Source organism: Pleurodeles waltl, chromosome 12 (assembly GCF_031143425.1).
Source record: "Pleurodeles waltl isolate 20211129_DDA chromosome 12, aPleWal1.hap1.20221129, whole genome shotgun sequence".
NCBI classification, from domain to species: Eukaryota; Metazoa; Chordata; class Amphibia; order Caudata; family Salamandridae; genus Pleurodeles; species Pleurodeles waltl.
The window spans coordinates 705,281,987-705,335,667 of record NC_090451.1 but is presented as its reverse complement, the minus strand read 5'-3'; the positions used below and the strand labels follow the sequence as shown (position 1 = coordinate 705,335,667).

Genomic DNA, 53,681 nt, shown 5'->3' with positions numbered 1-53,681 from the left:
GAAAAGGGGAACCGGCGGTTTCCCGCCGGTTTACCCCTGGCCCAGGGATGGGGATTCTGACCCCCTTCCCGCCATCCTGTTCCTGGCGGTTTTTACCGCCAGGAACAGGATGGCGGGAACGGGTGTCGTGGGGCCCCCTAACAGGGCCCCATAATGATTTTCAGTGTCTGCTTTGCAGACACTGAAAATTGCGACGGGTGCCACTGCACCCGTCGCACCCCTGCAAATCCGCCGCTGGGCCGGCGGGCGATCTTCTTCAGATCGCCCGCCGGCACAGCGGGAAAGTTGGAATCACCCCCGCCGGGGTCGGAATGACCCCCTAAGTAAGGCCATTAACACTTGCTGTGTGGCATCACTATTACAACATGACCCACAATTAATTAAATTATGTATGCTGTGGTGGTTCTCCCGAAGCCAGGATTCACATTCTTATCCCTAAATGGACAGGTACAAGGCCCCAGTTCACTACAAGTAACACACAGCAGGTAACATTTATACAGCAGATCCTTGAGGCTTCTGTTGTTAGCTTCTGGAACTTGGAAAGTGTGTAACTCACAGTAACAGTTTTCCTATTGTGACTCTGTGGACAACTTAGCATGACTGTTTTGGAATTTCACCTTCTGTGCGAAGAGATAATAAAAGGGTGATGAGCAACAACAAAATACGCTCCTGAGACGGCCACATGTGGCCACTGTTGCTGCTTCCCTGCTGTTGGAGTGATCTAACTTGCCAAGTGATCCAGACTCTGGTGGCATAGCAGCACTGAGATATCTGCTATGGACATCCTGAGCAGTAATAAGTGAAAGAGCCAAGATGGTCACTTTCAGGCACTGTCATGATTCCGTAAAGATGGCTGTCCCACCCTTTCTGGCCAGGACATCAGGCAACAGGGAATTGGTGTCAGAACAAAGTAAATTGTGTCTTCAGACAAAGAAGTGAATATTTCCCGGCTGTACCAGAGGAAATGTTGTCTTATTTCATGGCCAAAGTCATAACCTCTCACTCCTATTAGTCTCTCTAAGATTCAAACAGAGTTGGCATTGTGACTGCTGAATGGTTTTGATTAGTGTGACTAAGACAACCACGCAAGGCATGGAAGGAGATCGAGTCAGCAGTGTACTTTTGCAGCGATATACAATACGACACTGAAAACATTAAAACGGAGAGTTTGACGAAACATAATATTGTGCCCGTGTCACAACATGATAGAGCTACACATTGAATCCGACCTACTCGCAAGAGTGATGTGTGGCATCTTATAAGAGCAGTTTGTTTTTCCTATAGCGACATGGTGCCACATGCCACTCTGGTAAGATTATCAGCGCTTATGTATTGAAATGATTCATAAAACACCCCAATTTGTATCTTTTAAACACAGCTGGTCCAAACATCAGGCTTTCTTCACTTCTGCGTCATTTTGGCCATATACTTCCTTCTTTTTAACCAAATTGGTGATGGAATTTTTCACTTGTAGATTTCTGATTCACAAAGTTCTTTTAATGTTGCAGTCCATGGACCATATGTGGGTCTACATAGGGGAGGCTTTACTTTTGTTATCGTGCTACCAAGGGTACGATCAGCATTCCTGAGAGAAACTTGTTTAAGTAATTTTTGGGCTTAGGCGGTGCCTGGTTGCAGCTCATATCAAGACTGCTTCTTCTCACTGTCACCGTCGCAGTTTTACAATCCAGTTTCCTGGAGCACAGATAAAGTTTGATATTTTCACTGCTGTTTTTAACCCTGCCTGATGCGCCGGGCTGGTCACACCTGGTAATACTGTATGGAGTGGTAGTTGTTATAAATGTGCCTTATGTGGTTTGTAATAAATTGGGATATTGGTTGAGGGGTGTGAAAAACCTACTCAAGCAAAAACAACTATCCTTGTCAGGGTGAACCACAAAAGTCACTAAATTAACCATTTTGTAGCGTGGCAGAAAAGCAGATAAGGCTTAACTTAGTGGAATTGCGTAAAGTGCAGGAGACAAACAGTGATAAACTGAAAACGCAGCAAAAGAAAAAAAAAACACTAATTTAGAAAAATAGAGAAAAATGGATTTAATAAATAAAAGGACACTATAACAATAATCCAAACATTAGAACTGGACGTATGAATTTTTACAGTTTTCAGAAAAGAACAGCGCCCTAGAAGATCAAAGCTCCAAAGGTGAGTATCTGGTCACAAAAAACTGGAGCATAGCCAAAAGTTAAGGCTGACTGCTGTGGAGTCTAGGTCAGGTACACAAGGTGATTTGGGCCCGGTCTCCCGTGAGAAGGTAGAGTTCAGCAGGGCAAGGCAATCATTGGAGTCCAAGGAGGAGTCGTCATCAGTGAGCCATCGGACAGAGTCACAATGAAGATTTCTTTTGAAGTTGTAAATCTCCAGCAGAAGCAAAGCTGCAGGCATAGCCACCAAGGGCTCTATAAAGCATGATACCTACACTGAGGGGTCTCACAGTACAGGATTTGCTGCTGCAGAGAAGAACAGAACAGGAGCTAATGTGGGGTCAGGCTAACAGGCGACGCACCTTGGGAGGATTGGTAAGCAGGTAGGTCCTAGTGTTCTGTTGGTACTCAGGCCTCTTTTTGGTGAAACCTTTTCTAAGTCTCAAATCTCAGAGTTAGGCAGGAGCAGCACCTTTAATACCACAAGAAAGGCTCAGGACCTGGGGGATGGCACCAGTTGAGGGTTAGGTCTCATTCCAGAAGAGGTCAGGTGCAGGGTTCAAGGTCTCTGGATCTTGTTTTGTCCCTGTAACTCACACATCAGAAGCCAGGCGCAGGGTTTAAGGGCTCTGGGGCTTGTAATGTCCATGTAGCTTCCGCAGGAGGCCGGCCAACTACTCTTGGAGTCACTCTGTCTTGGGTTCAGGCAGGAAGGAAGGCCTCAAGCAGCAGGGTAGTGCTCGGGGGGACAAGGCAAGCCTCACGCACCAGGGCATTCCTCTGATAGCAGCAGGGAAATCCTCCAGGGTACAAGGCAGGCCTCAGTGGTACAAGGCAGGCTTCAAGGAGAATGGCAGGCCTAACGGGGTCCATAGCAGTCCTTCTGAAGTCTTCCACATGTCCAGGAGTGTACCGATGAGTTGTTCTGATTCCGATAAATATACCTGTTGCCAGCCTTTGAAGTGGGGGAATCTACTAACCTACCCCAACATCTGGTTCTAGAAAGTTCTTCCCTTTTCCTGCCACAGCTCCAAGAGTCTGAGGAGGTGACAGAGTAGCGTCAGGTTCCTTTGTGTGTGCTGGAGGTAAGTCCTTTGAAATGTATGTGGGGCAGAGAAATTTTCCAACCTCAACCATCCTGACAGGATGGCTTGGCATGCCAACACCCATCTCCCTTTGTCTCACTGTCTGGGTGGACTACACAAAGCCCAACAGCAAAGCTATTCACAATCATGAATGAATGAATGAAAATGGTACTTGTAAAGTGCATGGTCACCCAAACAGAGCATCCAGGTGTCCTAGCTCAAACGCCATTTCTCTATTAACCACCAAAATAACCTATCCAAAATAACCAAAACACCTAAGAATAAAACAAACTGAGAAAATGGAAGGAATGAAAAACACTAAACAAAAGCGAGTAAGATTAGGCGATGACACAATTCATCAGGGGTCGAGTACAACCAATTTTTCAGGCTCTTCTTCAAGCTGGCTTCATTAGTCATAAGATGAAGAGAACCAGGAAGTTGGTTCCAAGCCTTGGAACCCGAATCAGCAAAATACTTGTCTCTTACAGCTCTTAGACTGAAAGTTGGAAGTTTTAACAGATTGGAATTTGAAGATCGAAGGGTCATCTGCCTCCTACAGTGACAGAAGCGATCAGATTAAATATTTGGGGCCAGTAACATGATAGGACCTATAAACCGTAGGAGTGCCCTGCTGCCTAAAAGCTGCCTTGCTTTCTGAGAAGGAAGACTGGACCTGCTGTCTTTATCCCAGGCTAACCTTAGTGATCCCAAGGGTCAGTTGACTGACCTCCTGTATGAGCAACAGGGACACAACAAGCTCCAGAGGGCTTCCTGCAATTGCCCAGCTAACCTGCTGTACCGGACAGACAACTGGACGTGCTTCAGCCCTGCTGGTCTTTGCTAGATTGAGTTCAGGATCCCCAAGAAGTGCCTTCTCAGGTCCTGGTGCATCAATTAAATTCCTCCTGTGAAGAAAGGTGAAATACTGATGTTTTGGGCTCTTCATGATCATGAATGGTCCTGTTGGCACCTAGACCCTGCCATCCGCGACTACCTCCATTATGAAGCTCCAGTGAACCTGACTCTTTACGATACAGTGACTGCCAATAACGACAGGCAAGGCAAGATCAGCACTTCGAGCTATAGCAATAACAGGCCACAGTGACCGCTAATGCGAAGCTCCAATGACGACCGGCTCGTCATGCTACTGTAACAATAGCCTGTGGCGCGTGGCCTATTCTTTGTGCGATGCTCTTCCCGCTCCTCTGGCCTCCTCCACCTCAAATGTAACTCTTTGCGCCAGACTCTGAGAAGGTAAATCTTTCAGCTGGACTAACTTGGTCAATGTAGCCACCCGCCCTCTTTTGCGGGTGACCTAAACTTGTAGACTTTTCCCTGGCCCAGCATGACCAGATGACCACGAGTGGCGCTTTGTGCTTTTAGGCTCTATACTCACTGAAATTTTTGGAATAGCATATCTCCTGTTCTACTGATTGGATTTTTGTTGTTCTGGTATCATTTAGTTTATCAAACATTACTGTATGGTTCTAAATTGGTTTGAGATTTTTGTTGTATTGTGTTTTCACGTTATTACTATTTGAAGTGCTACATAATTACTTTACTCATTGCCTCTAAGTTAAGCCTGGTTGCTTTCTGCCAAGCTTAAGGTCAATTTAGTGAATTTTGTGGTTCACCCTGACAAAGACTGCAGTTCTTGCCTGAGTGGGGCTGTAAACCTCCTTAAACAATGACCGAAACTCTTATACTTAGGCACTATACAATTAATAACCTAACAAGATCTGAGGGATAACCGAACCTTGAATTTTTTGAGGTTGGTAAATAAGTCATTGACATGAACTAATTTACATCAGTTATTATATACAAAGAAACCATTATGTTTGCGTACTTTGTTATAGAAATGGTAATCAATACTACAATTACATATATGTGCCACACTTATACAGTGCAAAATATATTAGGTGCATTGAGTAGATGTTTGTATGGTTCTGTTTGTCTAGGGTGAAGGCACAATGCAGATGATTCTGGAATTGCTTGTCTTTTTCTAAGTAATACGCAGAGTTGCTTTGCAGGTTTGTGGTTCATTTTAGAGTTTGAGAAAGCAGATCACTTTCATAACTCTGTTTAGAGGTCTCATTTGAGTGTTTTTCACTCTCGCATAAGTGAGATATTGTATACAAGCAGTTTGCAGCCCATCCATTTCTTAACATTCGCTGACTTTGCTGTCAATCTTATTTGCTGTATTTTAATTGCCCAGCGTGTGCTGGCTCCACTTCCTCTTCTTTTGGCTGGAGCATGGACCAAGTACTGATTACTTCAGCTTGATTGCTATCCTTCCGGTGATACGCTGTGATTGAGGCATTACTTTTATTTTTTCTTCTTCCCTGTTGTTCTTGTTGAGCCTCTTGTCATTTGTATCTATATTTTGCTATGCACGCACACTTTAAAGAAGCCTTTTTCTCATTTGAAATGGATGTTTATTGTCACAACAAATGTTATCTGTTTTTATTGTGACAACAGATGTTATCTGCTTCCAGATGTTTTTCCACAAAGATGTTGACTTGGGTGCAATTGTTTTCCTTACGTGATAGGATTTTTTTGCCAAATGTCATACTATTTTATTTTTCACACAAGGGGAGATATTTGATTTGCTCAGAATCACGGGGGTATTGTGCTGAGACCTAATAAGCATTAACAAAGTCAATAGGTCTCGCCTTTGAGAGCACTGACTCAGCCATTGCCTTTTGTTCATACTGTACAGCACGGGCATTGTCTACTTTGCCAATGATCTGTAGCTGTGCTGTATAGCAGCATGGCTAAAAATAATAACAACAGTGAAAAAGGACTACGATGCATACAGCACGGATGCACTTTAAAAACAACAGAAAGTGCATCAGTCCTGGCAGCTTTATAGCGCTTTTTAAAATTAGGTTTACCTACACTGCAAATCATCTGCGCTGCTGTACATCACGGCTACCAAAACAATGCCAAACCAATTACTCTCATAGGCGAGACCTATTGGCTTTGCCAATGCTTGTTCTGTTAGCCAACTTAAGCTACAAGCTGTGCCCCTGCTAATCCTGAAAACTCCATGATACAGGTGAGTTTCAGAGATGCGGTAAGGCAACGTGGCGCTCGGCCACTCTCCTGCATCACTTCCTAATTACTCAACACCCTGGAAAATGTGCAATCCTTTGGCATCAGTGACATGTTAGAGGACTTCTATCATTATGCTTCAGAAGAGGAAGAAGACAAGTTCGTACAACAACAGTTATTACGAGAAGGCTGATTAGTTTCCAGGCATTTCAGATATAATTATCATTTGACATAGAATGTTGTGTTGAAAACTCTGTCTTTATTAATTACCAGCTATCATGATTCAGTTCAGAATCAGGGTGTGAGTTGTCAAAACATCTACTTTGTTGAATACCCCAATGGAACAAGTCAAAAGCTCAAGATGGTGGAAGACAGGATGATCGTACTGGGATAGAAAATAGGAACGGTGACCAAAATAAAAGTGACTCCTGTTAGTGAATTAAATAGCTAAAAAAGGGGCCCACATTTGCAAATCGGGACAGTTTTGAACTTGTAATCACATGCTCTATAGATATTTTGCAACATATTGGAAACAGTATGCATTTGCGCTTGCAGCAGGCAATTTTTTGTGGTAACATCACAAAAATCAATAATAAAAACCGACCCACCAGTCCATAAAACAGGTCCACAAACAGCCATAAACTAGCCCACACACTGACCTGTCAGACCAGACGTCCTGGCACTGCCAGATTGCCCTATAGGCCCAGCTGGTAGACAGTACAAGACATACATAGTTGTTTTCTGAGATCTATACGGTGGTTCCTTCCATCTTCTGTTGTTTCATTGACAGTGTCATTCTGTAGCAGACATGTTGGAAAGGTCACATGACCAATGTTGCCAATGGATGATGAGGCCACGGATGGAGGGCACAACTCAGATGCAGTCTTTAGTCCTCTTACAGGTTTTCATACACAGTATCAAATACTTCCGCTTGTTTTGCTGCGGTACGTGGAGTCTAGATAGAAAGTGAGAGGGCAGAATATTTGAATTATCATATGTAACTGAGATATGGCTTAGGTAGAAGTAAATGCAATGGTGGCTGATAGATTATGGAACGTAACATAATTAATTATTCCTTTTTAACTATTCCTCTTTAGTTGTAAGGCAGTTGTACCAGCTCCACAAAGAGAGGGACTGGGTCTGCCCAGAGAGGCAGAAGCTGTGACTGGCCTGATTTAAAAGCAAGAGTGTTTGGAGAAAGCATACTATAGAGGCTCCATGCTGAAGTGGGAGAGAGTTGTCCTGTCACAGTTCCTTAAGTCTCAGAACTTGGGAATGTCCCAGGATCTAAACAGGAAGACTGCTCCACTAGGTAAGTGGCATGGCCTGGGGCTAAAGTCTTTCCTAAGTGACAGGGCTCAGAATTGTGCCCATCGCCGGGCAATGGAGAGTGAGGTTGGCTTCATTAATAAGTGATTGGTTGTGACCTCTCTCTCTGGTCTTTATGGCTTTATTACAATTTTAAGTAATAATCATATGAGTACAACTTAAAACTAGGCACACCATCAAGCATTAAAAACACAGCCCTTGAAACAACGAAGAATCAAACATACAAATACCTATAATAATATTCAGCCAAGCACATTCCATTTGAAAATAAGACAGAAAATGAAAGAATTGTGGTGGTGAAGGAACAATTTTGAAACTAGAGATACTCTAGAACAAACATCCAGGTATTGGTAGAATTGGGTTATAAACACTCTTGCCTTTCTGTTCTTTGGGTGATGTGTTTCTGGGAGTCTGGCCCAGTGCTGAGCACTCCACAAACTTAGGCTGTTTGATTCTGCACCAAGGTGTCTGGTGTGTCGACTGAGTTCCCAGGTGTACACCCGGTGGCCTCAGGCGAGGAGTCCCTGGGCCACTTCCGATGCACTAAAACTCAGAGCTTAATACACCATATGACAACTCTGAAGAAACCTTAATATTCCAAACAGTGACTATACCTCATGGATGGAAACAGGCGCGCAGCTCGGTCAGTATCTTTGGTGGGAGGTGAGCCTCAGATTTCCAGCATTCACCCTGGCATATCTTAAAATACTTCATATGAGAAGCAGGGCACGAGGGGGTATTGAGGAGCAGTGCGTAATGTTAGGAGTACTTAACAGACAACATTTTCCAAACTAACATTTTTTAAGTGTGCGTGAGTAGTTTTTTTTTTTTAAAGTAATATACCATCGACCATGTTAATGCAAAGCTTAATGTTTACGAGATTGAGCGTGGAGTCATATAAATATATCATATGTTGTAACTGTAGCCTGATATATTAATAATCTGTCACCTATAGAGTGCCTGTCAACTCACAGACCTACTCTGAGATTAGATAAGTGCTTAGTATATCACAGGTCAGCTATGCAGAATGCCTGTCACCCCACAGGTCTATTCTGTAGTCATATAAAGCTTAATATACCATAGACAGCTATAGGGCATATCTGTCGCCCCAAAGGTCTAGTCTGGAGTCAGATGAAGCTTAAAATACGATAATGACCTACAGAGAATGCTTCTCACCCCACAGGTCTATTCTGTAGTCATATAAAGCTTAATGGACCCTAGATAGCTATAGGGGATGCCTGTCACCCCACAAGCCTAGTCTGGAGTCAGAGGAAGCTTAATATACCACAGGTCAACTATAGAGAACGTCTGTCGCCCCAAAGGTCTACTCTGGAGTCAGATGAAGCTTAAAATACGATAATGACCTACAGAGAATGCTTCTCACCCCACAGGTCTATTCTGTAGTCATATAAAGCTTAATGGACCATAGAAAGCTATAGGGGATGCCTGTCACCCCACAAGCCTAGTCTGGAGTCAGAGGAAGCTTAATACACCACAGGTCAACTATAGAGAACGTCTGTCGCCCCACAGGTCTAGCCTGGAGTCAGATGAAGATCACTGTACCACAGGCCACCTATAACACAGCTTGCCATACACCTTGGCATTTCTGGCCCTTCATGGTCTTATCTGTGGAGACCATCTTCAGGCATTCCAACCTGTGCACACTGGGAAGCCTCCATATATGATCTGGGAAGGCTGGCTCGTTTCAAGGAAATCTCCTCCTGCCTAGCCTAGAATCAATTACAGATATCTATGGTCACTCGTACACCTGGACATACACTTCTGAGTAACTGCGAATTATTGTGAACCGACCCACATGTGACCACATTCAACCACTTTGTCCCGTCACCACCGAATATTAGTAGCCACACACAGCACCTAGTAAGTGTCAGACCTTAGAAGAAAGTTATTGAAGGAATTAACACACCTTTCAGTATGTAGGTACGTATGTATGTATATACAGACCCTAGCCAAAAGGCAGCAGAGCGCTGTACAGGGTCACTCATCCAAGAATGTATACATGAACCTGATTATTTGATGTGTGCGCTGTAATCCGTAGCCCCCTTTGGACCAAGGGGCTACTGCAGAGGGTGCAGCTGTGTTTTTAGTAATTGAAAGGATAAGATTTTCATGGCTTTGTGGATTGCGAGGTGAGCTTGCCTGTTGGTCATGGAGCTGTGGGAGGCGTCTCCAGTTTACATGATAATGCCTGTCACTATGAAACTTAGCTGGTCCAAGAGCAGATGGGGCCACCTGCAAACATTTTGGTACCTGAAGATAGGGCCCAGTCCAAACTGAGCAAATGTTTCTCCAGACCTGAACACAATATCAGGTTCTGTGGAGTAGGGATTCCCTCTCACTGAGCAAATCTTTCTCCAGCGAGGAAGGGGAGGCAGGTCCAGGGGACACACATTCTCTCTGACCTGGGCCAACCGTTGTCCAGACCAGGGCGCTTACCTCTGTTAATCGACAGGTCCTCTACTTCTCATTCTCCTTGTGTACACCGTATCACTGGGTCTAGTCCTGGGTCCTTTTTAGCTGAGTTGGAACCCTCTGCCGAGCTTGGCTGAGGGCAGTGTGCATATGCTAGACATATAAAGCATCTCCCTTTCCCCACCTCTGAACTAGCATCTCCCACCAGGACCATGCGCCATGGGGTGGAGCTAAGGCTGGCTGGGAACCTTTTTACTGTGACTAATTCTCTTAGCTCTGTCACTGGTGCTGCGATGAAGTAAGTATCCTATATCCCGTGGGAAAGTCCTTCTTCAGTAGCCATCATTATGGGTGTAGTATTCTTTGCAATCTAAAGACTTTCTTTTGTCTACATTTCTATGGGTCAGGTGTTCTTTCTCACACAAAGTGAGCCCCTCTCCTTGAAGGACTGGTACTCCTTCTAATAACAAGTCCTTCTTCTCCATCTGTTCAGGCAGAGCATTTGCTTGAGTCTTTCACACCCAAAGTAAACATTTCTTCATTGTCATTCATCCATAGGACACAGATATACTTGTCTCTACAAGTGAACAAGGTCCTCTTTAGTTTTTCTTTCTCATTTGGCGTTTTCTCTCCAAAAGAACGTCTTTCTTTAATTTCTTTCCCTACAGGAAAGTTGTTCCAATTCATCCAAACACTACTTTCTCCACACTGAAACACACAAGATGCCTGGTCTAGGGGCAAGCGCACACTCTGCCTGAAGAAGAGAGGATAATCTGGGAAGGGTGGCAGGCTTTCAGGTTGTCTCTGGTATTTCAATGTTGTTGGGGAACTTTATCATGTTGTAATCTACTAAAATAACTCTTTTGGCAATGCCTATTGGCAGCCTTCGCCTCTCCCTATAACCTGTGTCATCTGAGCTCAGTGTTTGCCGGTTGGTTTGGGTTTTGCTCAAATCTGAATACATGTCCTTTGGTGAAGGCATGCCTGAATAGCAGCCTTGACCAAACACCAGTTCTCTTACCCTTCCTCTGTCCAGGGTCCACATTTCATCCCTGTCACTTTTGTGGCACAGGACGTGTGGTTCTGGATGCTGTCTTTGACTATTAGTGGGGTCTATGATGGACAAACCACCTGGTATTTTTGGAAACCCTCCGCCATGACCTCTGTTAGTGAAGATGGTCCGCTCTAGCTCGTACATCCACTGAGGTGGTTCAAAGCACGGGGAGAGGATACATGGCTCTGACGTGCTAACACCTAGGACGCATCAATACTAAAATACAATGATTATATGTCCAGGAAGTATGTCTCTCATACCTCTAGTGATGTTCTGTTGAAAGGTATGACCCAATAAAAGATGAGCGAAGGGTCCAGAATAAATCGGCACCTGAATACATGATGGTGCTCAGACTCGGCATGGTGGTGCCAATGTCAACACATGGGTAGTTGATGTCTGATTTACCTTGTCTGATGTTCTCTTCATTCCCCCAGCTTGTATTTCTGGGCTCATTTTCTTCTCCAGTTGCTTGTGTTTTGATGTGGATGGCATCTGAAATGGAACACGAACCAACAGAACTCAAAAGAGGGTAGGTGCTAGGACATTCCAGCCAGTCCTATTCATGCTTTCCATAAGGTGATCTATAAGCAGAGTGACACTGAAGGGGTTTCCACCTCCCCAGCATCATCACTTTCTCTCCTTTCCCAAATATCAACAATAGGACAATGAAACTGTCTCGTGATATCGCTTACTGCTGAGTTGTACAGTACATGGTTTGTGCCAGGTCCTGTGCATATACTAACATTTATAAGGCATCTCCCTACCTCCACGTCTGAACCAGCATCAGCCACCAGGGACATGCACCGTAGGGTGGGGATAAGGCTGGCTGGGAAACTTTTTACTGTGATTAATTCTCTTAGCACTGTCACTGGTGCTACGACGAAGTAATTATCCTATATCCTGTGGGAAAGTCCTTCTTCAGTGGCCATCAATATGGGTGTAGTACTCTTTGTCATCTTAAGACTTTCTTTTGTCTACATTTCTATGGGACAGATGTTCTTTCTCACAAAAATTGAGCCTCTCTCCCTATAGGACTGGTACTCCTTCAAATAACAAGGCTTTTATTTCCATCTGTTCAAGCACAGCACTTCTTTTCAACTTTCACACCTAAAGTAAACATTTCTTTGTTTTCATTCATCAACAGGATGCAGATGTACCTGTCTCTACAAGTGAACAGAGTCCTCTTTACGTGTTCTTTCTGATTTGGTGTCTTCCTTCAATATCCTTCCTCATATCCATTTTCTATTCCAAACAACATCTTCCTTTAGTTTCTTTCTCTACCGGGAAGTTGTTCCAATTCACCCTAACACAACTTTCTCCACACTCAAACAAACAAGATGCATGGTCTGGGGGCAAGTGTCTGCTCTGGCTGGAGTAAAGAAGATCACCTTGAAAGGGGCAGCCTTCACTTTGTCTCTAGTATGTCAAGGTTGTTGGGGAAGTTTATCATGTTGTAATCTACTAAAATAACTGTTTTGGCAACACCTATTGGCAGCCTCCGCCTCTCGCTATAACCTGTGTCATCTGAGGTCAGTGTTTGCCAGTTGGTTTGGGTTTTGCTCAACTCTGAATACATCTCCTTTTGTGAAGGCATGCCTGAATAGCAGCCTTGACCAAACACCAGTTCTCTTACCCTTCCTCTGTCCAGGGTCCACATTTCATCCCTGTCACTTTTGTGGCACAGGACCTGTGGTCCTGGCCTCTTTGTTGGACTATTAGTGGGGTTTATGATGTACAAACCACCAAGCAGTGGTGTTCCTGGTATTTCTGGGGACTCTCCACCATGACCTCTGGAGTGAAGATGGTCGGCTCTAGCTCGTACATCCACTAAGGTGGTTCAAAGCATGGGGATAGGATACGTGGCTGAGACGGACTAACACTTAGGACGCATCGATACTGAAATATAATGATTACCTGTCCGGGTAGTATATCTTTCATAACTCTAGTGACGTTCCGTTGAAAGATATGAGCCAATAAAAGTTGACAGAAGGTCCAGAATGAATTGGCACCTGAATGCATGATGGTGCTCAGACTCCGCGTGGCGGTGCAAATGACAACACATGAGTAGTCGATGTCTGATTTACCTTGTCTGATGTTCTCTTCTTTCCCTCAGCTTGTACTTCTGGACTAATTTTCTTCTCCAGTTGCTTGTGCTTTTCCATGGATGGCATCTCAAATGGAACAAAAAACAACAGAACTCAAAAGAAGCTGGCTGCTAGGATACTCCAAGCATTCCTGTTCATCCTTTCCGTAAGGTGGCTTTTAAGGAGCATGACACTGGAGGCTTTACCCTCTCCTCATACCAGCTCTCCCTCACTGCCTTTTCAGGTCTTCCTACTGCGGCTACTGCCAGCTCACAGGACTGCGCACAGTGCCGGGAACACTGGCCCTTCGGCCTCCCACCGATACTCCACTGTTGAGCTCTGGGTCCTTGATCTCAGATGCTGCAACATCTGCTGCATCTCTTCTGCTTTATCTTTGAAAGGACCCTTCATCTGCCACTACTGTCGATTCACTTGCAACTCAGGACCCACTGCACACACAGAAACCCACATTCTCCACACCAGCCACAAACGCTCCTGAGCAGCTCCAGTGCATCCTGCTCAATGCCCGGTCCACTGCAAACACGGCACCACAGTCTGGGACACCACCACCACACCAGCCCTGACGCGATGTTCATCACTGAGACCTGGCTCAACCCCTCCTCAATCCTCGACCTCACCACTGCAGCATCCTAGAGCTACAAGATGATTTACCGGAACAGCACCAACAAACAAGGAGGAGGCACAGCCATTACCCACAAGGGAACTCTCCACTGCACCCCCACCGAAGACGTCAGCACCCGTCATGGAACACCTCAACTTCCAGCTCCAGACTGATGGCAGGACAACCATCAGAGGCACCCTCTCCTACAGACTACCTGGACTGCCTACTGGCTTCTGTGATCCATCTTTAGATTTATCACCCCACCTAGCTATTGACTCCAAACACTACATCTTCCTCCATGACCTCAACTTCCACCTCGATTACCCCAAAGATGCCAGCTCCACAAACCACCTGGAAAGCATGAGCAACATTGGCCTCTCCCAACTGGTCACCAACCCCACACACAGATAAGGACACTCGATTGACCCAATCTTCACAGCCAGCAGCAAAGTCATTTACAGTCATGTCATTTACAGTGATGTAATTGAACTCACCTGGAACGAGCACATCATTGTACATTTCACTATCCCAGGCCTGCCAAGCACCACCACCAAACCCCCCGGCTCCTTCTACCGCAATTAGAACAGAGGGACTGAAACCCAATGAACAGACACCCTCATTACCACCGAGCCCAATGAAGCAACAAACCTGGAACAGGCTGTCTTAATTTCTACACATGGCTCCTCAACTGCACCGACAGAGTCGCCCCCACGAAGCCAACCAAAATCAACTGTGCCACCAAACAAGCCAGCTGGTATACACCTGAACTCAGGACCACCAAATGCAACTGAAAACCACTAGAAAGATGATGGTGCACCAGCAGAGACCCCACACACTGAACCGCCTTCACATCAGCCCTCAACATGTACCATCAACACCTAAAGGACGTGATAAGGGATGCCCTGATGAACCACATTTAAGCAAGCACCAACCACACTTAAGAACTCTTCAACATCATCAGAAAGTTCAACATCATCAGAGAGTTCTCCTGCCCTACAGCCAGCAAGAACACGATCTGCCCTTCCCAGAAAGTCTGCAACACCTTGGTGGATTACTTCCACAACAAAATTTCCACCATCTTCAGAAACTTCAAACCCTAACCCACTGCCCGATAACCTCCTCCCACCCAGCGATACCACAGACAGCCACCCGTTCACCGCTTCGACTCCATTCACCACATGGAACACCACAGCCATCATGACCTCCACCAGGAGGGCTCAGGAACCCCTACCCTACTCTGCGAGCAAGAAAAATAACTGGGTGTCATTTACTGATTCCAGGAAATCAACCTAGTGAGGGAGTATCATTGTATCAGGCTCTATGCACCCCTAGCGTGGGTTTCGCTAGACACACCCCAAGTACATCATAAAGGTTGTTTCCTTAATTTTTCTCCAAAACAAGCCCACCCCCTCTGGTACCCATGCCACCAGCTCCAGCCATAATCTCCTCAGGTGGGTTACATTTGACTGGGATATGGACTCTGCAGTCGGCTCTTCAAGAAGCAAAGGGTAAGGAAGAAGAGAAGGCTAGGGAGTTTGGGAGGGTGAAGTTGGGACTGTCTTATGAAGAACAAGAGGAGAGGAGCAGTGACTCCAAGAGGAAAGGCAAGGGAACGAGTGGAGCAGGAAAATGATAAGGGAAGGAACAATAAAGAAAAAGACAGGAGAAAGAAAGAAAGAATTGGAGTAACAACTAATACTCCTCGAAAATGAGAAGCTCAGGGGCGCAGCAGAAAAGGCAAACTCTGGGAAAGATAATTCCAACTCCAACTCCGAGGAACTCCATGTCAAAGTTCCAAATGAGCTTGTTCGTATGTTTGTGGTGATTGTGATATTTTGGGTTGGTTTGTGAGCTCTGATATTGCTTATAAGACTTGAATCAAGTGAGACCGCTTGTAAGACTAAATCAAGTCTCTACAGTTCCAGCTCTACTGAGTCGCCTGAGAAGGGAAGGGGTGATGGTCAATGAACTGCTGCTTTTGGCTGACAGTATTAATCATGAGGGAATGAAAGAAGCTCTGAACAGGAAGTCTGGGCTGGGGCCAGCCCAGTACCTTCGCAAATTCTGGGAGAACAGACTCTGTTTCATTTGGTTAAGACCTGGATTCATGAAGTGTTGCATGACTGGAATAGGTGGGTAGGAGCTATGGAAGTGCATGATTTTCATACGCTTGACCAACTGATGCCGAAAGACCGATTCATTGAGGAGGGCACTGCCCCATCAGGCAATACTTGTCTGACTTGTTGAAAAGGATCCAGGCAAAGGTACAAGGTTGACCGACGAGTAATTAGGTGACAGTCTTACCAGCCAGTTGGGGCAGCACTGTTATCAGCCAAAGGGGTGGAAGAATTCTCAGCGGGCTGATTTTGAACTGGAAGAGGACAGACAATGCAACCCCAAAACATCCAGGCCTAGAACCAAGCAGAAATAGAACTGCGTTGCTAGTAAGAGGCAGAAGAATAGAGGGATAGAGGTTTCTTCTGCACCCAAAGTGGTAATTTATGACAGATGCCACAAAGTGGGGCATTCTAAGAGAGATACTGACTACACCCCTATAGACAGAGTACTGCCTATGAGGAAGACAGCCCACAAGGTCACAGTATGTGCAACCTAGATACAATGGACATCTCGGAGATGTGGTCCGGGGCTATTAAGCACATTCACAGAAACACTGAAGGGTTTGTACTGGAGATAGGTAGCAATGGGAGGAAAGCTCTTGTCCTGAGGATTTCAAGCACAAAGAGATCCTCATCAGTGCCTATAGCACAGGGTAGTGGTAAGCGCTGAAAAAATGAGTATCCACATGCCAGGGTTCATGCAGAGATAAACAACAAAAGGGCCATTTGCAATGTCGGGTTGCAAGAATCTGATTTCCTCCTGGTTAGTACAAGGGTCAGATGCCTACATGCCTTGAACCATATCAGAAAGGCTTATTAAGGCACAGGCTGCAAACAGCCTCAGAAGGAAACTATGACCACTCCAGATTTTCAAGGACCAGAACATGGTTTTGAGTGGACCGGGCAGACTCTGAGGAGGCAAAGGCTGTGTCGTCCATCGTCCCTGCTCCAGGTGGTGAAAAGGATGAAGCCCCTGAAGCAAACCAGCTGTCTGGGTCACGACAGTGCTGCAGGGATTGTTAGCTGCTGGTGGACTGTTCTGGGAAGAGTTCTGGCAGGCACACACTGAGCGCGTTGTAAGAAAGCCCAGAATCAGGTTGCCAAGGGAGTGTTTGAGAAGGATTATGTTGGCTGGAAGGGAAGACTGCTGTGAAGTTGTCCCGTCAACCACAGGCCAGGAACTAGAACGAGGCTACTTGTTCCCCAAGTGGCCAGGAATTTCTGGCCCTCACTTGCAATTAGGTTATGTCAGCCCTGTGCTTGGGCATCAGAAAAAAAACACGATAAGTTGGATCCTCTGCTTTATTGGCTGGGAATGTCCTGTAGGACCTGTTCAGCTTACCAGCTGAGTGGTATCACAGGAGGTAAGCCCACAGTGGCACTGGTGCCATCACCTACAGCAGGTGTGCCATATGAGAGGTCGGGTATTGTAATTTTAGGTTCCTTTGGCGTACCCGCCCCCCTTATCAGGCAACAAGCACATCTTGATAGCAATGGGTCATGCTACTATGTGCCCACTCTCAATACCTCTGATGAGCATCAGTACTTAGGTAGTTATGAGGGCACTTCCAGGGAACTTTTCATTACTTGGGTGCCCACAGCAGTGAGGAAAGAATTTCATCCCCTCACATAGGAGAGAGATGAGGGAGCAAAGTGCTAAGTCCCACCACTTCTCCACACCGTGCAACCCGCATTCCAAAGAGTTGATGGGAACTCTGCCAGAGAAGCTAAGGAGGAAGAGCGATCTCCTCCTGCCTTGCTTTTTATTCACCTACCGGGAAATACCACAGAAGGGAGCTGGATTACGCCCCTTTGAAATTCTATTTGGGCATCCTGTTCGGGGCCCTCTCGCCTTAGACAGAGAGGGCTGGAAAGCAACTTCTAAATTTGCTACAAAAGATGTGGCAGACTATATTATTTGCCTCAGGAAGCCGAAAGCACAGTATCTCAGGCTATCCAAGAGCTGATAAAGAAAGGGATATGACTAGAAGGGGACACTGACTGGCAATAAAAGGGGATATAGGACGGGGACGGAGGCATAGGGGATGAAGCCCAATCATCCCAGGGCTTTGGATGGTAATTGACATGAGCCATACAATGTAGTTAAGAAAATGCTTTAAGTCAACTATCTGGTGCATATAAGTGCTACAAGGGAACGTAGTGGTTGTTGCAAGTAAACCAACTGAAGACATATCTCTGGGGAGGTTTGATTGTCAGCATCCTGGCAATGGCAGAAGCAGTTGAGGGGACAGTGAACAAATCCCTGACAGCAAGGAGCACAGTGATGAGCAGGTTCGCTCTGTAGAAAGGGTGACGCTTGGCCCTGATCAGACTCCTAAGGGGCAAGAAGAGTGCTGAGCGTTTCTGAGATGATTTTCCCATCTATTTTCAGTAATCCAAGACGTGCGCATGGGCAAGAGCTTGCCCATAAAAAACAAGATCTACAGGATTTTAGACAGTGTCCGTGAATGCATCAAGGCAGACAATGCCAAGATGTTGGACTTGGGAGTGACCGAGTGCTCCCTTAGTCGATAAGGCTAGCCCAGTGGTGCCTGTTCTTAAGCAATGTTCAGTGGGCCTATGCATTTTCGTGGGCTATAGGGCTCTCAATGCGGTGACCAAGATGGATGCTTATGAGCCAGACTAGCTGGTGGACATGCTGGATACTGCCAGGTCCCTGAGTACCTTTGAGCGTATTAGTGGGTGCTGGCCAGTTTCACGGGCGCCTTGTGTCAAGGAGAAGATTGTATTTGCTTTGCTGGGGGTTTGTACCAGGTCAAGGTCATGCCCTTTGGGCTGAAGAATGCTCCTGCCAGGTTTTAGCACCCAGTCCATTACATGTGGTCAGGGTTTGAGTAGTCGTGAGTGGCCCACCTCAATGACTTTACCACCTTCAGCAATTTATGGGGTGGTCAACTGAAACATAAGGAACAATTGTTGGTGATGATAGTGGGTGACAGTGACCATCAAGGCAAACAGGTGCCTAGTGGGGCAGTCCCCACGACACAGACCCAGGTGTGAGCCTTTTTAGGTCTAACCTGGCATTAAAGGAACTTTGTGACAAAGTATGGGATGCTAATTGCACTAATGACAGCCTGACTTCCAAGAAAGAGCTCAGAAAGTTGGTCTGGACTGTGGAATGTCAGAGGCCCTTTGAGAACCTGAAGGCAGGGCAGCACTCTTCTGTTGAAGGCACCTGTTTCATATGTATCTGCTGCACACAAGTCCTCTCTGAGGCTAAACTGAGACATTAAAGATGAGATGAGTTGGCCTACAGGGGAACTTGGAAGGGCGGGCGACAGATCCATGGAAGTTCAGAGCCAGAAATTTTAGGACCAGGTTTTGAAGATGGTTGTGGTGGTACACTCACCAGAAATCTGCATATTAGGTAATTTCACCAGAAATTGCATCAATGCTGATTTACAGTTGTATCTATGTTCAGCTTTTTGTCATCCTAACTCCATCAGATAAACAGGGGTTGGGGTGTGCAAACCTCCCAAATTGCCCTTGTGACAATCTCTCCCACCAAAGCACAGCACACTATCAGATTTTTTGCTCTTTATATTGGAAATGGCCTCTGTGCTTTTTAGCTCCAATTTTACTCCCTCTCAACATTAAAAAATATAAGAAGGGAATGTTATAGTTACAGCAGTTAGGGTTGTCAGACGTTTGTTGCGCAGTAATCAGCCTCTTTACATGCTTGTTAAATACCGACAACTCACAGTATAGGTCAAAGAATAGCATGATCGATTTATCTGGTCTATGACTGTTTTAATCAATTATAAATTATTGATCGGTTTTATCATTTTAGCTTGTCAATGTTTTAACTTTTAATTGCTTTTAATAATCATTGAACATTGAAGATAATTTATTGTGTACTTTTATGGCAATACTGAGCAATAAAGTTGTGTTGATTGACTGACTGGGGACGGATGCCACAGGCCAAAATCCCTCTCAGAAAAGTATTCAGGCTCCAGACTCCAGTGCAGTTCACCATCTGCTGCCTTTACTATGTCTACAGGACAATAGCCGCACTAAACGGATAACTATCTGCTACTACAGGACATACAGCGGGAGCAAGGGGTGGAGGTAAAGAAATAGAGAGTCTGAAGTCAAAGCCGAAAAAACTACACATAAATGACACCAGCTAACTGGTTGCTCTAAGACTTAGTTGGAGTCCATTCCACCTCAAAAGCAAAGTTGAAGCCCAACTAAACCCTCTAAGACAGAGTTTCCCAAACTGTGGGTCGGGACCCACTAGAGAGTTGCGAGCCGATTTTTGGTGGGTCTTGAAAGTCCTGGTCTATATGTAATTAATATTTTAAATGAGTAGCTCTGCCTGAGCAGCAGTTCAAATGTGTAGAACAATGTCCCCAATTCATGTTTGAAAACAAACCCTTGCATGTGTTCCAAAGCAGGACTCCGGGTGAACCTTCCCATATATGTTGCTGCTGTTTTTTATTTCAACAAAGCAATTTCAGCAGAGAATGTCCTCTCTGTATGTGATCGTACACAACCATACCACCTGTGTATGACTTTCATGCATAAATTGAGAAAGGATATGGCCTATTGGCCAGTGCTGCCCACTCTAGATCTGGGGAACCAGGTTTAAGTCCTGGCGTTCGATCATCATCCTATGATTCTAGGCAAGTCACTTAAACTCCTGTACGTATAATAAAATTAATCTGACTTTGTGAATCTGACCTTGTGTAATGTAATGGGCTCCAATGCTCTTGGGCCGTGTTCAAATAAAAAGGCAAAATATATTTATGGAGTCCAAAATGCACCACAGGATATTGTTTTAGCTCAAAAATGGATGTAAGGCCTTATACTATACTCTGCTGAAAGGGTTTCTCACATTTTCTAAAATCACTGGTATCAACCCTACGATTTTTCAGAAGGAGAAACAGATGCCACAAGCCACCACCCCACACTGAAAAGCGTTTTAGTTCCAGACTCCAGAGCAGGTCACCATCTGTAACAGACACCTTACTGAATACCTCAACGACTGCAACTTGGCGGTAGTTTCTGTCAATGAATTAAAAGTCTGCTGGTGACCTGACATTTATAAATTTGGTAGTAGGGACCTCTGCCAGGACGACAGTGTAAATTACTATATCGCCTGGTGGAAGACGGCCCGAACGCCAAAAAATAAATCAGGCCTAAGTTAGAAGTTAAAATCTTTGAACGGGACAAACCTGGTTGGTGTATATGCCCTGAGCTCCATCCCAGTCAGGCTGAAATTAGACTTAGGTCCCGGTCTACTGCGACCATTGACTATCATTGTGACTAGCAGTTTTTGGTGCTATTTTTACTTAAATCTTTAAAATTTCATAACTCAGTCATTTATCATATTTGTATGGAATTTTTCTAATTTGGTAAGGGATTTTTATTGTTTGGGCATTTTTTAGGGGGTTAAACTCTGGTTAGTTTTGTGACTTTAATGGTTCGCCCTGACAAAAGTTGTGATTGTTCCTTGAAGTTGGCAGTAACCCACCCCAAGCAATAATCCAAATTCTTAAATCCAATAATAACAGAAGAAGCTAAAACAGGACCAAAATTTGTGCTGGTTTGCTGCTCAAAATACCTAGTGGAGAAATAGTAGAATCCTTAGCATTTCACCAGGCCCACCAAGAATGGAGAAAATATTACAGTGTGTGACATCCTATTCTCGTCAAAACAGACAATGGACCACCATTTTGGGGGCCTGAGTTTGGTATGTCAATGCAGGAACTAAATATTAGACACCACAAGATCATACCCGATGGCCTCCAGTCAATGGAAGTAGAAGGCTTCATGTGCACTCTGAACAAGGCTCTGAAGATTCCCACAGATCATGGAGACAACGCTTAGTGGACATTACACAACGTCCTTTGAGCCTACAAAAACAGCCCACATTGTACAACAGAAGCTCTGCAAGGTACAGGACTGTTCAGGAGAGATGTGCGAGATTTGTTAGCCCTGCAAGACTTGTTCCAGGATGGTGCCACCAAGATTACAATCACAAACTCAGCCAAAAAAGATCGAAGCTGAACAGTGATAGAACCACGAGCTGCCCACATGGCGATATACATAGTGATTGGGTGATAGTTAAAAATTGACAAGCAGGAAATACATTCAGGATGAAATACTAATGAACTCCGTGGACTGTCTATGTAAGAAAGGAAGAATAATTTCTAAAGCAGAAGAGAACTTGTCACCCAAAACATACTCATGTTCAAAAAAGTTCACAGAAGAAAGGGCTGGATAGACTTCTTATGACAGAGTTATGGGACACAGAATGTCAACCAAGAGAAGATAAGGCAACACAGAAGAGTAAGACTGAAGGTGCGGGAGTCACCTAATCACTGACGGCAACCCCCGAATAAAAGAACTAGATACGCTCTGTGAGAGAATCCCAAGCTATCGCAGAGAAGAAAAGATTTAAATATTTAAATATCCACTTTAAATTGATTAATGTAAAGTTAGCAAGGGTGTGCATCCTAAATATCAACCCCAGAATATCGGTGAAACACAATATCGAGGGCAAAATATTGGAGGAAAAATCGGTAAGCCAGTCCATATTTTCTATAGATAACTCCACATATATTTACCTATGCAGTACAAATATTTTCAAAGCATTTAAATGTGGAGTTAGGAATAGTAAATCTGTACTTCCCTGTATACACATACCTTTCAACATTTCGTCCCTCGATATTCTGTCCTCGATATTCTTGTATCATGATATTCTAGGGGTCGATCTTCAGTAGTACAATTGGCAGGAGATGTGGTATGCCATCCAGCATAAATAGGAGTTGGGTGCAGACGGATGTCAGTCCAAACTAGCATTCAAGTGTCTTGCTAGTCCTTATTCCCTGTGGCCTAGACACTACCAATCCATTCCCCTGTCACCAACTGAAAGAACTAGCATAGGGTATTTTGGTGACATAACTTCCTGTGCATCCAAGGTCCTCTTGGCTGATATTTTCAAGTCATTGCATGTTCCCTGGTCTGTAAGTGGCTTCACTAATGTCCCCATGCATGTCCTGCTTGACCACAAGCACTCACCGGACCCTCCTGCACGCTGGCCGATGGCTGACTTTCAACCTCTTGTTCGATGATGTTGTAGATGTCAGCAGAGTGGGGTTCCAAGGACTGGAAAAGAGAGTCAACAAAAGCAAATGAGTACCACTCAATATGGTCGAAGATAAGGAAGGAACAGAGTAGTGTGTGATGCCGGGACAAAAAAGGTAGACTGAAGAACATGGCAAGCTATGAAGGTCAGGCAGCCAAAGAGCAGTCCACAGTCTAAATACTGACCATCTGAGAATCAGTGCCATACCAAGGGGGCAATGGGCACTATTGGCATCTTGATACAGCACTGATTCCCAGCTAGAAAAAAAGCCAGCTACCCTCTCCACCCCACTAGTGTACAGTACAAGGGATCCATTACTAGGGTACAGTGGGCCATTCACAAGGCTGTGTCCCTGTGCCACTCCACCTGCTGCACTCATAGTGGCCATGCACCTGCTGCCAATCCAGAGTTGGAGGAAGAGGACTCAAAGGCGGTGTTGTCCTGGTACCTGCCCCAATCCCTCTGGTTCAATGCAGGATCTAACAACACTCCTGTTCTGGCAGGTTCTGCTACGTCCTTATTTGGTAGCGCTCCACTCAGATGGTGACCCTTGTGACCTTTAACTAATCAGCATCATTGTCCCATTCATCATCCCTGATCACGTAATATAATTCCTGTAGCCTTGAAACCCTTAAATTTCCTGAGATCATTTACAAACATGTGCTAAAAACAGACTTAATAATTAGGCTTTGGACCTGATTTAGTTCTTGGCAGATGGGTTACTCTGTCAAAATGGTGACGGATTTCCCATCCGCCGAAATATAAATCCCATTATGTCCTATGGAATTTATATTTTGGCGAACGGGATATCCGTTACTGTTGTGACAGAGTAACTTGTCCGCCGGCTTGTATGTAGAACCTAAAAACAAAATGTAAACAAAACTCAAACTCCCCCTGAGTAGAGCACCTGGTCGACGTAGAATCTGAGGAGGACACCGGCCTTGGACAGGTCAGAGAAGTGCAAGGCATATCCCTGCACCATGAACCAGCTCTAAGACAGGAAGGGAGGGGATCCATCATGCTGGACTCATGCAGAGTCTCCAGGCACCAAAAACTCCCTTCCCCGAGATGGGGCGATGAAATTCTTAGAAAATATACCTAAGTCACAATCCTCTTGTCAAAACAGATGCAAGTCAATCATTGCTGACCTGGATTAACAGCCCAAGAACTGAGTTTGACTTGTTTTCATTTTAATTTGTTGTATTATGGTGCTCCCTGTAACAACAATGTTACTGGAACCTCTTTTGGAGATGTCCAGGAATGTCAGCTAAAACTCAGATGTTTTACCAATTTGTTTGGCACAATTTGTGTTGACAAAAAATGTCTTCAGATCACAAAAAATCAACAACTTTGATTGTAGTATTCTTATTTTTTATGGCAAAAACTTCAAAGCTTAGTTTGGGTTTCTTTGCTTAGAAAGGATGATTCAAAATCACCCTTTGATTATCCTTGAAGTATCAATAAGTCAATCAATCGTTTCAAGATGGCCATGGGACACTGGCTGGATTATACAAGTGATCTCTGCCCAGCCATTGACTATGGCCTGATTTACAGACTGGAAGCTTCACTGATGGACTCAATGATCCACCGCTCTCTAGTCGTGTCATATCTCCGTGGACCTCCAGTTTGGGCTGGAATCTTGTTCTTTGTTATTACTATGGTCCACAAATTTCCGAAATTAGCTACTTCTGGAAGCTAATAGCAGATTCTGCAATGTTTAGCAGGCCATGTATTTGTACTGCATCCAGCTGTACATTTTCCACGTCTCTTCCTGCATTGACATTGTGGTCACAGGTTCAAATCTGTATTGGCACAATCAGTCATCCACCTTTCCCTGGCGGATGGATGGAATGCATAGATTAGACTAACTACAAACCTCTGTTATTCAAATCAAGGTGGTCCAAGGGGTAAATGTATGCTTTACAAATACATGTTAAGTTTTGTCTCATTTACAGTAACTTATACCTTAAAAGATAAATTATGGCCTTTAGTTATTTTAATTATAAATGTATTTATATAGTGCTTGCTGCCCCTGAATTGGCACCCTAAATCCACCCATCCTTCCTTTCTCCAAACACCACTCTGCAAATAGAACTGTTAGTTGAAAAATGTAATTTGGGAATCCTCTTTGGACACCTCCTGAGAAGGACCCACTGTAATCAGTTCACCCGTCTTCGCTACAATGGATGCTACCCAGTGCCTATGTCACAGCAGCTCATGCTGGCCGATCAGTCGACACTATCACAACTCAAAACCTCAACCTTCCGCTTGTAACAGGCCAGGCTACCAAATGTGAGCCAGAGTTACTCTCTCTGACTCCTGCTTACCTCTGTGGACTCAGGGGCCTAGCCCGCCAGGGTGCTTCTCGCAGCAACAAATGTGGTGATGCCCGGTGTAAAGTTGGGGCCTGTATGACCCCACAATCACAGATCAGGCCACAGGAGGAACCGCGAGGTGCAGAAGTGACAGCAATAAGTAAAGCCCAACAACAGTGGTTTTGCATACGTGGATCAAAATTTCTTTGCAGCTTTCACTTTTCAGCAAGTACCAAAGTTGTGCTAATCAGTGTTTTCAACTTTGGCTCAGTGCAAACCACCAATGGCAGACAGTCACCATGGCCTGAATCTGTTACACTACAGTTGCTAATACAGACAAAGTCGCAACTAGGCTTGGAAAAAAGGGGGGGGGGCAAAAGTAGGAAGCCACTATTAAAGTCTCCTTCTAGTATTCAAAGAGAATTGGAATAGATGCCTCAACCATTAGTAGTGGCAGGCTTCGTCATCGGCGCCTCGGATAGGCGCCGATGATGAAGCATGCTACAGGACAGGTGCCGATGATGAAGCATGCTACTGGATAGGCACCAAGGATGAAGTAAGCCACAGAATAGGTGTAGGTGATGAAGCACGCCACAGGATAGGCTCCAACAATGAAGTAAGCCACGGAATAGGTGTAGATAATGGTTGGCAATGGCCCTTTTTGCAGGGTCATCCCCAGTCTTTTTGCCTCCTTCTTCCTATTTTTCTGACCTGTTTTTGTTGGCTTTAGGACTCTGGTCACTTTCCCACTGCTAACCAGTGCTAAAGTGCATATGCTCTCTGTGTAAAGTGTACTGTTGATTGGTATATCCATGATTGGCATATTTGATTTACTGGTAAGTCCCTAGTAAAGTGCACTAGAGGTGCCCAGGGCCTGTAAATCAAATGCTACTAGTGAGCCTGCAGCACTGGTTGTGCCACCCACTTTAGTAGCTCTGTATACATGGCTCAGACCTGCCACTGCAGTGTCTGTGTGTGCAGGTTTAAACTGCCAATTCAGCTTGGCAAGGTTACCCACTTGCCAGGCCTAAACCTTCCCTTTTACTACATGTAAGGCACCCCTAAGGTAGGCCCCAGGTAGCCCCAAGGGCAGGGTGCAGTGTATGTTTAAGGTAGGCCATATACTAGCGCGTTTTATATGTCCTAACAGTAAAATACTGCCAAATTCGGTTTTCACTGTGCAAGGCCTATCTCTCTCATAGGTTAACATTGGGGCTGCCTTTAAATAGCATTAAACCACAGATTCTCTTTGAGAGCAGATACAAATTTGGAGTTTAGGGTCTCTGAGCTCACAATTTAAAAATACATCTTTTAGTGAAGTTGGTTTTTAGATTGTTAGTTTGAAAATGCCACTTTTAGAAAGTAGGCATTTTCTTGCTTAATCCATTGTGTGACTCTGCCTATTTGTGGATTTCCCATCTGGGTCAGTTTGACAGTTGGGCTGTTCACAACTCTTCTCTAGACAGTGACACAAAGGTGGCTGAGGTGTAGCCTGCATATCTTGATTAGCCATCTGTGCTGGAGGGGAGGAGTGGTCACTCACAACTGAAAGAACTGTGCCTGCCCTCACACAATGCCGTCTCCGACCCCCTGGTGAGTGTCTGGGTCCTGGCCTGGACAAGGAAGGATCTTGCAAACACTTGAGACTTTGCTTTGAAGTTTGCCAACTTTAAAGGCAGAACTGGGTATAAGCACAGATGATGAAGCATGCCACAAGATAGGCGGCGATGATGAAGCCTGCCACTACTAGTGGGAGAGGCATCTATTCCAATTCTCTCTGAATATTAAAGGGAGACTTTAATAGTGGCTTTCTACTTTTGCCCCCCCCCCCTTTTCCAGGCCTAGCTGACATTTTGTGGGGGAAAATCCAACTAGGATACGTTTTCCCAGTCTCTGTGTGTGATTACACTGCAGTTGCTGCCTTTGGCACTCACTGTGTAGATGGACCCAGGGGTGCAGACCTCTGCTCTGCTGCTGCACCCAGAGAGAGATTCTGTCCGCCCTCCGTCTGCCTGGCGGGCTCTCACACTGGACCAGGTAGGGTACCCCTGTTTAGAAACACAAAGCACAAAGGAAGCACGTGAGTGGGGCTCTCTGCATTATGTCTGCTTCTGAGCTCCTTAATGAATTATTATTTAAGGGATGCATGAAACAATAAATGAATCAATTCATTTTAGCATTTTTAAACATCATACTACCTGTCCGTCTCCGACTAGATTGATAATGTAAAACTGTAGGGCCCTGGGCTTTTAACTACCAACTGTACACCTCTGCACTACCAGACTGACGACCGTAAGCACAATACAGTGCCTGGGCAGGGCCCCGAGACAGGCTGTGGTAAGAACAATCAATATAACTCAGAGCCTGGCCAGGGACCTGGAATATACTGTCGAAGAAAACACTCATAACTTCTCAAAGTTTCATGCAGGTGAGCCCAATTTCAAAACATGCAATGGTGTTACACACAGTCGACAACATACCTGATGAGGCATCAAAGACCCTGGTTTTGGGGTACTGATTGGTTGGGTGGAGGACAGGTCTTCTCACAAGAGGTAGAGGTAGAAAGGCCTGTGTCACAGAAGTATGGATTCTGCCACCTTCAATTGCATGCCCCCATTGCAAGGTCGGCGGAGGTGGTAGGGCACAAGCACATGCTGAGGTGCCAGCATGTGACAGCCAGACACTGGTCCTGCTTTTACTGAACCGCAGCCTGTCTTGTGTATGATGGGAGCAATCCAGGAGCTAGCGGGCTGTGCTGATAGCCTTGTTACCCCTAGCTGGTGGGCAACAACAGATATTAGGTATCTGCTCCCGCTTTACTAGCCTTCCCCTGTAGCTGGATTCATAACTATTATCAGCCCTCATTGCTCGCAGATATCAGCAATAACAATACAACAGTTCAGATAATGTGTTATGGGCCAGTCCTCACTCTTGGACCCAGAGTCCTCTTAGGAAGCGTTAAGTGTAATAGGGTTGTCCTTACTCTTGGAACCCACAGTCTTAAAATTCAGCACAATCTGTAATGGGCTGGCCCTCACCTTTGAGACCCAAGAGTCCCCAAAGGGAGCGTAATATGTAATAGGCTGGTCCTCACATTTGGTACCCGAGAGACCTCAAAGTAAGCGTAATATATAATGGGCTGGTCCTCACCGTTGGGACCCAAGAGACCTCAAAGGGACCGTAATGTGTAACAGACTGGTCCACCCTCTTGGGACCAATAATCCTCAAAAGAAGCGTAATGTGTAATGGCCCAGTCCTCACTCTTTCGACTCAAAATCCTCAAAGGGAGTGTGATATGTAATGGGCTCTTCCTCACCTTTGGGACCCAGAGCCCTTGGAGGCAGGCTTGTCTTGACGTCTTAAGGTGACAGCACTGTCCCTCACATCTGTGTGTCCTTGCTGAACAGAAAGGTGGATTAGGAAGAAAGAAGGTTTTGTTAGCAGAAGGGAGCAGGTTACGGACAGACACACCAGTTAACACCCTGCTGCACAAATATGTCCTATTTGCAGTAATCGCTGCTCCAGGTGTCGTTATTACCAAACCTCTCAACCACCTGGACTTGCCTTTTTCTTCCAGAACAGCAGCAGGCCTGTTCCAACCAGACTCAGGGCTGTCAGGAGGCCGCAGGTGGTTTTCAGAAAGACAGGTAGACCTTTTTCTGGTCTGTTTCTTACATATCCAGTGTCTGTAGAAAGAAAACCAATATTGGACAAAAGTTAGTCTCTCCAGGTTCCTCTTTCATCATATCCTCTCGAGACGCTTCTGGGCAGATCAATGCATAGAAAGCAGAGGCTAGTTTTTGTTGTACTAGAGTCATGAAGACATCTTTCCATGTGAATCCTGAATAAGTCCTTCAATCCGGAGAACAGTGACTATTCATCCTTCTGCTGGTTAATAATGAACTGCTCACATTATTAATCTCTGAGCTGTCCAAATACTACATAAGCTAACAGAAAGTAGTGCCCGGGCACACAGGATGCTGTGCAGGACCTGGAAGCAAAACACAAAATAGACAATTTACACAGGTAAGGCCAGTGGGCTGCTCGCTGTGTGCCGGTAAGAGGAGAAACACCTGCACCTCTGCTTATAAGTGAATGTTACCTCCATTGTTAGCCTATGGCACTATAGAAAGTATGCATGGCGACCCCGTCTGGATCACAGACCCCTGCTCTGGGTTGCAAGCCTTAACTACATGGACCTCAGCGCACAAACATGATCATTGTGTGGATGAAGGTATAAAGCAGACTAAAAACACCAGATAGCCACTTGTTGTGGTAATTCAGGGCAGGGGTGCACGATTGCAAAAGCACACAGCGTACCTACGCACCACAACATGGGTCATCAAGTTTCACTGATTTACTGACTGACTGATTACATTTGTAGAGCACACTCTAATGTAAGTGTCTCTAGGCACTCTGTAGATTCTAGAGCCTACTACCAAGATCCAGCACTCCCACACGGACAATCCAGAAATAAAAAACTGGATCTACCCTTCCAAGGGAGAGATGGGACTAGTCCTCTTCAAACAATAAGATCAGATGGGGAACGGGGTTCATCCTACCATGCTGCCACCACAGGTAAGCCGCTTCATAGTTACTGCCGTAGCCACAATAAACGCTTGAAGGAATCTATAAGCAGGTGTATGTGTAAACAAATCATCTTAACAAAGGAATTTTAATTTTCAGGATCCTTCCTCTCCTGCGTAAGAAGCGCAGCGTTGGACTCTCCAAAGTTCTGGTCTTTTCTGGACTATTGCAATCTATTTTAGGGTGCCTAAGAAAGAGCTCCTGAACCTTCAAAGTCTAAAGAATCATGCATCCAGTGCTTACTTAATTCTGAAAAGTATCAATTCACTTCACCCCCGCACTGATGCACAGCCTTTACAATCTGTAATGTGTAATGGATTCAGCCTTAAGTCTTTACAGAAACCTGAGCTCAAGAATAGCAAATCTGATGACAGGGTAGAAATTCATGAAGAACACTTAAGGACTCAAACCATGATCCAGGTTACTGAACTCTCTGCACTCAAATATCAGGAATTGGCCAATGCTAATTTCCTAAAAAAACTCTGATGATTAGCCTGGAGATCTGCTCTTCTCTTCCCATATCCCAGGACCTCTCGTCACCCTCCTACGAAGGGGGGGCTCACCATAAATACAAACTATCCTGAGGACTAGCACCAGAAAGTCTTGGTTGCTCTAGACGCAAAGGTTTTCAATTTGCTCTTTGAGAAAGAAGGAACAGCACAGAAGTACGTCTGTAATCTAATTAGCTTTTCGAAATTGCACCTACACACAATCCAGCCCCATGTAAAAGGGTAACTAAATACATTTTAAGCTCCACTGTCTCACAGCATGTTTAGGTTCTGTGCTGCACATCTCACACTGCATTGCCCAGCATCCATATCCACAGGACGTGACCTCACTGGTTGAATGCCAAATGCATCTTTAAATGAAGGTGCAAGAGAAGAGGGCCTCATTCCTCCAGCATCCATCTCCTCGGGAAGTGACACCATTTCATTTCCTAACATCCATCTTCGCAAGGAAGGACATTACTAGTTTCCCGCCAAAATGATATTTAAAACAAGATGCCAGACAGGCAGACCGCATTGCCCAGCATCTATCCGTACAGGAAGTGATATCACTGCATTTCCCTTTGATCTATCTCTACTGAAAGTGACATCACTGGTTCTCAAAGGACACATCTTGCTTCCTTCACTAATTTGGAAAGTCCTCGGGGCATTCCATAGACACTGACAAGAGTGTCTCCTGTCTGGTTTTGTCAGAGTCTGAAAAAACCTTTGGCTGGAACTCTTTCTGAACTGCAACCTCATCAAGAACCAACAATGTAAGATGTCATCATGTGTCTAACCTTGCCCCAAGTTATTACCCACTCCCAAAATCACACCCAGAACTGCACCACTCGAACACACACGCTGCATCCTCACATCCCCACAACAGACACTCCCAACCTTATGCACACTAACGCTACACACACCCTCGGAATAGTGAAAATACACTCCATCTCATGCTCCTGAATGCACACTCAGCAGTACTCCATACTACTGATACCACAAGAGCTAATCGGCTACCACAACCTAGACTCACTTTTCAGAGTAAAAACATGGCTCACTACGTAATCCTCACAAATCCTGGACATTATTGCCCCCGCAGGCACACAAAAAAGGACGTGGCCTTGCCATCATCCATAAGTCCTCTCCACTATACTCTGCAACAGTCTACGCCAATGCACTCTACACTACCCTATGCCACTCCAGTGTATTCCACTCTATGTGACTCCACACTATGCAGCTCCAATATATGACATTCTCTGCCACTCCACTCTAGAACACTCAACTCCACTCTTCGCCATTACACTCTACGACACTCCACACCACCCTCCTCTATGCACTAACTTTTAACCATGCTGAACAGCAGCCACGCTGGTGAACAACATGGCTAAAACACATCGGCAAAGCCACTAGATCTTGTATAGAAGAGATCGCTTGGCTTTGCCAATGCTTGATTTTTTTTGGTGCTGGGAAGTTTACTGGACCAGGCCCTGGGAGGAATCAGGGAGCCGTAGGTCTCTCCTCTCACTCTGGCACTATCTTCCCTCCATCATCTTCAAAAGCTATAAAGGGTAGATTGAGAAACAATTCTCCACCCTGAGGGGATAGAGAAAATAGGGGGAGATAGTCACTACTTATTGATGAAATACATCAGAAGTGGCTTCACAGTGCTCGGAAGTCGTCGTGATGGAAAAACTTCTGGAGGGGAAGAATCATAGGTTGGCAGGTAGAGCTGCTGCCTTTCTCAGTCCTCGCACATTAGTATCAAGCAGTATGAACTAATTCGGAGACCGCTAAGATTTTCATGTTTTCATATAACTCAATGGTAGCGCTACAACCAAGGTGGCTACCAAGAGAATAGTTGTGGCTTCAAACATTCTAGGGTGCTTTGCAGTGGTGTTTGACCTCAGCCAGATGCAACATGTGTCCTGGAGCAACATCCTTGTGGTAGAACACTTTTTCTTCATATCTCTTTACATGTGGTAACAGTATTTATGGGACATGACCCATCTCCATGTTATCACTCGGTTATGCCATGCTAAAGCCTTTAAACCATTTCACCATATGCTACCTGTCCTGTAACACTGAAGCTAGCTCTACAGCTAAGGATCTGAGTGTGAATGGACTGCTTGACGTGACACTAACGCCACCATCACCGGCTCTGAAGCTGCCCAGGCTTGTGACTTCATTGCCCAGCATTCCCTGGCTCCAAGGAGAGGGGAGACGAGCAAGAAGTCACTGAGGGCACATAAAAGAAGCCTGGGAACCCACAGACGAGGGATGCAGATGGGACGTGCCCTGGTGTGTGCCCAGGCCAACACCAGGTCAAGAGTTGGCCCATCTGTGCCCATCCGGGGTCCGTCATGGCTGGGCTGAACCACAGTTCAGTGCCATACAAGCATCTGCTGAAAAGTTTTACCCCTGGGACACGCCTCCATAAAATCCAGGTCTAACAATGGAGGCAACTGTTCAATCTCTGCATCACCGATCCCTCCGATGACATCTGCAATGCCTCATACTTTATCAGTGCCTACCCCGATTACGTACATACCAGCAGTTCCCAAGTCTACCTTGCAAAGTCATACTAGCTAGTTTCCTAATTGTAACTTGCCCCCTGCAGCCTGCCCTTGTGCACTTCCTTTGACAAACGTTCCTCCTTTAGCTGAGGACAGAACAGAGAGCCATAACCAACTTAAATAAGGGGACCCAAAGGCTTCACAGGTCCTTGGACATTGATTTGAGAAACGTTAACCAAATCCTGTATGTAAGAAGGATAGCATGGGTTGGACTTTCAAAGAAACAGTTTGCAGGAGACACTACTGTTATAAATTTTAAGAACCTGAAATCGTTCAACTTTTTCCTTTTCAGGGTGTGTAACCTTCCTGGAGGGCTGAGTAATACCCATGTATATCTTCTTGGATATTTTTAGAAACCAAGTATGTTCCGTCCTCCAGTATCGGCTTGCAAACTAACCCCTTACAATATGATTGTAGAAAGCCCCATTCCTTCACAAAATTGTTTCTCTCCACTTGAAAGTCTGGATGGTATTGAATGACAAAAGTTGGACAATCCTAAATGGAATGCTGCTTGGCAGTGGGACGTCCACCCCTGCCTAATACGGCCTTACCATTTAATTCTTGCGTACTGGGTATAGTGAGTTGGAATACTGTAGGATATGCCTCGAGGTCAGAATCCAGTGATTGGTCTAATTTTATCAAGTTTTTTAAATATTATAGCATTACAGGAGACATGGGATGTAAACAAAATCCAGTACAATGTTTTTTTCATCTCGCTATACCCTAGAGTATGGAGAGAGCTGGGATGGGGTGCTATCTTTCTGGGTGAAACTTTCCCTTAATGTCAACATAGTGTCGATTGATACCACTTGTTCATTGATTCAGACATTGTTTTTTTGAATGTTGTAATCATTTTTCTGTTTCCATGTTTAATTATTACAACAATGATTTGTCTACTTCAGGCATCACAACTTTTTGTTAAATTATTTGAAGTAGTGGAGAATTGTGATAGAGGCATTTTTTTGCCTGGAAAATTATGTGGTTTCAAATTGTAAGTGCCCTGGGCCCCTGCTAAACAGGTTCCCAGGGCCAGACCTCTTTCCCCAAAACCGTGCTAAGTTTGGCCCTTCAGCCACCCTTGTAGGTTCCTAGTAAATGGTAGCCCTGGTACCTAGGGCCTGGGTATAAAAGAGAGTTCCCAGATATGCAGCACCAATTGTTCCACTCCTGGAGACCTCCACACTAGAACTCATGCACACTGCCAGAGCAGGTCCATGACCTGGTGTGTTCAAAAGTTACAAACTCAACATGGCATTCACCAAGAGTGCCCCGTCCACTAACACTGCGTGCAATATAGGTAAGTCACTCATCTGGCAGGCCCTCCAGCCCTAAAGCAGGGTGCACTATTATACATGTGAGGGCACGTTTGCACGAGCAAACATGCCCCTACTGTGTCTTTACAAAACCTTTAGGCATAGTAAGTGTACAGAGGAGCCATAGCAAGTACATGTGCTGTACACTAATCATTACAGGTTTCTCAGCTATATGATGGCTACTCTAAACTCTGGGTTGTTTGTTATCAAACAACTCAGAATAATAAATCCTCACCGGTGCCAGTGTTGGATTTATTATACAATGTACCCAGGGGCTACCTTAAAACCTGTAAAACCTACACCACCCTGGCATGGTTGCTGGCTAGTCCAAACCAGCCTGCCACCCCCAGAAACGATGCTGGATCACTGGGGTGAGAGCTCCTGCTCTCTGGGACCAGATGGCAAAGCCCTTTGTGGGCAGAGGTGTCACCCCCCCACCCCCCCATGAATGTGCCCTGCTCTAGCCGGAAACTTCAAAGGCCATGTCGCCTTTGAAGCACTGCCCAAGCCATGCAGCTAGCAGCAAATGGCCACCCCTCATCCCAGATCCCACTTTTGGGAGGAAGGACAGCAGGAAAACTCACAAAAGTTAGGGGTAGTGACCACACTCAGCCTTCACCACCCCTCGTGGGTAGAGCAGGGCCTTTCAAGACTGACCAGCTTCTTTAAATCCATCTTGTAACCCATTTTGCCAGTTCTATGATATATATTATAACAAGTATTACAATTAATAATTTAATAGAGTAAAACAGTTTGGTTGGGCCAGCATCCCAACTACTGGCTCAGATAAATTTCCATGAATCCCCCCCCCACCACAACATTCGCCAAGTGTGTGACTCCAACTCACCCCTGACGTGGAAGAAGGTTCCTTCTCCTCTGAACCTGGTGCTGGACGTCCCTGGTGCCGTGGCGATACAGTAGTAGCTGCTGCCAGTTGAGTGAGGGTCATTGACTGGTCGAAACCTGAAGCTGAGCGTGGCAAGGGTATGATTCTTCTTCGTTGGTGCAGGATGGCTCTCGGCGCTGTAAGGAACATCAGTGACCCTGGTCTCTTGTCCGGCCATGTCCACCCTGTAGATGCCTACCGCAATATTGAGGTTAGTCTGCAGAGCTGTGACTCTGCAAGTGACTGACACCGTTTCGTGGGCCAGGGTGGCTTGAAGTGTTGGTGTCTGATTTACTGTCATTACTTCGCCTTCTCCTAGAGATGGGGACGAAACAGAGAGGGTCGGACCCATACTGAACGCACTTACCACCTCACAACACGTGGCGGGCACTAACTGTAGTCATCTTGCTAACTTGGCGTGAATTAGTACCTACAGGTGTAGAGAACAGCGTCTGTCATACTCTACGACAACCACACAGCATCCCTCACCTGTGTACATGCACATATCACCAGGAGAATTTATGCTCTTGCTCTAAACATTTTAAGAGAAAAGAAAAATGTGGCACCAAAAATATTATAGAGGGGTCCAGGTAGGTGTAAATGTCATAGTTAGTGTTACTGTTTGGGTCAAGAAAAAATGTCAGTTTAAAGTGAGAATTAGGTTTAGGGTTAGTAGAGGTATTGGGTAGCAGGTACAAGTGGGGGGGAAAAAGAAGCAGGTTGTGAGTTAGGGCTACGGTGAGGGTTGGACTAAAATTAGGATTAGGATTACATTCAGGGTTACAGTAAGTGTTAAATTTAGGGTAAAGTTAAAATTGAGATTACAGTCAGGACTATGGCGGGTGTTAGGTTAGGGTTAAAGTTAGGATTGATATTACCATCAGGACAATGGCAGGTGTTAGTTTTAGGGTTAAAGTTAGGATTGAGATTACAGTCAGGACTATGGCAGGTGTTATTTGTAGGGTTAAAATTAAGATTGAGATTACAGTCAGGACTATGGCAGTGATAGTTTTAGGGTTAAAGTTAAGATTGAGATTCAAATTGGGACTATGGCGTGTGTTAGTTTTAGGGTTGAAGTTAGGATTGAGATTACAGTCAGGACTATGGCAGGTGTTAGTTTTAGGGTTGAAGTTAGGATTGAGATTACAGTCAGGACTATGGCAGGTGTTAGTTTTAGGGTTAGGGTTAAAGTTACGATTGAGATTAAGTCTGGTCTATGGCGGGTGTTAGCTTTAGGGTTAAAATTAGGATTGATATTACAGTCAGGAATATGGCAGAGTTAGTTTTAGGGTTAGGGTTAAAGTTAAGATTGAGATTACAGTCAGGACTATGGCGGTGTTAGTTTTAGGATTAGGGTTAAAATTAGGATTGATATTACCACTAGGACTATGGCAGGTGTTAGTTTTAGGGAAAGTGTTAAAGTTAGGATTGAGATTACAGTCAGGACTATGGTAGGTGTTAGTTTTAGGGTTAAAATTAAGATTGCGATTACAGTCAGGACTATGGTGGGTGTTAGTTTTAGGGTTAGGGTTAAAGTTAGGATTGAGATTACTGTCAGGGCTATGGCAGGTGTTAGTTTTAGGGTTAAAATGAGGATTGAGATTACAGTCACGACTATGGCAGGTGTCAGTTTTAGAGTTAGGGTTAAAATTAGGATTGAGATTATATCAGGACTATGACAGTGTTAGTTTTAGGGTTAAAGTTAGGATTGAGATTACGTCAGGACTATGGTGGGTGTTAGTTTTAGGGTTAAAATTAGGATTGAGATTACAGTCAGGACTGTGGAGGGTGTTAGTTTTAGGGTTAGAGTTAAAGTTAAGATTGAGATTACAGTTAGGACTGTTGCAGGTGTTAGTTTTAGGGTTAGGGTTAAAGTTAAGATTGAGATTACAGTTAGGACTGTGGCAGGTGTTAGTTTTATCGTTAGGGTTAAAGTTAGGATTGAAATAACAGTCAGGACTATGGTGGTGTTAGTTTTGGGGTTAGGGTTAAAGTTAGGATTGAGATTACAGGCAGGACTATGGCGGGTGTTAGTTTTAGGGTTAGGGTTAAAGTTAGGATTGAGATTACAATCAGGACTATGGCGGGTGTTAGTTTTAGGGTTAGGGTTAAAGTTAGGATTGATATTACCGTCAGGACTATGGCTGGTGTTAGTTTTAGGGTTAAAGTTCAAGTTAGGATTGAGATTACAGTGAGGATTACCTAAAGTAAGCGTTAGGTTTAGGATTACAGTTAGGATTAGGACTACACTCAGGCTATGGCTAGATTTAGAGTTAGGCATAAGAATGAGCCTAGGGTTACAGTTATACTTAAGTGCTAGACTGAGTTTTAGGTTCTGGGTTATATTTAATAAAAACAGAGAGCTGGGAGCTGGGTCTGGGCGCAATAGGGGATAATCTTATTTTTTTATTTATAAAAAAGGGAAATCCTAGGTTCAGCCTCAATTCCCAAAAACAAGGTCTAACATTGTTTAGCAAACTGTGCTTATAACAGTACCTCTGAAATTGTTCAGTGTAATATTAATGGATGAAGATAGAATCAATTTTATTTTTGCTTCCAGCACTCCAAGTCCCTACAAGTAGGAACAAACCTAGACCTCATTGTCTCTGCCCAGATCAACCCCTTCTCCCCTCACCCCATCAAGATCGGCTACTCCGATCGACACCTTTTGTCCTTCAGCATAAAATGTGGTCATGTCTTATCCAGGATCATAGTCCTTTGATTTACAAATGACCTCTAAAAACCCTTAACCCAAAAGACTCTAGTAGCCCACTTGACTCTAACCCAGTGTGAGTTGCAGTACATGTGGCATTTATGGACCTCTCCGGTGCCTTTGACCTAGTAGATAAAGGGAAGCTCTGGGAACGTACGGAGCATGCCGGAGTCGATTCTCCACTGCTAGACATTGTCAGACAGTTACATTGGGGCACCACTACAGAAGTGCGCTCTACGCAGCACGGTGATTGTACACTTCCAATCAAGGTAACCAGAGGGGTTAGGCAGGAGTATATATTAGTCCCCTTTTTATTCCTATTTTATATTAATTTTTAGCATCCTTCTTAACCTCTCATAGTAGCGATACTCCTAAAATTGGCAATTGTGTTGTCCCTGTACGCTTATAAGCAGACAACATGGCGCTCGTAGCATTAACAACCAAATGGCCTGCAGTGCATATCAATTGGTTTTAATGAGTTCCTTTTAAATCTATAACTAAAGGTGAATCAGGGAAAGTCTTTCATTATGACCTGCAGGCCTAAGAATCCTAGGTCTAAACGTTTTTTTATTGGAGAGACCCCTATTGGAAAATTCCCTTTTTTAATTAATTGGGTATCCTGTTTGATGCCAATAGGACAGGCAAATACAGAGAGAGTACAAAAGATGGGAGCATCCTGTGAAATAATTTTTAGATTTGCCAAACGGTTAGTTCACAGGCTGATGAAGGAGTTGATACAGCTCTACAACAGTAAGTGCCTTTCGGCTGGTGTTTATAGAACGGTAGTTGGAGGCCTTAATGGCCCTTGAAAAGTACAAGTAGTGGAAAATAAATTCCTGTGCAGACTTTTAGCCATCCCCAAAACTACATTGTGTTTTATTTCACATTCAGAGTTGGAGATGGCCTTTCTGGAGGACCAGGTTGGTATGGCTCCCCTGTTGCTATGGTTGAAAATATGGAGTGCGCCTGAGGCTTATTTTTCTAAGGAGGTGCTGAACGACTATTGAAAATAGATAATACGGATGCCATCCCGTGGCTGGCATATGTCAGGAACACCTTTTATGGCATAGGATTGAATTCCTTTTTTGACTCTCTTGAGTGTATTGGCCCTCAGAACGAAGAACTCACCAAGGCAAGATTTCACTCACAAACAGAAGACGTTAGAATTGAAAAATCTCGTAGCAAGGATTAATGTTTGAGTCCTTCGCTACATGCCAATTTCTTTCACCACAGGTATGGAATTGTAGCTAACCTGGATTACAAAATCCGAACACGTATTTTACTTGCCTAGATTTAGATTAAATATAGTCCACGTCTTAGTCGCCTTTCCTCTGGTAGGAACCTGGTTCCCCATCCTCCCAAGTTGTCCATGTGAGCTTGAACCTCCCCAAACCTCTGTGCACTTTATGCTTTTTTGCATTCTGTATGGCGATTTATGAGCTCGCTTCTTACACTCAATCCTTTTAAATAGGCCCCTAACCACCTATGAAGGTGGCATAGATTATTTACAAAGTCTGGCCTACTCTGCAATTTGTTTTGCTTTATTAAAATATATCAGGGCTGCTAAAAATCTGCAAAAAAGTTATGCTTCTTAAACTTATTAACTAGAAATGTTTTATGTTTGCACAAGCACTTATAATGATGAAATACGTACATCTACAAAGTTCTGTGTTTTTTATAACGTGTTTTGGTATGCTGAGCTATACTAGGATTGCTTTATGAAATCGAGTCTAAACTGTTATGTTTATCATGTTTTTCTACGGTCACATGAAATGTATTGTATTTTGTGCTTTTAGGTTCATTTTGACCGAATAAACATAATTTGACTGACTAACTCCAACCCATAGAACGCATCTCACCTATCACCAATGTCATTTCTCATGTAAAAGAATACCATAAGAGAATCCATGACAGACAACCCCAACCACTGGACACTCAAAAAACAATCACACAGACCCAGCAGTGTCTGGTCTACCGTGGAATGCAGCCACGAAAGGTGCAATGGATCACCTTTGGCCATCGGGCAACTTACCTTTACTGGTCTTCCAGCTGTGATCAGCAAGAATAAAATGAAAAATCAATATCACTGAATTCCTTTATACTTTAGATCCACCTATAGAAAGGCCCATAGCGCCCCACAGCCCCAGTCAAAAGAGGTACTTATAATGCCAATCTCGACCATCACCAGGTCAACCTTCTCTGCCCCTGTTGATGCTCCCAACCACAAGATAAACTCTCTAGCTCAAAGTCCCTTGGCTAACCCTTTAAAAATGGCCGACTGACCTTACTCTGGAAAAAGCCTTTCCTCGATCCAGAGGTCCTCGCCACCATTACTTCCTTATCTCCTCTCCTCATTGGATCAAGAATCATAAGAAATGTATGCAAATGTGGCCATCAGAAAACTTGTTGGGCCCCTAGAAATCAGGCCCCTCCATGGGGTGCAGTGCAAAGGCAACACACTAAAGATAATAGTGGACAATCTACATATGCGATGGGTCTCCTGTCTTAATATCCACCTTGATGTTTCTCTGTCTTTTGATACTTGTGATCAGGTGATGTGAGTTCATATTCTTGATGCCCACATGAGTACTTGTGGCAAAGTTCATGACTGAATCGCATCATCCCTGCCATCAATCAATCAATCAGTTCATATTTGTAGAGCACAGTTTGTCACCCGCAAGGGTATGCAAGCGCTTGCTGTGGGTGTCAGTCAAAGAGCCAGGTCTCGATCCCTGTCCTGAAGTGGGACAGTGAGGGTGCTGTGTAGGGCGTTCCAGGCTTTGGCAGCGAGGTGGGAGATGGAGCGACCTCCCGAGCGGCAGCAGTGCATGCAAGGTATCTGTACGAGATCCTGGTGTGCGGAACAGAGGTTACTGGGAAGTCGGTGGAAGTACAGGCGGTGGTTCAAATCGTCTGGTCCTTGGTCATAGAGAACTTTGTAGGCGTGGGTCAGGAGTTTGAAATGTCATCTTTTCTGGATCAGGAGCCAAAGGAGGTCCTTCATGTGGTGGATGATGTAGGTTCTCCCAGGGAGGTTGAAGACCAATCTGGCGGCTGTGTTTTGTATCGTCTGGAGTCTTTGAATGAGTTCAGTGGTGTCGCCAGCATAGAGCACGACGCCATAGTGCAGTCGGCTGGTGATGAGGGCCTGCATCTCTGTCTTCCTGGTGCAGATGCAGAGCCACTTCAAAACTCTGCGGACCAAGCGGAGCGTGTGGAATCAGGCTGAGGAGACAGCATTCACCTGACATTTCATGGACAGTTCGCTATCAAGGATGAGGCCAAAAATTGCAGGCATGCTCTTTCATCCTGGGGGCGGGTCTAAGTTCCGCTGGCCACCAGGAGTCGTTCCAGAGGGCCGTGTGTCTGTCGAAGATCAGAACTTGTGTCTTGTCTGCTTTGAGCTTCAGGCAGTTGTCCCTCGTCCAGGCTGATATGTTCTTCATACAGTTTTGTAAGTTGGTCGTCATCAAGGTGGATTCTGCTGAGAGCGAGAGGACGATCTGTGTGTTGTTGGATTAGTAGATTATGGTGATATTGTGATGGTCTATTGGTGTCTGCAAGTAGTGTCATGTAGATGTTGAAGAGGGTTGGGCCGAGGGGTGGTGTGCTTGGCTTGCAAGGTTAAGAGGTGGAGGCAGACACTCTGGGTGCACCCTGTGAGAAAGGATGCCATCCATCTGAGCCCATCGTCTGAGATTCCAATCTGGTGTAGATGACTGATAAGTGTGTGATGGAAGACGGTGTTGAAAGCTGCAGAGAGGTCAATCAGGGCGGCTGATTCTCCTTTGTTGAGTAGGGTGTGGATGTCATCTGTTGCAGTGATTATAGCTGTCTTTGTGCTGTGGTTGGCTCTGAAGTCTGATTGGGATGGGTCCAGTAGGTTGTTTTTCTCCAGGTGTTCGGTGAGTTGGAGGTTGATGGCCTTCTCCAGAACTTTGGCGGGGAATGGGAACAGAGTGATTGGACGGTAGTTCTGGTCCTCTCTGGGGTCTGCAGAGGGTTTCTTGAGGAGGGGTCTGATCTCCGCGGGCTTCCAAGCTTCGGGAAAGGTGGCTGAGGTTTGCGATGCATTGAGGATGATGGTAAGCTGGCAGCTGATCTTGTCTATTCTGAGGTTGAAAAGCCTGTGGGTACAAGGGTCGGTGGGTGCTCCTGAGTGGATGGAGTTCATAAGTGTGGTCGTGTTTGGTGTGCTGAGTTGTTTCCATGTTGTGAGCGGGTGGTCGGCAGTGGTGGTAGGTGGAGTGCTGAGGAGGTCGGAGGGTTGGGGAACTAAGTTTTTGTAGCTGGTATCTATCTTGTTGTGGAAGTGGTCGGTGAGGGCACTGCAGAGTTCCTGTGAGGGGGGGATAGAGTTTGTGGTGGCTGATGGGCAGGTGAACTCTCTGACGATGTTGAAGAGTTCCTGGTTTGGTTGATGCCCGTCTTGATCCGGCGAGTCAGGGCCTCCTTTATTGCAGCTTTGATCGGGTGGTGGTAGTGATTGAGGCCATAACTCATATGTACTGGCCATAACTCATAAGTAGTGATAAGTACTGCTGTCACCAGTGCGGAACCTGCAAGGGTGGCTTTTTGTGTTCTAGCACGCCTGTATGACTCATATTCACTTCAACCTGCACATGAGGACACTTGGACTCCACATGGCAGGATAGCAGGTCTCTGTCCACCAACATGCATTTTCCTATAGGACATCAAACATCAGGCATAGGCATGTTCTAGAATTGTGTTCAATAAAGGTGAAACCCTGGAACTCATGCAATCCTCTCGTGCTGAACTCCAGCACGATAGAGCAGGTGTCCCTAAAACCCAAACACAACACCAAATTGTACCCTTTTTGGCTAACAGAGATGCCGGCCGCCAACAGCTAGAGATGGACAGTGAAATTAAACTTTTACTTCCTCCTCCATGTGGTGTGGTTTTGCAGAGGAGGACAAGTAGATCGCCACCGAGGAGACACCAGGGGACTGTCTTCCTCGCTCCATGTTTTGACCTGGCATGTGTCTGCCATCTTGAGCTGTCTTACACATACTCTGCCGCTGCAGATATAAGGTTCTCTCCATGGAGATGGACCTGCTATGAATCTGGTGATCACTCCTCAGCATTCCCCAGATTGTGCCTATCAAGCCTGTGGGACAGGTGGAATAAAATCTCTTTAACTCATGTGTTTCCAACGCTGGTCTACAAGGGCCCAATCCTTGTTGGATTTTCAGGATAATCACTATGTAAACAATTACTTTTCGAGTTTTAGGGCCATATGTACGAACACATTTTCCCATAGACACAGAATGGGCAAAACTGCTTGCTACATCTGGCCCTTAGTTCTTTCTGTACTAATGTATCCACCTTGGATATCCTAAAAATCTAGTGTGGATCCAGATTTTTAGGTTTCTCCTTTGATGCAACTTTAGTTGTTCCACTACATCATTGTTTTTTGACACATGTAGTTTTAGGGGCTTTTGGTCAGGGATCGTCTTCTATTGGTCTGTTAAACTGTCAATCGCAATTTGCTTTCACCCACTACAGAAAAGAGCTTAGGGCAATGTGCCGGCCCATTTCAGTCATTGGCTCCATCTATATAAGCGATGGCGTGGTCAGCCATACAGAAGAGCCCACACTTCAGTTCCAGGGCCAATGGGAAAATGTCTCCTTTAATTTACTTTTTTTAATGTTTGCTTTTGTTGTTTCACAAAATTCTAGCAGCTCACTTGTCTTTCGTATGGCATCCCATGTAAAAACATGGCCACTGGGAATCTTGGAACCAGGGAAAAATATGAAATTATGTTAAACATGTTCAAGAGAAAATAACCGACTTTACTGTAGTGCACTGGGTGGCTGTCAGTTGTTTTCACTGATTTGTTGATTAAAAACTATGACAAAAGAATTCCAAGCTGGCCACCCGTGCATATGCACCCACAGGCTTCCATTTTGAAATGTTTTTGTTATACTTTCTGACAAAAAGACTTCCAAGATGTCCCCCCGTGCGTGTTCACCAGTGCAAATGCATATGCTTGCACAGGTATGTGTGTTTTTGCAATAAAGTGTAACAAAACCTATTTTAAAATGGCTGCCTGTGCATGCATAAACACGATTATGTATGTTAATGGAGCAATATTTGAAAGGTTTTTGTTACACTTTTGTGGCAAAAGGCATTCAAGGAGAGCCTCCAAGTGCATCCAAAAGTGGATATGTTGGAATAAGACTTAGGATCTGCAGCCAGATATTAAATGGCAGACCTAATAGTGAATTTGCCAGTGCATATTGATTTTGCCTATCTGAGAGCTGAGCATGTAGGATCTCCTTAACCCTACAAACAGCTGTGCTGCCCAAATCCTGAGGCTATAAGATCTGCGAGACCCAAGGGACAGCTCTGCTGTCAGTATTTGAAACCAATATGATTTTTGTACCCTGAAGGATATATCTGTTTCTCAAGCCCTGCTGGTTTCAATTCATTATGAGAATTTCAAGTATTTCAGTCTTCCAAAGAATCAGTGGAATGCCTAAAATCCCACTGGAGCAGGCCCCCACAGCATGCTATCATGGGAGACCAGAAGAAGGAGCCGGGACCTCTCAGGCACTTGTGATGGGACCAAAGGGAGGACACATAGAGAACAGACTAGAGTGCTGGGAAGCCCTTAATCCCACTCAATGGCCCACTGTGGTGTAAAACCCAAAGCACAGACAAACTTACACCAAATACCTGAGGGATACCTGTTACTAGAAACAGACACAGATGGAACTATAAACCCAGAGGGGGTGGAATCTGCCAAGAGTGTGACTGGGAGATGCTTTTTCTACCCTGCCCCTGAACAGCACCGGCTCCCTGCAGTTTGCAATGGAAAAGAGGGCTTCGCTAGTAACAGTGAAGAGAAAATTTCCTAGGAGACCTGCTCGAAAGAGGTGAAAGGACATCACAATAAATCTGTGCAAAGCACCAAAAAAGGTCAAGGTGCATAAACATTAACTTTAAAATGGCCTGGATGTTCAGAGGCCCACCACTGGAGAGCTGACATTTTTAAAGTACTCACTTGTCTGACCTGTTGTGCCAATAAAGCACACTGTACTGTGTCTCTGAGACGGTAGGGGCATCTGTAAGAAAGCAGGGGTGTCACTGACATGGATGGGGTGTCTGTGAGAGGTGTGAGGTGTCTACAAGGTGTAAGAGATGGCTGTGAGAGCTAAGGGGTCTGTGAAAGAGGATGTGTATCTGTGAGATGTGAGAAACGAGGGGTACCACTGAGAAGAATGGGGTATTTGCGAGAGGTGGGGGTGTCTGCAAGGTGTGACGGGTGTCTGTCAGCTACGTGGTGACTGAGGTGGAAGGAGGTGTCTGTGAGGGTGAAGAGACGTCTGAAAAAGAAGGTGTATCTGTGAGATGGAAGGGATGTCTGTCAGAAGTGACAGCCTCTCTCACTGGCACACATGCTGCCCTCAGGCTCCAGGGCTGGCAGTGAGAGAAGACAGGGCTGAGGAGATGGTACCTACCTCTGTAAAGGAGGGCGTGTAGCAGAAGGCTCAAGAGTGGCCATCTGGGAGCCATGGTCACCCCAGCTCAGCTGGCTGAGGCCTGGTGTCCGGAGGCCAAGGCCTGCTGCTGGGACTGCGCTGAGCACTGTCCGCCCCCAGGATGGGCCGAGTGCTAGAGCCCCCGCCCTCAGCCCCGGAGCCCTGACTTGGTGTCACACTTCCTGTTTTGAAATCACACACTTCTCTTTTCTGTGGTGGGATCCTTCTGCTTTCAAACCCTGTCTCTCCTCCATCGAGTGACTGTAAACAACAACCGTGTGTGTCTTGGGAGAGAGAGGGTGGGGCTACCTTACTGACCTGCAGATAACATGACAGGCTCCTGAGGAAGCCATAAAAAGAGCGGGGCTTAGGGTCGCCCCTTTCAGCCTTTCCATTGTTTGGGCCAGTCCCTTGAGATATTCATTTTAGAAAGTGTCCTTCACATTTTGCATCAGGCCAGAAATATTTCAGTCTTAGAGTGATCTGTTTGCTGTTAGATGTGTGAGTCCACCTGCCTAAAGGGTGCCTCACATTGCAGTGCAATGACAATAGAGTGAAGTGTGACTGCACTGCTATGTGTGTTTGTAAGGCTTGTGTTTCACCCGGGAGGGTATCTTGGTGCCATAAGAAGGGTAGAGCTACCCTGCCTGAGGCCTATTGTAAGAGCCAGGTACTCAGTCTGAGCCAGGGACTCTGGTATGCAGGGGTGAGTTCATTCCAGGATTTGGAAATGAGTTAGGAAAGGGTGCACCACCATTCTGGCTCAGCAGATGCGATGGACGTGAGCAAGCAGAAGGTAGGCTGAGCAGAGGTGGCGCTTGGGGGCCTTGCTTGTGTATTGCTTTATAGGTGTATGGGGTCTGAAGAGGGCACGTTTGTATATGGGGAGCCAGTGGGGGTCTTTGATGTGTTTGGATATGTGGCTGTGGAGTGGCAGACTGAGAATGAGGGTGGCTGCTGCATTTTGAATGATCTAGAGTCTCCTGGTGAGTTGCAACGTGATGCTGAAGTAATTGGTGTTTCCGTAGACCACTTTGCTGGTGACTATGGCTTGAGTGGCAGTTGTTGAGGTGTTGAGCGGCAGCCATCGGAATACGTGTCTGAAAAGTTATAGAGGCAGGTTCTTGGCTTAGTTCAAAGGGCTGTGTGCCTGCCCTAGTTCTGAGGGCCACGAGGCTGAGGACTAAATTGAGGTGGCTTTTCTGAAGACTACCAGCAGTTATGTCAGAGTTGAGCTTCAAGCAGTTGCTCTACATCCAATTTACGACTTTGGACATGCTGTTAATGAAATTTGTCTGTGTGTTGGCAGTATTAAGGAAATTTCTCTGGGTGTTTGCAGTGTTTTCAGAGAAGGAGAGAGGGAGGGGATGAGCTGGGTGTCTTTGTAAGACATGATGCAGAGTCTGTGGGTTCGGATGATGTTGGCAAGTGGGGCCATGTAGGCTTTGAAGTCTGTTGGGCTGAGTGAGGGGCCCTGGTGAATGCCGCAGATCAGGTTAGGGGCAGAGGAAGAGTACGGGTAGAGGCCAATTGATTGGGTGCGTTCTGTAAGGGAGGAGCTGATTCAACGGAGTGTGGGACTATGAATTCCAGTCTCATGGAGGCTTTGGATGAGGATGGGGTGGGAGGTGGTGTGGGAGGATGGGTGTGGAAAGGTGGTGGAGCGGTTCATTAGGATGAGTACTGCTGTGCCGCCTTTCCCATGAATATACTGATGACGAGAATGAGGGTAGCCTCAGTGCTGTGGTTAGGTCTGAAACCAGGCTGGGAGGACTTCAAGAATTTGTTTGTAGTTAGGGTGGTCAGCCACAGGCTTAATGACATGTTTTTCCAAAACCTTTGCTGGGTACGGAAGAAGGGAGATGGGTTTGTAATTCGCCAGAGCCTTCAGGTCCACTGAAGGATTTTTCAGGAGTATTAGGATGGGATCATTTTCTAGGCGTCTGGGATAGTGGCTGTAGTGAGTCATTGAGGACTGGAGTGAGAGCTGTGCAGATGGGGTTTAGTCCTTTGGTGACAACGAAGCAAGTGTAAGAGTGCAAGGGAACCCCTGCGTGGATGGAGTGTATGTTGGTCTCAGTTTCCAGAGGGATGACGGTGAGCCAGCCAGTTAGGGCAGGTCGGCATGTGTTCTTCTCATCAGATTGGAGCATGGTGAGGGTGGAGAGATCTGATTGCAATATAAAGGTGTTATAGATGGTGCTGATTTTGTTACAAAAGCAGTGGTAGACCTGGTTGCAGAGGTCCTATGAGGGGGCGACGGTTATGAGCTGGTAGCGGGGATATGGATTTCTTTACAATGGGAAATATTTCTTTGGAGTTGTTAGAGCTGTTTTGAATCTGTTACACGACAGCTAAGAACTTTGCGGATTTTACACTTATTTTGAAATGTGATTAGTGCTTCTAAATGTTTTCCAAGCTTTCATTGTTGGGACATTCTTGTCACTGGTAACAAAAAAATGGATGTTTATTGTTAGCCAACACAATGGTGATCATTTTATACACCTTGGAAGGATGAAAGATTCAGCGGACCTAGGGGATTGAAACCTGTGACCAATAGTTCATACTTATGCCTGCAAAGGCTGCATTAGACCACTCCGCCACCAAACCCAGAAATCTTTAGGGTTCTCACGAAAAGTCACAGACAACCCTGGCCTCACACACAGACATTAAGATTACCATATTTTAAGAAAGCTAAGCTGGGATGCCTTGAGGATCACTTTCCAAATATCTTGGAATTATCAGGTAGTAACATCACTCAAGGGGAAACATGTTACCACACGTTGGCTGTCTCTGCCTGTTTTATATCGTAATAGGGGACAATGTGTGGGATTAGACTGACAGCATTGGAAAACCACACATTACCTTTACGCCCAGTGCGCTCATCCCGGTCATTACTTTTGGGGGGGTTTCCCCTTGTTAGGCAGGAAAAATAAGAAAACTGAGACATACCATGCCCACTTGCCTTGGGTGCCATATCTTGCTTGGATTACCCAGTATTTCTGCTTTTGTTTTCCTGCCATGACTGGGACATGGATAAAGGAAAGTTGTTCGGTAGAACCGAGGCAGCACTTGTGCTGGCTCTTCAAGACCTGTTGTATACACTTTGTGAGCTTCAAGTCTGCCAATTGTTTTTCATTTTTTTGTTTCAGTGTCCTTTAAAAATACGTGTTTCCAAGTGGTTAATGTGCCTTATTTGTCCTTCTTGTTCACCGGTTGTTCACTCCCACAGAACGGTGCTGCAGTACTTGTAGCCTTCCACTTGTGTGCATTTAGGCTTCTTACTGCACACTATTTTTTTTCTTTTGGTTCTGTATGTGTTTTAGAAAGGTACATTTTCTTCCCCTGTCCTGTTGCGAGGTGTCTCCGGAGGCATGGAAAAGCTCTTCATTTGCACAGCTACCTCCCCAGTCTTTTGATGTTGAGCGCACAGACAACTGAAAACAGGCCTTTAAATCTTGCTTAATTCTTTTTACAGAGCCCACTCTTCACTGCACTTTCCAGGGGCAGAGAATGGCGCTAGTTTCGGCGTTGACACCCAGGCAGACAGCTTTGCTGCAGCACGCCCATCTGGTCTCTATGGGATAAACTTGCACACACAGTCAAATCTGGAGAAAGAGCTAACTCTGATCACACCAACCTGATGGGAAACATGTCAGGATGCTGTTCGACCACTCCCAAGCTCCCATACCGTACGGTCCCACTTCGGCTAGCATAGTCATATGGGGAGGTAAGGCAGCGGGCAGTCAACCATAGGTTGGGAGACAGTGGATTCTGCCTTTTACCAAAACTCCAGCCTTCAGTAGGCCTTTGCGATATGAAGGCGTTTGCTCTTCAGTATTATGGTATATTGGCTTAAATGCCACTTCAGGGCAGTAAAAGAGATACTAATCTGATGGAGGCAGAGTGAGGGGTACCTGGTACAGTTTTTGAGGATTTTTTCTACAAGTTCCTGACTATCCAGAGGGATGGTAGCGAGACACAGAGAGCTAACAAAGGCATGTCCGGTAGCGAGAAGCAGAGAGCATGTTCGATCTTCCTCTCGTAAACGCAATCTAAGCTTTAAATGGTGTACGAGAGCTTTAGCCTCACTCTTGTTTTCTGACGCTGCTCTATATTCACTATCCTATCAGCTCTTTGCTCTCAAAGCACATTGTGTTTGCCGCACCGATAAAACTATAACCCAACTGGCCTTCGAAAGGGTGTAATTGAGTGACCAGGGCTGCTCTCGTCCCATGTGCTGCTTTCCAAAGGGTGCCGCATCCGTTCTCTTCCAGTCTGGCCTTTTTTCTTGTCCCTCACCCCCCTTCCTCCCTCCATCTTTCTCTCTGCCTCTCTTTCTCCATCTTTTCCCCTCTCCTTATCTCTTCCTCACCCTGTGTTACCTTCCCTCCACCCTCCCTCTTCAGTCTTCCTCAACACCACTCCCTCCATTCCTGCACATTTTTCTGTCAGTATGATAGTTTCTTGTTGGAAAGTGGTCTGATTTCCAACATTTGCCCACGCTCTGCATTTTGCCTATAAAACGCGCTCTGCCTCCATGCTCCGTGGTGCGTGTTTCCGCGTGGACGGTGGAGGAGGGTTAATGGTTCACTAAAGGTAGAGATTTAAAAAGCTGAAAGGGAGATAAGTACACGGAGTTGAGCAAGCAGCGCCAGAACTGTTTTTCTTATTTAATGTCAACTTAATGTGTTATTGTATACAAATGCCTGAGTGCATGATGGATTCAAGTGGCCTTTTATTTTTTTATCTCTAAACTGTGGCATTCGCTTTGTTCTCCATGTGCTCAGCTGACTCCAGGCGTTTTTATAGATAGTCGCTTTAAGTTTGAAGTGTTACTCGTTGAACTTTCTGGCACTCGGCTGCTCATGTGCTCTTAATCTCGACTACTGCAATAACAATAAAGGAAGGTCAGAGGTTATATTGCCTGTTTGCTGAAGCATTTTAACAATGTTAAGAGAAGGGAAATCGTAGATATTGTTTGTTTTTCTTTCCAGGAGGTAGAGTTTGTTAGACGGATTTGGACAAGATAATGCCACTTTTGCTCAATGTCACAGTGTTGTTATTTGTTATTTTGGTAGACACTTGCAGACTGAAAGCTGGTTTCCACTTTTTACAGCTCAGAGATTAGCGTAAATGTTCGTACCAAAAACTGTCCCCATTTATTTAACGCTAAATAACCATTGCATGTAGTTTTTAGTGTATTTTCATGACCCCTCGATCCGCGGACATGCTTTGTTGCCTCTGATCAGAGAGTTTTACTCACTTTTGTCCCGGTGTAATAATGTTATCCTATATTTTGGATGTTTAAAATAATAAAAATGCTCAGCGAATGGATGTATTCACTGAAAAGACCAAAAAAGGACCCTATTTTGCATCACTCTTTTTAGGGTCGAGCCTGCGTTGCATGCGATCGCGCATGCGCAAAGCAGGGAGACTCTTTAGTGTTCAGAAAAGGGCTCCGAGCCCCGTCAACATGACGTCAGTGTTTTTTATTGGTTCGTGGGCTTGCCTAATAAAATCTGCATGCTTTCATTAGTCGAAGGCATGCACACGTCATGCCTTTTCCGGTGGCTAGCCCTCCTCGAGCGCAGAGACCAAGTACAGAAAACATGCGAGGCTCGCTGTTTTCCATCGGGCTCGTGGACTTCTTTTTCTCTAATTTACGAGCCCGATCTCGCTTGGCAGAAGTCGAGCGCTTTACATAGTTAATTTCACTTTTTCGGGTTATGTACATAAATGCACTTTTTCCCGATAGGTGAAAAGTCGGGTTAGGAGTTTACAACGCGATCAGCTCTAACATGAGCAAACGCGAGACCCGTTGCATTGTAAATGCTTGTTAATTGTGTCGTTATCCACCCCCACTCCCACCCACCTCTACCCAATTGCCAAAGCCCATGGGCGGCACACTTTGGCTTTGCCTATGCTTGTTTTCTATGCTGAACAGAATTCTCATAAAAGGGCTTCCTCCCAGGCCTGGGTCTGCACCGTTTATTATGTAAATTCTCAAATTTCATGTCTTACTCTTGTCTGGCTTGAAATAGACCATTTTTATAATTTTATTTTTGAGTGTCGGTCCCTGCTGGGCTCAAACCAATTTCATTAGTTTCAGCTGTATTTTTAAATTTTCCCTCTGGAGCTGTGGCAAATCGCAGTAGGCAGGATGTGTGAAGAAAAGCTTGAGTTTATTCGCATGAAGAATCACCAATGATCCCTGCATCCACGAGCACCATTCAAACATAACTAATGCTTACAATGCTGAACAACATGTTAAAAGGAAACATACCACAAATTACATATATTATATATGCTACAGCGGCCTTGTTTCTACATCATGTCAGTGACACTTGGTGAAGAGGAGTGGCTGTGCCTCATGCATGTGCCGAGAGGAAACACCGCTCTGAGCTTGTGCAAATTTACAGTTTCAGTCACCAAAACCCAACTACTCATCTACTTAGATGCCAGAGGCTGCCACGGAGGTGCTCTCTGAGAGTTGTGCTTGGTGGGACTACATTTTGTTTTTTTTCTGCTAATTTCTAAATGTGATCTGTTCCACAACACAGTTTGCTTGGGCAAGCATACTTGAAAATGCCTCCATGTGGATACAGATTCCACGTCTTCTTCTAATCTAGACCATCCTTCCCTGCATGAAAGAGATGAAGGGAATGAGAACCTGAAAGAGTGGAAAGACATGTAATGGAAACTATTCAAAGACATGTTCAGACCCACGAAGGAGGGCACAGAATGCTCAGCTCTATTGGAAACAATGGGAGTACAAATTAAATACTGTCAGAGGAAGCAATTGTCCCAGCTAGAAGGAATCTAATTCATATGCCTTTCAAGGGGGTAAAATGGTTTGAGCTTTTGTTGTCTGAACTGGAAGAAAAGCAACGTCATCTGTCCAAGGAGAAAAAGCACTTTCCCACTTTTAGACAACAGCATCAAGAGAGTCATTCTGGGTCTTGAAGACATTTTTGGAAGTCCTTGACGCAACCATCAAAGATACAACATCCGTGTTCTCAATTTTGTTGCCATAGCAAAAATTATTCTGGGAAGATTGAACAGAAGCAAAAACTGCGTCACCAGCTAAACAGTCATGTTCTTGATTATGCCAAAATTTTCTCACTACATCGGGTAGGAAGAAAATGTAACAATTCAAAGAAAAGTGGATGAAACATACTTCAGACGAATGGGTGCGTCAATGGTCTCGAGGTGCCATCTAATAGAATTTGTGTCTACCCCACTAGATTGGGGAGTGAAGTCAACTCCTTGGCCCAAGAACTGGAAGAGAGAGTTTCCTTCAAGAAAGTGACTTCTCCATCGCCAGGCCTGTGATCTGTATCTGTGTTATGACAATTGGCTTCTGTAGGCTCCATCAAAGATGAAGGCATTACCTGTGCTCAATTCCTGACAAAGGGACAGAAAGCAGTCAGGCTTAAGTCAGAGGCAAAGGTTCAAGTATTTAAGAAGTGCATACTCACTAGAAAAGGTCACACAAAATGCAATAAAATTCCACAACCAATTTTAAAATTAAGAGAAAAATTAATGAGTACAACAAAAAACCCAATAAGAGAAACCAGAGATATGAACTTTTAAAGTGAAACTATCTACAAAAAGCAAGAAAGTTCCAAATGATAGTCTATAGAATAGACCAAGCCCTCATTTGAGACTGACCACGATGGAGCCCTGGTACACTGCAAATAAAGGATTGGTCCTGGTTAAAGTCTGGAAGTCAAAATGTTTGAAAATGTTTCAAAATCCTAATCCAAAAATGGGCCTTCTTCATTTCTTTAAAGAAAAACTTGTGCCACATTCAACACATGTGAAATTGTGGTCACCACTGTGGAACTGCCAGTCGGATACCAGGCTGGCCTAACTAAGGATGTGGAGGTTTGAGGTTGTTGCTTGAAAAAGTTTCTAAGCCCGGAAACAGAAAGGGACTTTACTGAATTTCTACAGAAACTGGAACCTTTCGGGAAGGGTGAATCTGAAACTCAATCTGACGTCGTAGTGCTGCTGTTGGGTACTTTTCACTGTAGGTTCCTTTGGCTCTGAAACTCCTGAACAAACGGTTTCAAACGTTTCTAGACTTTTTTCCTGGTGCCCAAGCAACCACTTCTAAGCCCCTCCGGGACTCTCAGGGTCTCAGGCAGAAGCCACCAACAAAATTCAGTTCAAGTTTCAATGTGGCCACGATTCAGCTGGAAATTGTAGCTTACAGCTTTTTGTGTCCCTGTAGCCACAC

At 45.1% G+C, this 53,681-nt stretch overlaps 1 protein-coding gene across 4 annotated transcripts; it reads right to left on the bottom strand.

The window, feature by feature from the left end:
* Positions 1-6,539: 6,539 nt before the first annotated feature.
* Positions 6,540-45,611, bottom strand: NFAM1 (NFAT activating protein with ITAM motif 1). Of its 4 annotated transcripts, XM_069215672.1 has the most exons (8): positions 45,416-45,611; positions 35,179-35,532; positions 28,935-29,056; positions 27,305-27,418; positions 22,989-23,075; positions 13,203-13,289; positions 11,524-11,610; positions 6,540-7,257 (listed from the first exon to the last, which is right to left on the bottom strand). In XM_069215672.1, the coding sequence occupies exons 1-8, from the start codon at positions 45,468-45,470 to the stop codon at positions 7,198-7,200; spliced, it is 966 nt and encodes a 321-aa protein (XP_069071773.1). In that variant the 5' UTR covers positions 45,471-45,611; the 3' UTR covers positions 6,540-7,197. The 4 variants fall into 4 exon arrangements, with proteins under 4 accessions (XP_069071773.1, XP_069071774.1, XP_069071777.1 ...); XM_069215673.1 differs by lacking the exon at positions 11,524-11,610 and having other exon boundaries at positions 45,416-45,577; XM_069215674.1 differs by lacking the exon at positions 13,203-13,289 and having other exon boundaries at positions 7,054-7,257; positions 45,416-45,569.
* Between the last annotated feature and the right edge of the window lie 8,070 nt (positions 45,612-53,681).

Bases quoted from the DNA above. Each gene is read 5' to 3' on its own strand.
- NFAM1 (XM_069215672.1), bottom strand. From the start codon at position 45,470: ATGGCTCCCAGATGGCCACTCTTGAGCCTTCTGCTACACGCCCTCCTT. The intron at 29,057-35,178 runs GTGAGTTGGAGT...TTCTTTCTACAG, and splicing joins AACCTTCTTCCACGTCAGGG to ACACTGGATATGTAAGAAAC. The intron at 7,258-11,523 runs GTAAATCAGACA...CTTTCTATCTAG, and splicing joins TGAAGAGAACATCAGACAAG to ACTCCACGTACCGCAGCAAA.